The sequence below is a fragment of the Mytilus edulis genome, chromosome 9 (assembly GCF_963676685.1).
Source record: "Mytilus edulis chromosome 9, xbMytEdul2.2, whole genome shotgun sequence".
NCBI classification, from domain to species: domain Eukaryota; kingdom Metazoa; phylum Mollusca; class Bivalvia; order Mytilida; family Mytilidae; genus Mytilus; species Mytilus edulis.
The window spans coordinates 14,578,170-14,650,258 of NC_092352.1; the positions used below are offsets into that span (position 1 = coordinate 14,578,170).

General features: G+C 31.8%; 3 protein-coding genes across 7 annotated transcripts; 2 read left to right on the top strand and 1 right to left on the bottom strand.

The window, feature by feature from the left end:
- Window positions 1-3,449: 3,449 nt before the first annotated feature.
- On the bottom strand, window positions 3,450-41,366 carry LOC139489545 (transmembrane channel-like protein 7). 5 transcript variants are annotated; one of them, XM_071276069.1, is made up of 20 exons: window positions 41,250-41,366; window positions 23,939-24,042; window positions 22,907-23,095; window positions 22,014-22,245; window positions 21,513-21,612; window positions 20,585-20,872; window positions 19,979-20,133; window positions 19,413-19,563; window positions 18,670-18,828; window positions 18,014-18,156; window positions 17,660-17,735; window positions 16,924-17,021; window positions 16,254-16,352; window positions 15,469-15,544; window positions 14,825-14,955; window positions 14,260-14,424; window positions 13,633-13,711; window positions 12,901-13,039; window positions 8,245-8,274; window positions 3,450-6,723 (listed from the first exon to the last, which is right to left on the bottom strand). In XM_071276069.1, exons 2-19 carry the CDS (start codon window positions 24,003-24,005, stop codon window positions 8,246-8,248), a joined length of 2,376 nt encoding a protein of 791 aa, XP_071132170.1. In that variant the 5' UTR covers window positions 24,006-24,042; window positions 41,250-41,366; the 3' UTR covers window positions 3,450-6,723; window position 8,245. The 5 variants fall into 5 exon arrangements, with proteins under 5 accessions (XP_071132170.1, XP_071132171.1, XP_071132167.1 ...); XM_071276070.1 differs by lacking the exon at window positions 8,245-8,274 and adding an exon at window positions 11,167-11,212; XM_071276066.1 differs by lacking the exon at window positions 8,245-8,274.
- Window positions 41,340-47,060, top strand: LOC139489548 (protein chibby homolog 1-like). Its single transcript, XM_071276073.1, has 4 exons — window positions 41,340-41,462; window positions 44,054-44,243; window positions 44,867-44,985; window positions 45,965-47,060. The coding sequence occupies exons 2-4, from the start codon at window positions 44,057-44,059 to the stop codon at window positions 46,043-46,045; spliced, it is 387 nt and encodes a 128-aa protein (XP_071132174.1). The 5' UTR covers window positions 41,340-41,462; window positions 44,054-44,056; the 3' UTR covers window positions 46,046-47,060.
- Window positions 47,061-60,276: 13,216 nt separating this feature from the next.
- On the top strand, window positions 60,277-69,352 carry LOC139489547 (uncharacterized). Its single transcript, XM_071276072.1, has 5 exons — window positions 60,277-60,464; window positions 62,661-62,781; window positions 65,310-65,406; window positions 66,931-67,043; window positions 67,943-69,352. The coding sequence occupies exons 2-5, from the start codon at window positions 62,677-62,679 to the stop codon at window positions 68,018-68,020; spliced, it is 393 nt and encodes a 130-aa protein (XP_071132173.1). The 5' UTR covers window positions 60,277-60,464; window positions 62,661-62,676; the 3' UTR covers window positions 68,021-69,352.
- The last annotated feature ends 2,737 nt before the right edge of the window (window positions 69,353-72,089 follow it).

Consider the following 72,089-nt stretch of genomic DNA (forward strand, 5'->3'; position numbering starts at 1 on the left):
AGCTTTATACGACCGCAGATGTTGAAACCTGAACGGTTGAGGCAAGTATGGACACAACATTCAAGCTGGATACAGCTCTAAATTTGGATTGTGATTAAATAGTTGACACAGCATAGGTTTCTGACACAGAATGAATGTGGTCTAATGGACTTAAAATATTTTTTTTGCCTTTGAGCAATTCACTATGCTGTTGAATATTAATCCTCTCAAAAAAATGTTTGAAGAACTTTTTATTTATGAAATCTGAAATGAGAAAAATTTAACCCCCCCCTTTTTTTTTCACATCCCCCTTTCCCTTTTTCCAAAACTGATCTCAATTCAAATATCTAATGGAGTTTGCAACAATAACTACTCATTTAAATACATCATAAAATATTAAAATGTAACAAAAGGTGCTTGTTATCACTGAATGGTAAAGATTGTTTTAATTTATCAGTTGGTAGTAAAAGTGAATATACATTGTATATTGTATAAAACAATGATTTAAGTTGACTCAACTACTATTCTGGACAAAGAAAGATAACTCCAATCAATTGAAAATTTCTTGCCATTGCACAATATTGTGCAATTAAATATTTCTGGCTATTTCGCAATACTGTGCAATTGAAAATATTTGCTATTGAACAATACTGTGCAATTGGAGATTTCTTGCTATTGCACAATACTGGGCAATTGAAAATTTCTTGCTATTGCACAATACTGTGCAATTGAAGATTTCTTGCTATTGCTGAATACTGTTCAATTGAAAATTTCTTGCTATTGCACAATACTTAATATAATAATTTTGGATCCTGATTTGAACCAACTTGAAAACTGGGCCCATAAACAAGTACATGTTTAGATTCAGCATATCAAAAAAGCCCAAGAATTCAATTTTTGTTAAAATCAAATTTTGGACCCTTTGGACTTTAATGTAGACCAATTTGAAAACGGGACCAAAAATTAAGAATCTACATACACAGTTAGATTTGGCATATCAAAGAACCCCAATTATTCAATTTTTGGACCCCATTTGGACCAACTTGAAAACTGGGCCAATAATCAAAAATCTAAGTACATTTTTAAATTCAACATTTTTGTTAAATCAAACTAAGTTTAATTTTGGACCCTTTGGACCTTAATATAGACCAATTTGAAAACGGGACCAAAAATTAAGAATCTACATACACAGTTAGATTCAGCATATCAAAGAACCCCAATTATTCAATTTTTGATGAAATCAAACAAAGTTCAATTTTGGACCCTTTGGGCCCCTTATTCCTAAACAGTTGGGACCAAAACTCCCAAAATCAAACCCAACCTTCTTTTTATGGTCATAAACCTTGTGTTTAAATTTCATAGATTTCTATTTACTTATACTTAAGTTATGGTGCGAAAACCAAGAATAATGCTTATTTGGGCCCCTTTTTGGCCCCTAATTCCTAAACTGTTGGAACCTCAACTCCCAAAATCAATCCCAACCTTCCTTTTGTGGTCATGAACCTTGTGTTTAAATTTCACTGATTTCTATTCACTTATACTAAAGTTATTGTGCGAAAACCAAGAATAATGCTTATTTGGGCCCCTAATTCCTAAACTGTTGGAACCAAAACTCCCAAAATCAATCCCAACTTTTCTTTTGTGGTCATAAACCTTGTGTCAAAATTTCAAAGTTATAGTGCGAAAACCAAGAAAATGCTTATTTGGGCCGTTTTTGGCCCCTAATTCCTAAAATGTTGGGACCAAAACTCCCAAAATCAATCCCAACCTTCCTTTTGTGGTCATAAACCTTGTGTCAAAATTTCATCGATTTCTATTCACTTTTACTAAAGTTAGAGTGCGAAAACTAAAAGTATTCGGACGACGACGACGCAAGACGACGACAACGCCAACGTGATAGCAATATACGACGAAAAAATTAAAATTTTTGCGGTCGTATAAAAACACTACATGGAAAACAAGAAAGACCCTGCCAAAATCCAGATCATGCTTTACTATTAGCATCTCAATTTTTTAGGATAAATCGAGTTCATCTTGGAATCAAGCACGGTGACATATATTTTTTATTTAAGATTTGGAGAAAGCATGACAAAATGCAGTTAATGCAGAAAAATTATGAAAATGACATTTTCAGAAACACTATTTCCACATTTTTAGGTTTAGATAAATACCACTTTGAGCATCTGGTCCATAATGCCAAGTAAGGCTTGAATAATTGTATAGTCATTCATGTAGGGATTTTTTTTTATGCCCCACCTACGATATTAGAGGGGCATAATGTTTTCTGGTTTGTGGGTCTGTTCGTTTGTTTGTCCATCCATTCATTCGTCTGTTCATCCTGCTTCAGGTTTTAAGTTTTTGGTCAAGGTAGTTTTTGATGAAGTTGAAGTCCAATCCACTTGAAACTTAGTACATGTGTTCCCTATGATATGATCTAACCCCAAATTCACGGTCCACTGAACATAGAAAATGATAGTGCGAGTTGGGCATCCATGTACTTGGGACACATTCTTGTTTTCCTTATTGTCACTTATCACAGCTTCAAGTTAATAATTTACGGTGAAGAATATCTGCTCCAATAATTTTATAACATTTGCTAACTTTTTTATAAAATTGCACAAATCCCCAATTTTCAGCCTCATTTTTCCTGATAACAAGCACGGTAACCTATGTTTTATTTTGTGTTTTATTTTATTACTTGCCAAGGCCTATATAATATTTCAAAATTGTAAAAATGTTATTATATCGAGAAACTGTATAGGATCCCCTTAGTTATATTTTAATTGTTCATTTAGTTTTTATGATAGTCACTGAACCATGAAAATGAGGTCAAGGACATTGGACATGTGCCTGACGGAAACTTCGTAACATGAGGCATCCATATACAAAGTATGAAGCATCCAGGTCTTCCACCTTCTAAAATATAAAGCTTTTAAAAAGTTAGCTAACAACGCTGCTGCCGTAGCTGCCACAGGCTCGACAAAAATTTAAAAATTGGGGTCTTTCGCCTCATTTTCTTGCAAAATTAACTTTCAAATGTTTGGTTAAATTAACACCTTACCAAAATAGTCAACAAATGCTGATATAATTTCAGAGTCAATGCTGGAACGGACACTAATTTGAACCCGAAATTTACATTTCTACTGAACAAAACATGGCTCAATCTCTTCACTGGAGTCATATCTTTCCATTAAAACCACTTACGTAGCAATATTATTTGTTTTTACTAATTTTCAACTACTTTTACCATGTTAATTTGTTTTAGAAAAAAAATCCACAGGGGCCATAATGCGAAACTAACAATCCTAACTGTGGAGTGCTAACTTAGGAGTTGATTACACAAAATTGGTACATGTATCACTATCACTGCTTTTTCAAGGGGGCTTAAAAACTGTTCAAAGATAGTATCTAACAAAATCCTATGCTACACTGCATGATCTGAAATCCAATTGGCCTTCAATTCAATTAACTTTTGTTTCCAATTTTATTAAACAAATATTTGTCAACAAGGTTAAAATGTTAAATTACAATTATGCATATGGGACATCTTTATAAAATATATATGTAGATATAAGAAATATAATTATGATTGTAATAACTTCTATATACACTGCTACCTTTATAGGTGTTTCTATACTACTACAGTATTACCTGGGTCAAATAGAATAAAGCTATAAATAAAATATCTGCATAGTGTTTTGCATTCAGTTCTAACTATAATGCAGCTCGGAAGCATTTGTCCTCGACATATTATAATACTGGTAAAATTTTCACAAATATTTTTATACATCAGCAGTGAGATACATATTATTTGACATCAATAATATTTTTTACATTCTTGAACAATTCTAGATAAATATGTGTACATTTAGCGTTTAATTAAAATCATGAAGAAGAAAAAATCTTCTTTTTAGCAATTCATTCTTAAAACTAATAAAAACAACTGCATATCATTAAATTTCAAATTGACATGTCTGTTTATTGTCTAATTTGGAAATAATTATTTTTAAACATGAAATGAGAAATCATAAATTTAATCTGTATTCTTCCTAAATGTTGAAAATGGAGTAAAATAAAAATACAATTCACAAAACCACTAAATTCCGTTTCATTTAATGTTTATACATTATTTCCCTACATTACAATGTATTCCCATAAAGTGAACACTAAAACATTACATACATAATAAAGAGTGCATTAGATAAATATTAGATCTATTTTATTGAATCACATTTTTCAGACACATAACATCCTGCTATATTGCACATGTATTGAATTATCCTTATTCATTTAAATTACATCATTTTTAGTAAATGATTGTTTAAAACTTCCCTAATGTCCTATTATAGAACAGCATGTTTCTTAGTTTTTGGGAACATTGCACAAATTTGTCAACATAAATGCCCTTATTATCATTCAACAGAAGTTCAGTACAGAATGTGGTTAATATTTCTGAAAAAAAATATCTTAATAAAATTGAGAATGGAAATGTATTTCCAAACAATGCCCAACCAATATCTGTGTTCTTACATTCAGCAGTGGATTAAGACTTCCATAAAGCCTAGTAACTTTTAAAAAGATTTGCTAAATGTATTTTCTCCTACTGTCCTGCCCTAAACTCTTTGGTAGTAGTGATGTACAGCAGGTACATAACATTTTACCATAAAAGTACTTACCTTTACATACAAACTATGATACTTGTTGATATTCATGGATCAGTTATAAAAATTTTATCGAAACATTTGGCCAAAGTTTCTACTCATAAAGTTCAAGAGAATTCCGGTTGAGCAGGAGAAATTTGCCGTTCTATGCATTGTGTAGCTGCAGATAAATCTTATCATGGCAACAAGTTTTTTAAACAGCAAAACAAGCAGGGCAAACAATGTCGGAAAGTTTATTTTATTGATATACTTAAAGGACTATTGCAAAGTCATATTATAAAAAGCAATGAAATAATCTCAAATGTTGACATTATTCTTCTCAAAGCAATAAATTAAGTTATAAGAGTTTTGATTTGCTAATATTTACAAATTAAATTGTTTGATATACATGAGTTTTAACTTATAGGGACTCTGCAAGATTTTCACCTAGCATTGTTTCATGCAAGGTAAAATTAAAATTCTAAATTTCAAGAGACAGGATATGAAAAATAAGACTTTTTCATTGTTGGAAATCTATCTGCATTAGACAACTCATCCCAGGTTTTTAGATTAATTGCTAAAATTTTGATTGAACAATTATGAAATGACAATGAAAGGTGATTATATTAAGACTATGTATAGTCTTTTGTATATGACTTTTATCATTTCACTTTATTTTTTTACTTCATGACTAAACAAGTATTCAATTGTGAAATTCCAAACCTTATACATTGTACTGCTACAAAGAATTATACAATACTTTTGTACTTTTATAATTTGTAGATAGATGGATTTCTATATTTCTCTTATTTACTGCTATTCTATTAGTATTTCTATTGATAGCTTGACACTATATGTATTAAAACATATGTATTTGGATGCCTGAGAAATAAACGGGAAAAAAAATCAGACAAATAGTACTAATGCCTCAAAAGAATTGCATAGATAATTAATTTGGCAAACCTAACAATGCCCAGATATATCTCACTACAAATTTATATACATGTACAATAAATACATAGTCTTTATAGATTTAACAATTTTAAAAGAAAATAGTAACATTAAACCAAGTGATTTTTGCTTTTGTAACATAAATAATGCTCTTTAAAATTCATAACATGCAAAAAAGAGAGCTTAACCATTGATTATAAAGCTGAACTTCCTTGAAATAAACTTAAAATGTGAAGTTACTGTTTTTTGATTTTTTTTTTAGAATAATGTTAAGCCACTTTTGTACATTGAAGTAATAATGCATGCCATATTCCCTGATACTATAATAAATAACAAATTTGAGCAAACAGCACTTTGAATTAAGCATCTGTACAGAAATACAAAATATTCATAACAAATAGTTAATTTTGGAATGGTTTTATGTAGTCATGGAATGTTAAAAGTTTGAGGTCAGAGTCTGCACTGATTCATAAATTAATAAAACTTCTATATGGCAAATACTTCAACAACAAAACATATCAATAAACTATTCACTTATTTATCAAGAATCTTCTTAATTTAACCAATTCTGGTGTGATTTGCCAACTTTATTACTCACCATCCCCCTCAATCCAAAGAAGTAAAAAAAAAAGAGCAAAGTTTATGGACCGTGCTAGACCCTCAAGGGTATTTAAGGTCGTTACACAAACCTAGTGTATTTTATGATGTGTTTTGTTTCAGGCTGCAATCTAGCTTTCTAGTGTAAAGAACAATGGTAACCAAGTAAAAATGATCGCACTTATAGTGTATAACATGATACAATTGTCTCTACCACATTTACTGTAATTTAAAAAGACAACTGTAGTACTTACAAATTTTTCAACATGTTATAATCAATTTCAATTAAAATAGTACACGTATTACAATTAAATAAAATCTAATTATTGAACTATATCATTAAATCAATTTAGAAGTTAATACACTATTATAAATATTGCTTATGGGACTCGATAAAGTTCTAATAACCCTGCATATCTTTCAGTGTAGGGTTGATAAAGGGACTATTTTTTCTGATGTCGTCTACTTCTAGGTGTACCATTTCCATTTGCTGCTAAATTTTCCATGGAGGCAGATGCAGTTTCAGCTAACTTTCTTGTGAAAATTCTTTTACCTCCTGAAAAAAGACATAAATCAGAATTAATTTTTACTGCTAACATTTAATTAGATAAAACAGTCCGACTTAATCTGAAATTTCATTAGAGAGTTTCAAGTAAAAATCAAAAAGATTGTTTTCTAGTAAAAAACATTGTTATTTGGATCTTGATTTACATTTGTTCATAATAACTCTGGAACAAAAAATGATAAAATCAAAAATATTGTAAGGCCAAACTTATTAAAATATTCAGATTTCAAAACAAATATCTCAATTTTCAGAGCTTATTACAGTCTATAAAGTTTAATTTATCTAATCAATTATACCTCTTGAAGGTTAAAATGAATACTATCCATTTATTTAAATGCCAACTCCAGTTGGTCAAATACTTTGTACAAGAATGACAGATTGAGCGGGACTTTTTCTTAACATGCTAATTCACAAGGTAACAGTCTGCAGGAAGAAGCGCCACCCTACCAGTCACATTATCCTGACTCTGGATCAACCAATCTTTAATATGGCTCTTTTAAAATGTTTTTTGCAAAAGCAGCAAATGCCAATTTTAAAGACTTTGGCTCAATTGCCCAGTCAAGGGCTTGAATCCACGATCTCCAGCACTCAAGGCAATATGGTACCTCAAGAATTTTTTTTATATTTACATTTAAGAGAATATCGAACAATTTATTTTCGAGTTGTCCTGTATAAGTTGATTGTGATAAATTTTGTTGTCAATTATTTCAACTGCTTTACAGAAGAGTTTTGCAGAATTTAATTGATATACAGTAAGACACTGGATACCATTGAAGTCAATAGATTCAAAGGCAAACAAGATAAAAATTACCATTATGGAAACAAGTGATATGTTAAGGTAGTACCTAACACTACAGGGAGATAACTCTGTAAAATCAGCTTAACGTTTTGATTATGTTGTGTTGTTAAGGGAATATCAAACTTCTCAATGATCAAAATAAGAGTTCATCAAACTGCTATATAACCAGTGTAATTTTTCTGATAAAACGGTTGGTTCAAATATTTTGAAACTTTTATATCTTTGTCAAAGGGTCAAAGTAAATACTTTGTCAAAATTTTAAGAAAATTAAACGAGCCAAATTAATTTTAGTCAACGTGTTGGGTACCACCTTAAGGTACTCAAAAATGAAAAAAATATTTCATAATTTAAAAAGTCTTTAAGGAATGTCTTGCACTCTAAATGCATATTTTGAAACAAGTGAACCAGAGTTTTCTTTATTTTGTCATGCTTTATAAATAGAATACAATAGTATTTATGTAAAGCATTGTAAAGATCATACATAAAGAAGTTTGTCAGAAATATTCACAACAGAGAGTTAGGTTATGGAATTTTCTGAAGATGTTCAAAGTTAGAAACTGGTCAACGAAAATAGACTTGAGGATATTAAAGAATATATACAAGGTAATGCATATTTTCTTTAAACTGTAACAATAACAAATTAGCTTCATAAGAACCATGCGGTATAACATCAAATAAATGGTAAACAAACAATATGTTTACTATTATGTTACCCTAACAACCAACTTCTTCTTCCTCCATTACTGAAATAAAATCATATCGATCAAATATTGGTCCACCTGAAAGCTCTTATTGTAATAGGAGACGGGGGATTAAAGTCCAGATTAGTCCCAAGAAAATCAAGTTTTTGAGAATTATTTCAAAGTTCAATGTCATGTATGAAAATGCATAAAATGCATAAAATAAATTAATATAATTACTTCAGATTGTTGATGTTATGACGTCACAATAACATCATAGTATGCATCAATTTCACCATAACAAAGAGAATTGCCAGGAATCAAATAATTTAAGAATACCGTTAGTTTTATTATAACTATTGACATAATCTCACCAAATATAAAGTTGTTGCTAGAGTGCATACATTATTTTCCAATCTAATTTATACTTATAAGTTGGTGTAAAACAAGGAAAATCAAGATCTTTTACTAATTATATCCAATTTCATTATATATAGTATTGCAATACTATCTTTCTAATTGTGAAAATTGTTCTTGGGTTTTTAGCACCTTGAATCAGAGAGTAGTTAGGACAAAGGAGTAGGTGGTAAGACCCCTTTTTGGCCCAAAAATATAGCATTTTTACAAATTCATTGAAATTGAAAACTTTTAGATATTTATTGGAAAGTAGAATCTTTTGTTACTTAAATATGGGCTAGTTTTGACAAAATAATGTACATGCATCAGGTATTAGCATCAACAACTCATGCAAAATTACTGAAATCTTCACAATTTTAGCAATCACAGTAAACTATATCCTATATCTATGGCAATTAAATACATCCACACTTTACAAAAAGCTTAAAAAATCTTTTATAAATTTCATGCAACATGCAAATTATATGTAATTAGTAGATCTCTACTTTTTGGTACTCAGTGATTTATATAATTTCAAATTCTAACTGAAACAAAACTTATAGCTTCCCTTTCATCAAAGGGAAAAGGTTCATTTTTTAAAGAGTAAAAAAAAATCCAGCTTAAATTCAAACATTAAAACATTACAGTTTTTTGCTAAAATAAAATAACATAAGATAGACAGGCACTGTAAAACTGTTATTTTGAAACAATATTTATTATACAATTCTGGCAATATCAACAAATTAGTTTCTACCTGATAAAAGCAACCACAAACAGCCAGCATCTATCTATAACCTGTCAACCTACTCATAACCACATACTTTAATGTCTATAAATTAAGTTTATTACTTCGAACTTATACACATTTTCTTTCCATTCAATTTCAGGAGCTATTTGAATAAAGAAGACATCATTGGATTTCAGAAAAATCAGCAAAATAGATATGTGTAGCAAATTCAGAATTTTAATCTCTTATTGTTGCAAATTATACTCACACTGTCACATAATACACATCAATAAAACACTCCCAATAATTTCTGAATTTATAGCATTCTAAATTCAAAGTTTGTAGGTGTATTATTGCGAAAAATAGTTACGGAATAAGTGTTGCAAAAATAAAAACTATCTTAATTTTGCTAGATTTATTTGTATGCAACATTTTGTGAAGTTGTAATATATGATCCCCCATTTTGTGAAGTTGTAATATATGATCCCCCATTTTGTAAAGTTGTAATATATGATCCCCCATTTTGTGAAGTTGTAATATATAATCCCCCATTTTGTGAAGTTGTAATATATAATCCCCCATTTTGTGAAGTTGTAATATATGATCCCTCATTTTGTGAAGTTATAATATATGATTCCCATTTTGTGAAGTTGTAATATATGATCCCCCATTTTCTGAAGTTGTAATATATGATCCCCCATTTTGTGAAGTTGTAATATATGATCCCCATTTTGTGAAGTTGTAATATATGATCCCCCATTTTGTGAAGTTGTAATATATGATCCCCCATTTTCTGAAGTTGTAATATGTGATCCCCATTTTGTGAAGTTGTAATATATGATCCCCCATTTTCTGAAGTTGTAATATGTGATCCCCAATTTTGTGAAGTTGTAATATATGATCCCCCATTTTGTGAAGTTGTAATATATGATCCCCCATATTTTGTGAAGTTGTAATATATGATCCCCCATTTTCTGAAGTTGTAATATATGATCCCCCATTTTGTGAAGTTGTAATATGTGATCCCCATTTTGTGAAGTTGTAATATATGATCCCCATTTTGTGAAGTTGTAATATATGATCTCCCATTTTCTGAAGTTGTAATATATGATCCCCCATTTTCTGAAGTTGTAATATGTGATCCCCATTTTGTGAAGTTGTAATATATGATCCCCCATTTTCTGAAGTTGTAATATATGATCCCCCATTTTGTGAAGTTGTAATATATGATTCCCCATTTTCTGAAGTTGTAATATATGATCCCAATTTTGTGAAGTTGTAATATGTGATCCCCCATTTTCTGAAGTTGTAATATATAATCCCCCATTTTCTGAAGTTGTAATATATGATCCCCCATTTTGTGAAGTTGTAATGTGTGATCCCCCATTTTGTGAAGTTGTAATGTATGATCCCCCATTTTGTGAAGTTGTAATATATGATCCCCCATTTTGTGAAGTTGTAATACTTGATCCCCAATTTTGTGCAGTTGTAATATATGATCCCCCATTTTGTGCAGTTGTAATATATGATCCCCCATTTTGTGAAGTTGTAATATATGATCCCCTATTTTGTGAAGTTGTAATATATGATCCCCTATTTTCTGAAGTTGTAATATATGATACCCCATTTTCGTACTTGTCAAGAAATAGCACCAGCAACAATTTGGGAAATTACAGTTTATCTAATGATGTCTTTTTTATTGAAAGCAGCTAGAAACCAGATTCCCCCCCTGGTTATACATCTATGAAACATAGAACATGTGGTGGAAAAGGTTTGACAGGTGGCCTATTAAGAACATACACATATATACTTTATAAGGTGTGTATACTAACAAATCTGTTATTCTAACTTATTTCTGGAATTTAGACTTGGATAAAACTAGAGAGAAGAAAGGAAAAAAGTAAAGATTTATATAAGAAAGGTATATACATATTGAAATAGTAATCACAGTGTTACTACACATATAATATATAGTATTAAGTATTGATAAAAGAATATTGTAAACGTTGAGTATCCAATGCACAAAAATCTATAAAATTTCCTGTTGTTTTTTTTAACTCAAAGCATATATTTTGGGTAATGTATCATCAAACACATTATGAGATCATATCGTATTAGGTACTTTCTCTTACAATAATATTAAAAGGAAAATAATCTATGGAATCCCTTAATGATGTGGTGAAGTCACTTATGATTGTGCTAGCATTATCCTAACTTGTGCAAAGTTCATTCATTAAAATGTGAGCTAATGCTTTTCATTTCCATAAAAACAACAAAATTCATGCACAAACTGCATTAAAATCTTGTTGGAAAATTAAAGAATCATTTTTATACAGTTGAAGAATTGATTGTTGATAGTGTTCAATTTTTCATTTATACAAGAAATATATTTTTCTAGTATTAATCAGTATTTATAAAGGTGAAAGTTTCTAAAAATGCATTTGAAAAAGTGAATTCCTAAACTTATAAATGTGTGAATACAGAGCACAATACCAACTAGGAAGAACTTAAGTATATTTAATATTGATACATGTATATTGAAAACTAGATGTGTCAAAGCGACACAAATGGCCCTGTCTCAAAATGTTGAAAAATGTGCAATTTCAATAACACATGTGGACACAAACATGATGGTAGTCTCACTTATAAAAAATCAGCTCAAAATCTGGAGGCGTATAGAAAAAAAGTCTGTATAACTGATTTTCGACAATTTTCAAAATTGTAAACCCTTAATTTTGGAAAAAATAAGTGGAGCGGAATGAAAATGAAACTTGATCTGTAACTCATCATGGTTAGCTCACATTCCCAAATTCAGCCTAATATCTGAAAGCATTTAGAAAAGAACCTCTGTATAACTGTGATTTTCAAAAATTTATCAAAGTCAATAGCCCTAAATTACAGCAAAAATTATCCAAGCAGAACGAAACTTAAACTTGATCTGTAACTCATCATGAGTAACTCACATATAAAAAAACAGCCCAATATCTGAAAGCGTTTAGAAAAAAAGTCCTTATAACAGTGATTTTCAACAATTTATCAAAGTCCATAGCCCGTAATTTTCGGCAAAAATTAGACAAGCGGAACAAAACTTAAACTTGATCTGTAACTCATCATGGTTAACTCACATACCAAAAATCATCCCAATATCTAAAAGCAATTAGAAAAAATGTCAGTATAACTTTGATTTTCAACAATTTATCAAAGTCCAAAGCCCGTAATTTCAACAAAAATTAGCGGAGCGGAACAAAACTTAAACTTGATCTGTAACTCATCATGGTTAACACACATACCAAAAATCAGCCCAATATCTGAAGGGGTTTAGAAAAAAACTCTGTATAATGGTTTGTTGCGGAATGACGGAATGACAGAATTTTGGAATGACGGACAAGGGTAAAACTATATGGCACCGACAACTTTGTTGCGGGGCCATAAAAAAGTTAAAATTATACAGCATACTGGTACATTGTAATACCAATATGAAATTTTTATACAACATCATTTTAAGACAGTCAATATGCATGTGTTGTTAAAATCTTGAATTTAATATAGTAGATGAACAAAAATACCTTGTTCTGGAGGTTCTCTTAGGCCAGCAGTCCCAGACAGTATGCGACCTGGTCCTTGTCCCAACTGGACCAATTTCTCTTTTTTCTTTGATCTTACTTTTTGTAGTTTCCTTAGTAAATATGCTTTATCTTTCCCTTCCTGAAATTTCATAACCCTCAAAATAAACAATTGCAATTGTACATGAATTTTAGAAACAAAAATGAGAATGCTTCACTGATAAATGAAGAATGATGATGCCCCCACTTGCATATAATGTTATAAAGGGGCACAACTCAAGAATGATGATGCTTCGACTTGCATATAATGTTATAAAGGGGCATAACTCAATAAAAGAAAAGTGATGCCACCCAAATTGAACTTCATCTGTGTTTTATGGCATCAAATCATTATGTGTATCAGTTTCATAACATTTGGCTGAGGCAAAAAAAATTTTTGGATGTACAGAAGTATGGATGAACAAAGGTAACACTTAAGGACCCCATCCAGTGACCATGGTGGTATAAAAAATCTACTAATGTTAATACCCATCGATCAAATAATTAAATCCATTAGATTTTTGTGGGTTACATATGTTTAAAACCAAAACTGGATGATAGCTATTATTGTGGTACATTGTAGTATTAGAACTTCAACATGACTAAGAAAATTTGATTAACATATACGATATACCACTGGAACTAATGTAAAACACACTATTGATTGTAAGGGATAGGTTTAGTCTAAGTACTCACCATAGTTAGTTGATGTCTAAGTAATGTAACCATTTCTTTATGTCCCACCATAACAATTCTCATGTAGTATGTACCAACACTGAAATACATAAATATAATACATATTTTTATCATGAAAATATGACTGCACATTATTTCAGCATATTTCATAAAATAAGATATATCTAACAGTTCATTTTAACATCTTCATTAACAATTTTTGTATCTTTTTTATATATTGTTGTTAACTGTTTACATCTTTATAAAAAAACCAAAAAAAAATTGTTTCTTAATCTGTTTCCTTTATCTAGATCTATTCTATCTGCATGCTTAACACATTCTTTAGTTAGTAGTGGCTTCAAACATCTGTGTACTGTAAATTTTGAAGTTATTGCATGCATTTATAATTGGGATTTTTGAAGAATGAACAAAAATGCAAGTATAATTATTGCCATTTCAGGAATAAGTATAAGATATCAGAATGTGAGATTATATTATTACAATAATCACCAAGTTGCATTATTCACATCAATAAAAACCTTGCAATAATTTCTGAATTTGTAGTATATATCATAGTCATGTCCTCAATCATTATGATCTTATTTATCATAAAAAAAAGAATTTTGTTAAACATAAATTATATTATACCATAGTATGACTAAAACTCCTGCTATAACTCCAGGTGATGATATAACTTTAACAATCTCATGTAACACTTTGTAATCACCACTCCAACTATCTACCAAGTTTGTTACTACATCATATGCTTTATCCTCGCCTCGAAATGGTCCACACTCTTCACTTGGTCTAATTCTGTAAAAAGAATATCTTAAAACATTATCAAATTAACAGATTTATAGTGACATTTTCAGTGGGGATCTCTTGAAAAAATGGCATTACTTAAAAAATTTATCTTTTCAAGTAACATACTGAGATCAAAGAATCTCTGCACAGCCTAATAAAGGTGTATTATTTAGTACAAAATCATTTCCATTGTAACAATGAGAAGGATATTGTGAAAGAAAATATTTATGCTTCAAATGCATAAATGTATACTTAAACTTTCTTGATTAAATCTTCTCTTCAGAATCTCCAATCTAACATGTACATACTAAAGCCTGTATTTCATCTTGTGTTTTTTCAGTACATATATATCAATGACTTTTTCAGTTTAGATAAAAGTATTTATTGAGATAAACTTTTGTATACTTACGTAATTATGCTCACTGCAACAGCAACAGTTGTTAATAAAAAGAAGAAAAACAAAAATCCCAGAAATATTGTATGTGTTCTGGAAGCCCTCCATGCCTTAGATGATGGTCTACAGTTTTGTAGGCAACTAACCTAAACAAACAATATATATATCCATTACATTGTACTATCTTTAAGTAAATGTTCCTGTTCAAGCTTTTGTAAATACTTTAACAATAGATATCTTTTTAATTTTCAATGACAAGAACCTTTCAGCTTTGGAACATAAAATGTCAATAGTTTTAGATAAGTCAGATTAACAATCAGTTTAAAATAGCAATCTGTCAACTTTTCATACTAAACAACTACCGGTAATTGGTACAGACACATGACTATCGTTGAACACCAAATGTTGACCTCTTGATGACTGGATAATTTTTTTGTTTTTTTTTTAGATTGCTTTCTCAAGACATATACCCGAAAAATGGCCTTTTACCCACAATAGATAGGTTTCAATGACGTCATGTGAGTTTGAGTTATTTCTCTTGGCTGCCACATATGATATGAAGGAATTTATTGAATGATTAAAATTCCATGCAGTCTTCAAGATTATAATTGTCCATATCACAGACTTTTACAACAAATTGAATGTTTAAAAGTACTTACAACTTTGACATAAAACAATATGAACAATTTGACAATCATCATAACAGACAATAGCGGTGAATAAAATGTACCAAACCTGAAACAAAAAAAAAACTATATCAAAGAACAAAATATGCATTTTTAATTCTTTAGTTGTAGAGATTTTAATTAGATTTTGTGTTTCTTGAGACAGCAAATTTATAAAATTAAATTTGAAACATTAAATATGTAATTAACTTTACGTATACATGTAAGTCAACACTTATCATGAATTTTATGCTAAATTTTAATGTTAAGATAAGAAATTTAAAAGTACAGTAAATTGATAATTAGATAGTCATTACAAATCGTTGACTGACTGATATGTTATGGACTTCATAGATTTCATAGGAAAAGGGTTGAGATTTCACATAACATTTTTAACCCCGCCACATTTTTGTTCCACTATCAAGACAGGAGTCTCTGGCCTTTGTTAATCTTGTATGTTTTTTTTTAATTTTGGTTCTTTTATATGTTTCAGAGTTTAGTAAGATGTCTGTTTTCTCTGAACTAGTACTCATTTTTGTTTAGGGGCCAACTGAAGCTCACCTACGAGTGCAGGATTTTCTCGTTGTGTTGAAGACCCATTGGTAGCCTTAGACTGTTTTCTGCTCTCTTGTCCAATTGTTGTCTCTTTGACACATTACCTAGTTCCATTCTCAATTGTATTGGTATTTCATAACAAGTATATTTGCAAAAGTACTTAATTTTATGGTTAAGAATTTTTTCTACTTAAATCTTTTTTTTTTCTATTTTCTAAGACTTACCAACATAATGCTTGTGAATATATCAGATCTAGTGTATTCCTACCAATATCAAACTCAGGTTCTTTTAATTTCTCTGTACAACAATAGTTTGCCATAACTCTGAAATATAAATAAAGTCAGTTTAGTGCAAGAAGACACTTCAAAACATATTCATATATTAAGTATTAAATGTTGTGTACATATCAAACAGTGCAGTTTCACTTCTAGTAACATTCAGGAACACAGTCACAACATCTTTTTATTCATATGTTACATAGTTCATTTAAAGTTTTCAAGATATGTAATGTTGTTTTTCATTCAAAATGTCTAAATGTATGTACTAAATCATCACATAAGCATATTTTCCCCAACAATTACACAATATAAATTAAGTTCTACAAACAGTTTGGATGGAAGAGTATGCTTCAACTTTCTTCCAAATCTTTCCTTTCCATTTTTTCACCCATCTGCTTTTCTTTTTTGTGAATACCCCTCTTCTTATCTACCTATCTCTTTCTTCTTTCGACTGACCCTTTCACACCATTTTTGTCTTTTTTCCTATCTCTTTAACTCTTCATAACCCTGTTTCCCCCATCTTGAATACTTCAATAATTTTGAATTTTGATTATATCTCTGAATATTCAGCCTCAAAATTCTATCTTTAATTTGCTAAATCCATTTATGAACTTACTTATGGATAAATTCCAGGAAGAAGGTAGCACCAAGTATAAATATAAAATCTATCAATACAAGTCTATACAACTCATTGCCAACTTTAGTTTCCCAGCACTGAAAATAAATAAAAGTATTATAGGTAAACAATTGTGTATACATAGATTTCTTGTGGCTCTTTATTCTATGTAACTGCATTTTGGGCATGTTAACCTCTTGTCTAGATACCAGGGACTCTTCAGGGAGCCATTTTGTCAACATATACTCAAAATCTCCTTTTTACATATCCCATTTTGTAAAATATTCTTTAAAGTATTTTTGAACTGATTGTTTATCTTGAAATATTGATATTAATTGTAGAATATTTGTTCAATAGTATATATTTTTAAAATGGATATTCTTTGAGTACTATTTTACATATTTTGCTGTCTTAATGATTGTCAAGTTTGAGTCTTTATTTCATTGGTTGCAGTGGTATTGAACATGCATGAAATATTTGCAACTGGAAGTTTTTAAAGCAGTTGGCAATCAATTATTGGTCATAAAAAGACAAAATTAGAAAATAGAAATAGGCCAATGAATTGTTTCAAATTCTATCAAACATGTTTTATTCTGAATATCTATTTTTTCATTATGTCCATAAATATATATACATGCATATACATGTGTAATAAAATAATGGGAATCATTACATTACAAATAAATTAATGCTACCATGAATGAAAACATATGATAACTTTAAGAAGTGTACTCACGTTAACTTCACCAGGAAGTTCTCTGAACCAGTATGATACCAATATACCAAGTAATGCCCCTTTCAACAACATGGTTCTGAAAATACAAATATCTTTTATTTTTGAAACTTGTGTATTAGAATTGTAAATGAAATTAAAGCTCTGTTAAAATATTAAATATGCATTAAATAAAGGTTTACTGGATTTACAAATCTTTACACACATGATTAAAGATAAACAGACATTAAGCAATTATCAATCAATCTATGATTAAGTTCTTATCATCTGAAACTATTCTAATAATATTTCTATAAGAAACTTATGTGACAACTTTTGTTATAAGCTCTTAATCTTAATTAATATTGTTATAGTTACCTAAACATTCCAACATATAATTCATGCTTTGGCTTTTCATAATTCTCCAGTGAACCAATTCTGGCAAAGATAAATGGGAAGACCAAATGTATGGAGGAAATTACCAATGGCATGGTCAGTTCACCAATAATATGTACATCACTCTAGAAACATAAAAACACAAACATTGATGATCATTTTATATAAGATAAATCAATGTAACATACAATGCAATTCAAAGAAAAATGCAGAAATTAGTCTTGTCACAATCTTTATGATAAATTCAATTCCATAAAACATTCTAAATTAAGAATATGATAATATGTTTTTCCATATCAGAATTTCTTTTAAAAATTTGTTTAGTTTTAAAAAAAAATCACAATCTTTACACCTTATAATTACTTTTATACAATAGAAATTCTCTTGTAAAAATTATACAAGGGAAGTAACTTAGAGTAGAATACCAAAGCATATGGAAAAAAGTCGCAAAATCCTTAGCCTGCTATCTATGACGAGATTAATCTTTCTATCTGTCAAATAAACGTGCCTTTTATAATTTCTTTATTCTGGATTTAAATTTTGAAATTGAAGAACTTATTTTATTGTTAGTGTTAGTTTCTATTCTGGTTTTGGTTTGTAAAAACTTTGTTACTTTTGTAACACAAAGGATTACCTACCTCTGACAATTTTTTGTCCAGGATGTAATATATTAGATATCCAGCACCACCTATCATACCAAGCACTATTAAATTAGTCAAAACTCGAATAAAGAACCATTTACAACTGTCGGATAATTCTTTTTCCTTTGTCTTTTTCCTTTTTCCAGCTAAATATTCCTAAAAAAATTAAACAGTTCATTAATTTTTTTTTTATCAATAATTATAGTTTATTGTTGGTCATTTCAACGAGATTGATTTTCTTGCTTGAGTGGTATGAATAAAGTTAGACTAGGCAATCGAGTTGAGATGACCAATGATAATTTGTTTATCGATATTTAGAACGACTCTGGCCGACTACATTGATTTATTTAAAGGCTTATATATTTGGTTGAAACTGAATGTTTTTGTAGTCGAATTGACAATACAAGACAGATTTATCCTGATTTAGTGGATAGAAAATAGTTGTACATGTATATAAAAAGACAAAAAAAAAATAAATTTCATCATGTTCATTAATTGAAATTCTCCCATGAAAGCAAATATCACTAGAGTTTCAATAAATTATCTATCTTATAGATTTACAATGTATTTAATTATTCCTCTATTCTAGAAAGCATGTTTCCTTATACAATTACAAAGTCTGATTGAGGTATTTATTTTGACCGGTGATATAAGAAGATATATATATTTGTGTCACACACAAGTATCCTTCTTATTATCTTATATAGGTTTTACTTGCGACAGTTTTCATTTAGGCATACCTTCATTTCATTATAAAAACTCTTATGTTTAAGATCACTGGCTTGTTTTGAGGTGATGTTATAATCCCAGCCACATAGTACCCGTGTGACATTGTAAAAGCTTGTTGTACTGCTGCCTTCCACATAATTCTTCTTGTACGATTTAGATATACTAAAAGAAGGCATATCAAATCAATATAATTATGGTATAGTCATACAGAAATTATACAATTAATACGGCAATGAAAATACAATGGTAAAGTGCTCATTTACTGCACAAAGATGTGTTTTTCTGTGAGAAGATGTGTTTTTCTGCACAGAGATGTTTTTTTCTGTGCTTAGGTCATGTGTGTAAGAATATGTGCACTATAACTATTATTTGCCTTTCTTGAAGTCATAATTATCTATATTTGAAGCATTAAACTGTCAATCATATCCAAACACTTTTATACTTTCCAAATGATGAAGATCCTCCTTATGCAGCAACAAACTACATGAATACAAAAAATAGAAGAGTTACCATACAGATAAAATTGGGCGATCAAAGATGAAAGAGTGTGCAAGATAAGAAAATAAGTTACACTTACCTAAAAGCTAATATAAATAGACAAAGTATATAATAGCCTCCACAGGTAAACAGGTATGCATACTTCATGTCATATTTAATACTGTTACTTAAAGGCACTGCTACTTGTAGATCGGTGTAGTATCCATAGTATAATTCTGTGTCATTAAACCAACCCTGAAATAAAATGTATATTACTTATTACTTAAAAGAATAAAAATAAATGGAGAATTTCATGGGCACAAATGATGCCCTCGCTTGCAGATTCCAACTTGATTTGTGCTTTATGACAACATTTGGTTGAGGCAAAATTAAGTTAGAGAACTAAACAAATTTAAGAATGTACATACTGATAATGGTAAAACTTATTGCCCCCTTCACCTAGCAGAGGGGACATACAATCTCATTGCATATCTGGTTTTTTTACCTAAAATTTGCACTTAGATCAAAAACCTTGAGTATTTAATGATCTAGAATTTATACAAGATTTTTATTCCATTAAAATCTGCCTCAATTACTGTACAATTCCTTCAGTGAATTCAATACAGCTAGTAAAGTATATTTCATATTTTTTTAAATACCTTGTCATAAAATATGAAAATAAAAAGAGAAGTAATTATACACTTACACCTCCAGTTAGAAGTTCTTCCCCAGAGAATGACACATGATATGATGTGACATTGGTATTAGTACTATTAGTTACTGGTTGGTTGTAGCGGAATAAAATCTGTGGTAACACTACAAATCCAAAGGTCAATATGAACACAGGTATATTCAGGAGAAAGATCCACTTTAGAAACAGGAAGTAAGATGTTACACCTGTGCCGAAATGTCCTTCTACCTTCTTCAATAAACTTTTCCATAATTCTAATGAATATCCAAATTCTTTCAGGTTGTTCTTGAAATGTATACAAGTCTACAAAAAATAAAAAGGCAAAATTTGACATAACATACATATCCAACATTGAGCATATGATCTGATATGACATCCGACAGAATATTTTCATGACTTAGCAATTCCTTCAAAAGGAGTAAGATATGATCGATTCATTATAAAAATATTTTGTTGTTGTCTAGATTTTAAATTTTCTTAATTTGTAGAAGTAGATGAAGCCTAGACAAAAAGAAAAATAGCAGATCTGTTTTTTTTGTTAACACATAGTTGTCAATATCATGGAATTTCATGCGACTGTCATACAAGTGTGAGGTTAAGCTAGCTTTAAAACCAGGTTAAATCCACCATTTTCTACATAAGAAAACGCCTGTACCAAGTCAGGAATATGACAGTTGTTATCCATACGTTTTATGTGTTTGAGATTTTGATTTTGCCATTTGATTAAGGACTTTCTGTTTTTATTTTTCCTCGGAGGTCAGTATTTTTGTGATTTTACTTTTGTTTTCCAATCACCATGGCCAAGGGTGACAAGCCCCTGGACATGCCTTCAAAACTCCTTAGAGAGATCCCTGAATCTTGTTAACAGACATGTACAATTACTTAATTGCATACTTCTTTAGGACAAACACATAAAAGTAAAAACTAATTAGTAATAACCTACCATGCCAACTCTGTATTTCATATGTTTCCATGTGCCTAATTTTTCTTGGTGTTTTTTCCTGCTTAATGTTCTTTCTTTTCTCTTTTCTGATACATCATGTCTAGAGAAGGAAATTGAAGAAACAAATCTTTTTACTAAACCATAATCAAGTAAAAGCAAAAACATTTTTTCAAATAATCTGCATTCATTCATTTTATTTTCCCCATATAATGTGCTGTTTCATTTCTTTGTTCAAGTTAATCCAGGTATTTATTGTTTGCTGTGTATTTGACTTTCATGACATATCTTCTAAATAGGCAATGGAGTAGGTTGTGTACACACAAAAATAAGTTTAACCTTACCAGCATTAGGTGGTTGGTGTGGTTTGTTAGACTATATTTTTGGTAAATTTTGTTGTACTTTTAACGTATCATGAATCGTGAAACTTTTTCTCAAAACCGGCCAACCGTCAGACAACAGTGGTGGCCAGTTTGTAGTACTAATAAAGAAATGTAGATTTACTTAATCTGTCTTTTGTCTGTGAGATGGTGTGATGACATTCCCCTGAGGACCTCGTTTGTTCTGATATCTCCATCCAATTCATCCATCAGTTCTTCATTCCTTGCCATGGAATTGGTCAGATCATTTGTTGGTCTATGGGTATGGGGGAATCCACGTAGAGATCCATGTAATGCTGTCTTTTGACTCTTCCTCCTTGCCCTGATAGATTTACCTGTGTCACTAACCAGTCGATCTTTAAAAAGAACAATATTTAAATTAAATACAATTATATGTATTGCAGTCATTCAAAAGGTCCTTTGTCATGATTGTAAACATACATTTGTAGTTTGGTCTGGTAATGTAGTCACTGTTAATCAGTCGCAAAAAGAGTTGTCCCATTGGCAATCATATCACATCTTCTTTTTTTCATAATATACAAATAACTTGGGCATGTTAAAGAAAGAATATACAACATAAACTCTTTTTCTTATTAATCAAATAGTCAGTAAAAGTCTAAAGAACTTAAGAACAACTGTAATATTGAATCTAATTTGGCAGTTAACAACACAATATCTTCTTCAGCCTTTTATAAAGAAATTTTCATAATACAGAACTTAAATTTCTTTAAATCAAATCAATAATCATATACTGACTAAGAGCCTGAGGCTGATAATCTTAATTTGAATATTCAAATAATGTAAAAGATATTTTCCTTTAAATAGCTTTTTATGAAAATGAAATACACAAAATAAACAAATAAGAGAGGGGTAAATACCGAAATGAATGAAGAAGACTTCACACAAGTATGATTTACATATATCTTATCTATTTTGCTCTAATTCAGCAAATAAAATATGTTCAAACTAAACTGAAATGAATGATTTTATAGTCATAATCATTCAAATAATTCCTACCAAGTTGCCTGCTAGGTAATTCACTAATCAGCTCAGCAGCATCTCTTGCTGATCCATATCTTGCCCAGCTATGCCCACTCCCAGTACCCTCATCAGAGTATCGCCTATCTAACGGAATTCTCCCATCCATATTTATTACTTGATGATTAGGATCTCTTCCTATGCTGTCATCTAAGTATCCTGGGTTAACTGAGGAAGACATAATATTGTTTGTATTAAGTTACAATTATTCTCATCAGAATACCATTATTCACAATATATTCTTACAACATACTCTTAACATTACATCTGAATGTTTATATCAAATGTTGAAACCTTACAACCTGTTAAACGAGTTTCTTTTATCTAAAGTAAAATTAAAAAGAAATAAAGTTACCAAGGAACAACTACAAAATTTACATTACCTTTAATATTATTTCTAATAATAACCTTCTTGAGCTCTATAGATATACTTTGATTGACATTTTCAAAATAAATAAAAGATTAAAGTTTATATCAATTTTCACCTGACCACAATAAGTACCCTTTGTCATTATCTTCAACTTGGATTCATTCAGGATATGTATAGAACATCTGCTCTTTGGTCAGGTTGTTGTCTCTTTGACAAATTCCTCATTTTCATTCTCAATTTAACATCTGCTATCAAAGGGAAAATATGTTCTCTTTCTTTGACTGGCGGGATCATCAGTACACATGCAATAACTATAGGACATCATCATAATATCATTCAAGAAAAAAGCAAGAGATTTCTTTACACTTATGGGTGGCATGCAATAGTTGAATGGGAAGTGAACAGTGGACATGATCTGGTACATGTCTCTAGATCTAAAAAGATTATGTCTGACTGGTATCAATGTTATTTGGGGTATAGAGAAGTGTTACAATGTGTTGTAGTGGTAACATGACAGTTTCATTTAAATGTACGTTGTACCTATATCAAGAGGTACCCACAATGCAACAACTTCATATGTTGTGACATTGGATCCAGTATGAAATATCAAGGTTAGAGGTTTATACAAATATTCTACTTACTTTGAGACATTTCCACGGCTTCATCTCGCCTTCTCCAGGATGGATCACCACGTGGGTCTCGTGACATTTTGTCTTTTACTCAGAACTTAATCACATGGCCTTATCTGTGGAAGAATATGCTTTATTATTTACACATTATACATTCTGTAAACTTGATAAAGGGTTATATTTTCAAGCAAAGTGTCTCCAAGACAAGAGAAGATTTACATACCTTAAAATTACCCTTTAAATATTTGAACGGAATCATATATCATCGTGATAACACACTGTTAATCAATACATATATCAATTACAATGCACTAAGGAAATAAAAAAGAGGAGATCAAGATCTCAAATCATTTACAATTTATTTGATCATGTTCAGCCTTTAAATTAATGAGTACATGTGTTCTTACAATAAGCTGTACAAATATGCATGACAAGAGTGCACACACTGAAATGTCTCGCCTTCTATACTAATCATTGATATTATGTTGATAGTCCTAAGTATAAAGCTAAGCTTTATTACAACTGTCACATAAACTTAACATTAACCAAGATAACTAAACAAAGACCAATGAACCTTGAAAATGAGGTCAAGGTCAGATGAACCAAGCCAGGCAGACATGTACAGCTAACAATGCTTCTATACAACATATATAGTTGACCCATTACTTATAGTTTAAGAAAAATATACCAAAACACAAAAACTTAACACTGTGCAATGAACCGTAAAAATGAGGTCACGGTCAAATAAAACCTGCGCAACTGACATAAAGATCATAAAATATTTCCATACACCAAATATAGTTGACCTATGGCATACAGTATTAGATAAAAAGACCGAAACTCAAAAACTTAACTTTGACCACTGAACCATGAAAATGAGGTCAACGTCACATGACATCTGCCCGCTAGATATGTACACCTTACAATCATTCCATACAACAAATATAGTAGACCTATTGCATATAGTATGAGAAAAATAGACCAAAACACAAAAATTGAACTATAACCACTGAACCATGAAAATGAGGTCAAGGTCAGATGACACCTGCCAGTTGGACATGTACACCTTACAGTCCTTCCATACACCCAATATACTAGCCCTATTGCTTATAGTATCTGAGATATGGACTTGACCACGAAAACTTAACCTTGTTCACTGATCCATGAAATGAGGTCGAGGTCAAGTGAAAACTGTCTGACAGACATGAGGACCTTGCAAGGTACGCACATATTAAATATAATTATCCTATTACTTATAATAAGAGAGAATTCAACATTACAAAAAATTTGAACTTTTTTTTCAAGTGGTCACTGAACCATGAAAATGAGGTCAAGGACATTGGACATGTGACTGACGGAAACTTCGTAACATGAAGCATCTATATACAAAGTATGAAGCATCCAGGTCTTCCACCTTCTAAAATATAAAGCTTTTAAGAAGTGAGCTAACACCGCTGCCGCCGCCGCCGGATCACTATCCCTATGTCGAGCTTTCTGCAACAAAAGTTGCAGGCTCGACAAAAATGGTGAATGTAATTTGATAACATGGTTAGAATGAGAGAGGGGCATAGTTCAATTTCCTGCAAACAATGTTTTCCATGTGTTAAGGTACACGTCGGAGAGGGTTCCAGATAAAACTTTCAAGTACAAATGTAATAAAGTGGGATCAACAACAAAAAATCAAAACTGATTTATGAATCATAATAAACCATACAAAAACCTCCTTAAAATTGTAACAAACTTTATATTTGTATTATATGTTTTTATTGTGATCTACATAATCTTACCCACTTTAGTAAAGACTATAAAACTATCCACAATCATATTACACTAAGGATATATTCCATAAATTCCCAAATATGTTAATTTTGTAAACATCCATAACAATAATAATAATGGACACTTCTTTCTTCTTATCGTTCGCCTTTACACTTGAATACCAGTCTCCTCAACAAATCTGGTGGTCTTCTGTAGGGAATCCACTGGTCCGTATAGCTTCTCTTCGAGTGATGTTACTGAGTGCCATATCTTATCTCTCAATGCCTGATGGAGATTGCATGACTGTAGGAGGTGTGCTGTATCCTGCTCTGCTTCTCCACAAGGACACATAGGAGATGGAACAACTTTCATGACTTTGTGTAGATGTAGGTTGAGTCTGTTGTGTCCTGTCCTCAGTCTAAAGATGGTGGTTTGTTCAGATCTTGTTAGCTGGTGGTAACTATCTTGTTGCTGTGGAGTGTTGAACAGAGATTTTATGATAGTCTTCATCTCTGAAAAGCAGACTGGATTTTCTTCCTGTTGTTGTTCAGCACCATACTTTGCCAATCTGTCGGCTTGTTCATTACCCCAAACTCCGCAGTGTGAAGGGATCCACTGAATAACTGTTGTCAGACTTTTGATGTTGTATAAAGCTTGTTGGAGTTGAGGCAGCTTGTAGTTCTTCAAAGCTTGTAGAACAGAGAGGGCATCAGTCAGGAATACTACTTGAGATGTATCATCGATTTTGTTTAAGATGGAATGTGCAGCATGAGTAATGGCTTCTTCTTCAGCTTTGTAGTTTGAACAATGTAGGCCTGTTGGTATTGCCTCTGATTGTTGATCTCCATTGGGGTACTTAATGTATATACCAGCCCCTCCATTTGTTGTGGCATTTGTGGCTGACCCATCTGTATATACTCTTACCCAAGTTTCTGAAGGATACTGTTCTTCAAGCATACTCATTGTAAGTATTTTCTTTACATTACTAGTCTGTTCATCTCTGGTGGTAATGAGCGGAACTGAGGTCTGGATGGTGACATTTCCAAGTTTTTCTTCACAAGGGGTATTATTCATTGTGAAAACTATGGGTTCTATATATTTTGGTAGGGCTTCCTGGTGTTTTCTTTGCAATGCTCTTGTCTCTAATGTAAAGCTGGATCTTTTCAGTCTGCCTGATGAGAGTTGTTTTAGTCTGGTATTCATTGGGTGGTCTTGTGAACACTGATATTTGGTGGCCTGTATCATGGCTTTGCACTCCCTTCTCTTTCCTAATGGGGGTATGTTTGTTATATCCTCCATACTTTTTATTGGTGTTGATTTCATAGCACCTGTGATGATACGTAGTGCCTGATTCTGAACTTTGTCTAAAGTCTGATGGTGAGACTTGGCTGCAGTCATCCAAGCGCTAGATCCGTATTCAAGGTGTGGTCGTACATTTCCTTGGTAGACAGATTTCAAGATTTTTTCATTTGCACCCCATTTTGTTCCTGCAAGTTTCCTCATGATGTTCAATTTTCTCCTAGCTTTAGCTTCAGCTGATGTTATATGTTGCTTCCAGGTCATTCTTTTGTCAAAAGTTACCCCAAGGTATGTTTGTTGGTCTTCCATTTTAAGTGGGGTATCATCCAAAGTCAGTTTGACAGATTGTGTTTTTGGAGAGAGTGTGAAGAGTGTTCCTGTTGTTTTTTCTCTGTTGATGGTAACACACCACTGCTTTGCCCATGTGACTATAATATCTAAAGCTGTTTGTATTCTATATTTAGCTGTAGATGCATACTCTTCTGAGCACCAGAGAACAAGATCGTCTGCATAAAGTGCTGATTGTACCCCTTTTGGTAGCTCTGGTACTAGGTCGTTCATAAAGAGTATGAATAGAGTTGGTGGTAATACTCCTCCTTGTGGGACCCCTTGTTTTAAGAGTACTTTCTGTCCACATTGCCCATCTACCAGCACTCTTGCTCTTCTATTATACAAGTAAGATTTGGTCCATTTGTACATTCTTCCACTGATGCCATATCTAAGCATTTTTGCAAGGAGTCCATCTTTCCATACCTTATCAAATGCTCTTTGAAGATCTACAAAGACAGCCAACGTTACTTTTTTGGATTGGAAGGCATCTTCTACCACCTGGGATAGATGTGTAGTCTGGTCTTCTGTGCTTTTGTATTGTCTAAAACCAGCTTGTTCATTTCCAATGATGTTCTCTGATTCTAAGTACATGTGCATGCGCTTGTTTATTATGCGCTCCAACAATTTACAACAGCTGCTTGTTAGGCTTATAGGACGGTAACTTGAGGCTTTTGACTTGTTCTTTCCTTTCTTTAGTATTGGCATCATTATTGCGTCCTTCCAGCGTTGTGGGACTTGCCCTTGTCTCCAGCTAAGATTGAATATGTCCAGCAAAGTATTTAGTGATGAGTTCCCTAGGTGTTGTAGCATCTCATTTGTGATGTTATCTGGACCTGGAGACTTTTTCTTCTTAAGCTTTCTTATAGATTGTTTCATCTCAGACATTGTGATGTCAGTCTGCATGATATCATGTGCTGGTGTTTCCTTTCTTTCTCTAATTTCGGTTCTTATCTCTTTTTTATGTGAGGTTGGGATGTTAGTATTGCTTACTTCTTCATAACCTTTTGCAAATGTATTTGCAGCATCTTTTCCTGTGATTGTTTTTCCTTCATCTTCTAGTGTTATCTTTTGGCCTTTACTTCCCTCATCATTTAGAGCTTTTGTCAAGTTCCACAGTTTTGTTGTATCCTTCTCCATGTTCAGAGATGATGTTTTTTCTCTCCATCCTCTTCTCTGGCATTCAAGTTTTGTTTTGAGGTGTTTTGCCTTGCTTTGTTGAAGTTTGATGTTATTCTCCTGGCTGGGGTTTGATTCAGCCTCTTCTCTTGCTCTTGTGAGTGCATCATGTGTTTCTTGAATTTGATTGGACCAGTATGGCTTGTAGTCCTTTCTCACACCCCTTGGTATACTTTCTTTTGCCGCTCTTACTATGCTTGTATTGAAAATCTTGACAACATTGTTGATGTTCTTTCCTTCAATAACTATGTCCTTTGTAAGTTCATTTGCTCTTGTTTCAAATTTTCCCCAGTTTGCCTTCTTGTAATTCCATCTTGGTAATTGAGCATCAATAGTAGTTTTTGTTCCTCTGATGGATAGTATGACTGGGCGATGGTCACTGCCCCCTAGCTGGTCACATACCTTTCTACTGATATTCTGGTGTATATCGTCAGTACAGAAAGCTAGGTCTGGTGTAGTTGTTGTGTGCCAGCGGCGAGAATAGAAGGTTGGTGTATCAGTTGGATCATTGACAAGGATAAGATGGTGTTCATCTTGCCAATCTTCTATGGTTTCTCCTCTTTTGTCTATTGTGGTGTATCCCCAGCTATGAGATTGGCTGTTAAAATCTCCTACCATGAGAAAGTTACTGTCTGATGTCTGTATGGTATCTAGGGAGAGTTTTTTATCATTTGGACAATAGAAGTTGACAATGTTGTAAGAGCTTTGCCCGATGGTGACTTTGCTTTCAAGATATTCTGCTTCCTCCATATATGTTTTAATCTCCATGGCATTTATGTTGTTTCTTACTAGTGTCATAACACCTCCTTTCTTTCTTTCTTTTCTGTCACTCCTGAAAACTTGGTATCCTCTGACTTTAAAAGGTTTTCCTTCTTGCAAGTGTGTTTCCTGAATACAGCAGATGTTAATGTTATTTTCATGTAGAAAATGCTGCAGTTCATCTCTTTTGTTGGATGCCCCTTCTGCATTCCAGTGCATGATGTTAATGACTGGTTGTTCTTTCAACTTTGGCTTGGTGTTTTTCCGGCCAGTAGCTCTTCTTGTTCGTCCCCTGACTCCACAGGACGAAACAAAGGTACCTCCAGTAGCATTTGATGGGTTCCTTCGAGACAGGGAACCCGGCACTGCACCTGCCTGGTGGGTCCTCACAGGGCGAGCACCATATCGATTGGTTGTGATTTCAAGTGTCATTATGGCTGTTTGTGCGTGGTATTGTGGTCTCTTAAGAGTGCGCTATATAGCCCAACACCGCCGTCTTCAGCACTCTAGGTTTTCTGTAGGGGTTACCTCACCCTTAACTTCTGAACAAGTGATCTGATCCTGGAAGTACAGGAAGGATGTTGCAGATTCCTAAATCTGGATTTTCCTCGAGGTTGTCTCCTGAAGCCTTTCCCTGGCGTACGGGTATGGCCGCAAGGCAGCGGAGGTTTTGAGTCAGAGTTTTCCTTCTCCTAGATGGGCTACCCTCCAAGGTTGACGAACCCCATCTGCCCGAGGCTATCTGGTTTTGAGGCGCCAGTGGCTCGCCTTCGCCCCTTCTCCAGTCAGTTGAAACAGTTCCACCAGGTTTACAGATAATAAACCACTCGTGAAGGTTGGAGTTGGACTTTGGTTGTCAGAGGCTGTATTAGACGCATGCCGAAAGGAGCATTTTCATGGAATTGAGAGCCTATTTCTCAACTCCACCCCTTGGCTTAACAACTTTTTGGAACCATAATGGACACTATAACAATCTATTATGCCTCTAGGTCGGGTGTTATAAAAATTTATAAATCTTTAGTTACACAATACATTTGTACACATATACTGAACCTGTGACATTTTTTACAATACATCATCAACTTATATTACATGAGGACATTACATTGAATTGTGTCCAGTCACTTTTAATAATCGGTAGTTTATTAAATTGTCACGATTTAACTCCACATTTAAACCTGGGTTGTGTCAATACACAAAATCACTTCCTTGATGTTTTTTAAATACCTGTGATTTCTTTCAAATCTTCAGATAGCACAATTTTTATTTGGATAAAATTGTATCAAGGAGTTGATTTTATTAGTATGAATTTTTTAGAATTGTCTCTTTTTTTTTCATTTGTTGTTTGATTATACATGTAAACTTGTATGTATGGTTAAAACTGAAATGTCAAAAAAGTTTAACCATGCAAACATGTACTCTACATGATAAAAAAAATCTTATATTTCAATCTTTCATTTTAATTTAAACAATTTTGTTTAAAAAAAAACACATTTAATTATAATGAAAATGATAAATCTACATTAATTTCATTACCTTTCAAACAAATTAGACTAATTAATTTGTCATAATTAATCAGTCCATTAAAAATTCATGTCATTTTCCTGATTTCCAATCAAAAATGAAATGGAACAGTAATCAAAACTATTGAGTGTATGTACATTGTAAATACTAAGTAACCAACTAGTTTCTTTCATGTCACTGTAGACTTTATCAGAGTGTAGATTAGACAACTTCATGTTAGTACATCTGTTGGTTTTGGTGAAAAATCAATTGAAAGAATGAATTTTTTTGTAAGTAGTTTTTCATTTGAATCATTATATGTTCTATTTTTAGTTGATGATTTGCACATTTTACAATTATGAATTCTTGAAGAACAAGCTGAAATGTATGATAAAAGCTAACCCAATTACAGAGGGTAAGCCATGCATTCTTGGCTAAGGGACTTAGTTAGTTCATAAACTTTATACTGAAATATCATTTCTTTAATATCAATTTTCCAAAATTCAAAATTATTCCTGATTGAAATTGTAAATTTTTGTTTAGTTTAATATTATTAATTTTATTTTGGTTTTTTTTCGTGGATGATTGTCAATCATACCAACTCTTCTTATTTTCATATTAAAAAGACAAATTTACATTTACAAAATGAAAATTTCCACAGTCACTGAATCATGAGTAAAATAGCATGGCCTCACTTCTCCCTAAAACTGACCAGCTACATGGACATTGTGACATGATGGATGCTAAATATCAGCATTGCTGAAAAGTGATCAGCAAAAATGAAATTATTTTATTACAAATGATTTGAAACAGAATAGTTTCGACAAGGACCCTTGCCCCAATATTATATACTTACATTGTATTTTGTTCAAGGGCAATAACTCCAATATTTTTTTAGTTCTGTTAAACATTTTATAAAAAATTGAGAAGAATTGAAGTGCCAGGAAGCACATGCACTTAAACATTTTTTTATTTCCTTGGCATAACTAGTGTGAAAATAGGTCAAAGTCTTAAATAGCTATAGCTAGGCTGCACTACGGTATTTGTATCATGAATGAAGAATGTTTACATTATGTAGTTTCAATTACATGAAGGGGAAGAATGATTTTTCTTATAAAATATGTCTAACAAGATAACAAGTTGCTTTCTTTAAAAAAAGAAATGCAATCGTAAACCCAAATGCTTGTTTGGCATTATATATATATTAGATAATTGTTTAATAAAGATGTATTGTCTTATATTACTTTTGTTGTGCATAAGAATTAGAAACTGACATTGCCTGTTTAGTGGTTTAAATAATGTAATACCGGCTTCACACATCAACGTATAGATCCGACGTACGTCGGCCGAGGTACAAAAAATCATGCACGCTACCAAAACGCTAGTAATTTTGATGCATTCAACCTGTCAATCATATCTGTATCGTGTGCACAACGAGCTTAAAGCGTGTATTGGGTGTGCGTAAAGCGTACCTTAGCGTTTCTCCTGGTCTTCCTACATTCCCAACTGCAGGTCTGTCTATATGTGAATGTTTGTCAATAAGTCTGTCACATTCGCCCGTCTGTTTACATGTTTACCAGTCTGTCTATGTCCACTGGTTCGTCTACATGTTCACTAGCTTTGAAATAGCTTTCGGTAAGTGCGATTATTTCAGTGATTTGTGTCTATTGTTTTTATGTAAGTGATTATTGTGCACCGTACCCATAATTTTAGGGACGCGAATTGCAACTGATATTTTACAGTTTTTTCTTGCGATGTGTTGTCCTTAAGGTTTGGTTCATTTAGGAGGGTTGGGTTTATGGCCACCACATTGTTTATGTGCCAATGTCCATTCTAAAGCCAGAAACATGTAGTACAGTGGTTGTTGTTCATAATTCATGTCGGTGAAGTTGTTTTCGTAAATTATTTTGTTATCAATAAGGCTGTTTAGTTTTGCTTGATTTTTGTTTTTAAATCTTAATGGTCGGGGCATTTAATAGCCGACTAAATAGTAGTTTTTTTTCATTTTTGGAGGCCGCTCGGTGGCCTTTAAAGACTTACTACCACGTCATTGTAACTCTGGTTGGTATTTGTATCATTAGTGCTGGACCATGGTCGATCCTATATGCACCTTTGAGGCAGGCGGGATATTTTTGTAGATCTTGTACAGCTCAAACTAATGTGAGTAGTTCCTGTACTTCTATGTCTAGTCCCATGTTGCATGGTTAGAGAGGGTGTAATATCTTCTGTAGGTTTGATGAAGTTTCACCCGCCGTATCGGACTTCTTTTCCTAAATGAAAGCTTTAAGGCGACGAGTATTTTTGTATGCAATGTGCCCTTAACGTGTCTAAAACTTATCTGTAGCGTTTTCAAAGCTCGTGTAGCGTGTACGTATATTATGTGCGTGCAGTTTACAGGTACATGTATATACGTTTGACAAACGCTTGAGCTGAATGATTTTTTTTATGTTCCATTAAAATTTTCCTGAAGTAAAAGCGTTCACCAAGCGTATACCTTTGCATTTCGACGTACTTCAAACTTATGGAACGCGTGTGTAAAGTTCCTCTGGTGAGCAACTAAGTTACGCATACGATGATACGGACTTTGTTAATTTTCTTTTTTGACTGATTGTTTTACATTGTCATTTCGGGGCCTTTTATAGCCGACTATGCGGTACGTGCTTTGCCTGTTGTTGAAGGCCGTACGGTGACCCATAGTTTGTATTTCTGTGTTATTTTGGTTTCTTGCAGACAGTTGTCTCATTGACACCAAACCCGATATCTTCTTTTTTTATATTCGATATCTTATCGCCGACCAGGTTAAGTCTGCTAAAAATGCATGCATGATTCATTTTTAGGTTATCAGTCGTAATTAAAGTGGCACATTTAATTCGTTGTTTCATTGCTTGAAGTATCATTTCTTACATCTGCATGGTCAAATGTGTATTTTTTTAAAATAAATTTTAGATTTAGATTTCAGTCACGGTTATTTTTTCCCCCTCCATATTGAATATCTATACTTATCAGTCGCATTTTAATGACGAAAAGGATTCCGAGGTTATTAAAAAAAGTAAATAATGTTGCAATATTTAAACAAAGAAAATAACTTTAAATTTGCAATATTAATGAAAATAAATACGGACATAACTTTCATAATTAATTTTAACGTTATTTTCAATAAACGATTATTTTTTTTAATCCTCGTTTTCACACCTATTTGAGGCACGTATTTATGATTATATTTCCATGTCCTTGGTCTATCCTAGACGTAAAATTTCAAAAAGTGCTAATACTTTTTTTAAAGAAATTTTTTTTTAATTGTTCTCGTTCAAAATATTTTATTTTTTCATATTCAATATCTATTTAATTTTATTTTTAATAACCATTTTTTTTTTATTAAAGTTGCAATATTTAACCAAAAAAAAATAACTGTAATTTAATCATATGCAAGAAAGACTTCCCTTTAATTTCAGTATAAAAAAATAAATAGCTTGCTTTTTACCACATGTACATCTTCACTAAACGTAAAATCTAAAATAAAATGCTACTAAAACTCTTTCTAAAGATTTTATTTTTAATTATTCTCGTTCAGAATATAAAGCGCATTGTTTACATGAAATCTTATCTCATATCTAAACACAGCTGGTTACATCGTTTGACTAATTAAAATACTACGCATGTAGGTTAATATTAGCAGCTTGTAATCGTGTGCAAGAAAATATTATATCATAATAAATTTAAGATCATACGTAAAATATCTCTATAGCAACTTAAGATGCTAATGCATATTCAACAGATTTGTAAGCTATTGCGCATGCATTTCAAAAGTGGTCATAGCTATTGCGAATGTATTTGAAAGGTGGTCATAGAAAGACCAGAAATGTTCCGACTAACATCCGGTGTTCCGAAAGACTACATCACTCGTCCAATATATACTGCGTAAACCCTCAGGGGTTTACGCAAAAAAGAAAAAAAGCAGGAAGAATGCTTTAAATTTGATTATATAGGGAATCACTGAAGCATGTCTGGATCCACCACTGTTAATAGTAGAGATACACAACTCCAAGATATGTTCAATCTGTGAAAATGCCAATGGGATAGCAAGTTTTGCAACCCAACAACACAAAAGTTAAATGTCATCATGAAACAGTAAACACCATATTGTCATGATTGACATGTACATGTATCATGATGATCTACATGTATATCATGATTTATACTCCAAAATTTAGAATAAATCTTGGGATTTACAATTTACGATGCATGTTCTTTATAATATATATCAGCATTTAATGTGTATTTCAGACTTGACAGGACCTTATGAACCGTTGAGGTGACCTCCGAAAACCGTCTCGTTTATATAACCTGACACAAACAAATATAGATATAAATAAATAGATAGCAAAAACATGCAATTGGATTTTTCTAGGTCTGTTTAATTTCATATTATGTCATAATAATAGGTTGAAAAATATGTTAATCATCATTTTTACTTCTTATAGACAAATGAGTTTTTATGGATTGAATCTCAATCAGTTAACCAAATGGTTTACCCTTGATCTGGGAATAGTCTATCTCTATGGAACTGTATCTTATAGACTTTTCAGTATAAAATTGATAAGACGCTGAACTTCACAAGACTTTTGCGAGATTTATTGATTTTGGAATAAATAAATAAAACTTAATAGGGCTCTTCTCGGTTAGTTCGGCCATATTGGATAGGGGCAGATTTTCATAATGGAGGTAAAAATAGTGTGAAAAATACGGGAAAACATCATTAAAACAAAGCAGTTGCTTGGAAACACACATCTTTTATACTATTTCCACCTCTTTAGAAAAAATCTGCCCCTATCCAATATGGTCGAACTAACCGTTAAGAGCCCTATTTTTTATAGTGACTTTACCTGGACTTATGTAGTGGTTGCATTGACGTTCTTACTATTATATTGTACTTCCAGTCGGGACACTTCCTTTGGTCCCAAGCCCGGTCGGGTCTTTTAGTGGGTACACTAACAGCTGTGTATGGACATCAATAGTTTAATAAATCATCAGAACTTATATAAGGAATTAATTATTATCTGACTAATAATATCTCAGAACCAGGGAAATAGGAAACAAGACGGGAAACTATATAGACAATAATAGTGCATTGACTTGACATATCAACGATATAAGGATGAGGCTTAGAAACTGGGAAATGCGAGGCTGTGCCGAGCTATTTCCCTGTTTCGAGCCGAATCCTTATATCGTTGATATGTCAAGTCAATGCACTATTATTGTCTTTATACTGCAATCTAAAAAACATTTTCAATTGTTGTTTAATGCGTTAAGGTTATTTATTTGATTTAAATATTTGGGGAAACCCCCTTTAAAAAGGCCTCATATCATGCTCAGGGAGAAATTTGAAATGTACATTTACCTGTTGAAACCATCACTCAATGATGAACGAAATCATTTGAGTATGGACTAAAATATCAACCATAAGCATAACAAATTAATGATTTATAGGTTGCAAACAAAAAATGTTAATAAATGAAATATGTTTTTCCAATAATTGCAAAAGAAACATGATTGAGTCGTTCCACGCATCGTTGTATGCATTGGAAACAAGAACAGGCTGAAAAGGTCGTATGAATAATTAAATGTTATTTCGGCAACTTCTATTTAAATATTCATAAGGAAAAGTGATATCAGGTCAGTGAATGAATATGACATAGAAATATACAGTCAACGCATTTTGACTGCTTAAATAGAACGAGTGCAGTATAAATAGTTTTATATATATAGCTACGAACTAAACATCGCAACTTTCACTCCCGTTACATTTGGGGCTCGTCCGAGGGATATTTGAGGACAATAACTAAAACAAACGTTTGTTTGTACCTTATTTCCGCAATATGGCTGGAATAAAAGGGATTTTTGTATCCCTAGGACTGCTAGGAGTTAAAATTGAACAGTTTATTGTTCGTCTTCTCATCATTTCCGTTGTTTGTGCCGGTCCGACGATGACCAGTACTGCATTCAATATCGTTTTATACAATATAAATATAGTTAAAGGTGACTTACCTTCAAAAATTGAAATTAGAAATCAAGGAGAAAAAATCCAAATTGGAGCTTAAGGTGGACATTTTGTTAACGTTCCAGAGGAAATATGTTGTTCTTGCATAAAAGGAAAACAAACACAACATTTTTGTGTACACCACCACATCTAAATAAAATATTTAGCTGCATTTTATCGTGGTAGAAAGCTTATTATGGCTTTTCAATTTTCAGGAAGTTGGCGATTTATCACGCCATGTTTACAAAATGACGTCATATTTTCGACGTCAAAGCACCTGATATCTAAGGAATGTTTGTATGGAGGTACCAATGGGGAGTACTCATTGTCGTTCTAACCATGGAAAGGTGGTTTAATTTGTTGGTTCTGTTTAATTTATACGTTTTTATATTTGTTGTCATAATTGGATTTGGAAAGTCAAATTATTTGTTTGATTATACATTTTTGTACTTGAAATGGTTTTGGATTAAAAAGTACATTAAGTCATTTAATTTGTACTTGCATTTCTGTCAGTGTTGATGTAATAGCAATTATTTAGCTTTCTTGCATGGAAAGGAGGGAATTAACAATACACATAACTTCAAAGTTGTACCGAAAGTCATAGGCTATATTGTGCCATCATGGATTATATACTGGAAATTGTCCGGTTCATTTTAATATTGTTAAAAGGATTAAAAGTACAGTTTATGTACTCGGTTATATTTATAACATCATCATGATGTTTATTTTTACGTTGGTCTTTTGGAAATTAACTGAGTTAATTTCATTTTGGTGTAATGATTACGTGGAGGAAATTAATACTGAATCTTTTCAGTTGCTAAGCAATGTGGCTTTAGTAAATGTAAAATTGTGGATATAGCCAGGATTTGGATTAAAATGACATTTTTGTCATACAGCTGGAATAGGGTTGTCTTGTATGAGCTGTGACTAAAATAGGAATAATAGAAGAACGTACACTCATTATCTTAGCTATTGTTAGAAGCTGCTTTCGGTGGTGTATACAGAGGCAATTTTGGAAATACCTTAGGTGCTAGAATGGCGCGAGAATAGGTATATATTTTGGGTATACATTTTTATTGTACACCATGGGTATGTTGTCCACATGGCTAAGGATATTGTTTGGGGATTACTGGAATGCAAGGAATGATTTATTATTACAGTCCAATTGTTTTATATGACTTTCTAATTTTTGATTAGATTTGATAAAACAAACAATCAGTTTGTATGAATTCCAGTATAGAAATGTCACTTTTTTTGTGTGTTTTATGGTTAAAGTAATTCCATGGGCTATATATGCTTTTGGTGACTTATAAAATTACATATTGGGGCACCCAATCAAGTGGTGCAGTGCTCGTGTATATAGACTTTTATAGACTCTTGGTGAGTCAGGATTTTATAAGAAGAATGTGCTTCTTAATTTATTCCAGTGTCTGACAGAATATGGGAGATTATACTGAAATTGTTTTAGTGTGTGGATAGCTGGCCACAATGATGAAACATATTGGATTTTATATTGGCCTTTATGCCGATAAGTTTAACGTAACTAAACCACTTGGAATTATAAATCTTGGGGAACACTTAGTTGGACTACTTTACAGATTTTGAAACTCTACTAGATGAATTTTACCATATTTATCATTTACCTACCTGGAACCTTGGACACGATGTATGCCTGGATGCTCCACTCAAACTTTATAATTGGATTCCTTACTCCGTGATGATGTCTCGTGATGTATTTGTGACTTTTGGACATTAAGTGAATTACAATTGAATATCTTGAACTATTTTTTAAATTATTTATTGACATTAACAGTAAATTAATTGTTATTGAGTATTATATGTGTCTGTATTCAACATTTTGGTAAGTATACCTCAGGCCACACCAAATTAATAGTTCTTTGAGATTTTACCCAAAAAAAATTGGGCGAGCGAGCGAAATTTGAATTTATATTTTTAAATTCTTCGCCTCAAATTTTGAAGAAATATGGAGCGAGCGATATTTTTTTTCTCTCAATTTTTATATCTTTTACCTAAAAGAAGCAACTGAATTTTCAACTCACTTAATTGAAAGGGGACATAATTTGATATAATTAAATTATCTCCCTTTTTATATGTATTTCAACTTTCTGCATTCTTTTTCATTTTGTTTTGTTGTTTGTATAATTAACACTGCACAAATATACACTTTTGAACATATTTTTTTATGCATGAACTTTATATGGCTATCTGCTTTTAATATGCACTGCTTTCATCTGTAGTATATGCACCTTCTGGTCCTTAGACACCCTCTGTAGTATGCTAGCTAGCTTCTTGTAACATAACTGCATGGTGTGTGTTTTGTGTTTATGCATATGGATCACTAACCAGTCAATCCAAGCACAGTTGAAACTGGGGGTTCTAGCTAGTGCTACTTTACAATTAAATATTAGAAAATAAATTACACCAAAACATACCAACATGGAAATACCTACATAACCTACATTTATAAGCCTATGTTATAACTAAGATTTCAACTCGACTTACTTATTTGTATGGTTTTAATATTAAAAATCTCACTTTGTGCATCGCTACATCTGACATTCAATGGCTTCTTGATATAGTTCCCTGAATGTCCGACATTTTGTTTGTGTTGCCGTATTTTTTAATATGTATGCCTTGTTGTTATTTTTGTCTGAATGTTTCACCACAGAAACAATCAGCACTTTTTCCATCTTAGCAACTTTTTTTATCAGAATCAAAAATATGCTTGACAAATGACAAACACTGCATATTTTCAAACGCTTAATTGATAAAGATTTTTTTTTAATACCGGAATCGAGTTCGTCGAATATGCGGATTTATTTTCGACGTGCAGGAATTTTATTTTTATTTTTATTTTTTGGTTTTGGCAGGTGAGGTGCGGGAAATTTATTTTTATTTTTTTATTTTAATTTCGGCAATTTAGGTGCGGGTTTTCCAAAGAACTACTAATTAATTTGGTGTGGCCTCACCGATCTTTGGACTAATGTGTGAGCACATTATGTCTTAAGAGAGGGGGAGTGTAATGGTGGTCACTTTGTTTACTTGTCTATTTTATCTATTTGGGGAAATTGGTTAACTTTAGTATTACTTATAGTTTCGTAACTCTTTCTTCCGAGACCGGCCATGAAATTTTGTTTATTGGGACTTCCTGCTTCTTTCACATGCCCGACATCCGGCCTGGCCAGGCTTGTTGTCCCTAGGAACTATAAGTATGACGTCACTCAATAGGTACGGGGCAGTCTACACTAAGGATTTGAAATGAGCAGATGCTCATATCGTTTGGCTTGGAAAGATGGACCTTTATAAGGACAAGTAGACTAGCCACCACCGTATTGTAGTATATTTATTCATGTAATCGTATGTTCAACCATATATATTTCTTTAAAATAAACATCTTGTTTATATTTAAGTAGTTTTACGTACTTTGTCCAATATCCCAGAACTTGGGTAGACAACAGGAAAACGAAGCCAATTGCAAACTACTTAACGTAAACAAAAGTTCATGTTGGATAAAAATTACCGCAACAGCTGACATTGTGCGCTTTTTCACAGTTTCTGTGAAATTTATGTACGAAGTTTTTTACCACCAGTTTTGTGGGGTTTTTCGACCCCAGAAAAACGTGTTTATCCCATAAACTTGGGATCACCCCATGTTTCATGACTTGAGCCCAACCTGTTAAAAAAAACGTAAACTTATACGGGTTTATATGGGGACGAAGTCCCCTATTACAGTAGAAAATTCAATAATAAAAAATAAAAAAATCGGGAAAATTTCCCGAATTTTTCATTGTACTAATGAACTCAAAATCGTTCAATTTTTTTTTGTCGCGTTTTTTAATTTCCGGATCTGCGCAGAACAAATAACTCTACTTCCTTCTTCCGGTCTTGTTGTCGTGAGACTTTGATTAGTCTAGTAAAATATAGGAACTCAAGGAACACAATATATTTCATTTTTAATCATTCTTTGTCTTTGGTATGAATAAACGTTACCTGATGCATCGCGTTTCTTTGATTACATTAAACATGATGTCATAACTTAAATAACGTCACAAGTAAAATCACTAACAACAGAACCAAAATCGGAAACGTTACGGTATCCGTTTCTATTTTTTAACAAATATTTAAGTTTCAAAAAAAAATAATTTAATTAAACAAACTTCGTCCCCATTCACAGGTAATGCCTGCCTCATATGCTCATATTAGGATTTCAAAGACTTTGACAGTCTTCACGACGAACTTTAAAATCTACAGGCCCGGAGCTCAATTTTTGAAATTTTTTAGTTAGTTTCTGTTGGCCTGTAGATATGATTTTTACAGGCCCGAGACCAATTTTACTAGCCTGGGCTGCCTGGGCTGCCACTCAGCGTGAAGACTGCAGTTTGTTGTCACTTTTAAAACTTTAAAATAACTTTTATTTATTTATAACTTAAAAATAGTTACCTGTAATCAACAGAAATATAGTTCTCAGTTTGCGACACTTTTGGCAAAAAAATGTCAACAATGAACAAATCCACTTCCGGATAATATAACAAGGGAGACAATCCATTATAAAATTCCAAACATGTCCTAACCAGTGTCAGAGCTTTTGTTTACATTTGTACATATATATAAACTGGTATTTGTATCTACAACGAACGAAGATAGTTAAATTTGGTAATGTTAGTACTTTCTTTAAAATAATGGTTCAAAGAGAATGTAAATGATCGATACAAATCAGCACAAATTCAATATACTTCTGTAAAAAAGGGGGATCAAACAGTTTGAGATAATATGAGGCAGGCATTACCTGTAAATGGGGACGAAGTCTGTATGAATTATTTTTTTGTAACTTAATTATTTGTCAAAAAAAAAAGAAACGGAAATACCGTAACGTTTCCGATTTTGGTTCTGTTGTTAGGGATTTTAGTTGTGACGTTATTTAAATTATGACGTCATATGCAATGTAAACAAAGAAACGCTATCATTAGGTAACGTTTTTTCATATCAAGGAATTATTAAAAATGAAATTGGTATTGCACGTTCCTTCCTATTTTATACTAGACTGATAAATATATATTTTACTCAAAGTTCCATACAAACGAGAACGGAAAAAGGAAGTATATTGTACATTTCTGCGCAGGTCCGGGATTTCAAAACATGACATAAAAAAAATTGAACGATTTTGAGTTCATTAGTACAATGAAAAATTCGGGAAATTTTCCCGAATTTTTTTTTTTATTGAATTTTCTACTGTTATTGGGGACTTCGTCCCCATATTATATGCAAAATGGGATCTTAAATCATATACTTAATCATTTTTATGATATTTAGCAGTTTAGTCTTAAAATAGCATTTTAATTCTTTTTAAAAAAGTGCGTGATGGGTCTTAGACCCTTTGCATTTCAACGATATAGATGTAGATGTTTACATTAATGCATGGTGTTGTAAGTGTTCAATATAAATAGAATAACCATGCATTGTCTTGAAATATCAATGTTATTTGTACAAGGCTTTGAAACAGGTAGAAAGCGAGGCTGTGCCGAGCATTTCTACCTGTTTCGAGCCCAGTACAAATAACATTGATATTTCAAGACAATGTGTGGTTATTCTTTATATACTGCAACTCTTATATTAACTGTTCTAAATGAAGCATTTAGGGTAAAAAACATCATTTCTTAATTTTCAACGGAAGACGTAAAATTTCCACGAACCTGTATGTTTTATTGACGTCATAAATAAAACTCTACGGAAACATATTGTCAACGTCATAAACAAGGTGATATACGGTCAGTGACTGTATATCACATATGAATATGCGGTCAATGCAATTTGACTGCTCAAATAGCACAGCTGCAGTATATAAATGATTAATCATCAGTGTCTGCTCCAGGTCCACATTATCTGTATTTATGCTTCAAGACTATGCTCTACAGATGTAATATACTACTAGTCTCTTTGATAAATTCCCCATTTCAATTCTCAATTTTATTATCTCAGATATACATGTATACAGAACAGAACAGAACAGAATATATTTTATTTCCAATTAAGGGCCCACAAGGGGCATACAGAGTATACATGAATAAGGCAAAAGAATATTGATTTGCATAGATACATAGATACAAACAAATTTTTTTTTTTTTACATACAGTTACAATACAATTACTAACTCATATTCACTTTAATAAATTTACCAACAGCATTAAGGACCTGATTGTCTTCACAGTTTAATAAATAAATAAATTTATGCTGATTATCAAGTATAGAAAAATTTGGAATTCTTTGACAAACAAAGTCAAAGAGAGCATCTCTATCTGATTTAAAATTTTCACAGTTAGTTAAAAAATGGATTTCATCTTCAACACAGCCAGAGGAGCATTTTTTGTAAATTCTTTCATTTCGTGGAATATTTGAAAAACGACCAACTTCAATTTGAAGCTTATTGCAGAAATACGTAATTTGCATATAGATCTTCTAAAATCAAAGTTCTTAATTAAAGAAAGATAATTTTCATAACCAAAATTCTGCTTAAATTTCACATAATTAAACAGTTTTCCATCAGAAGCTTTATTTTGGCTAGCATACCAATTGCTAATATATTTAGTGTGAATTAATTTACTAGATATGTTCAAAAATTTATATTGGCCGAAATTTTTTACTTCTTGTTTAATTTCAAAAACTTCTAATACTTTTTTAACAAATGAGAACCAAGAAGTTATGTTAGATTTGTGAAGCTCTTGGCTGCATTTATATGATTCAATTCATAGATTTTTTTGTTCAAATCAATTATATTTTAACAAACAATATATGATACAATGTACTTTAATCACTGACAAATGTAAGATTTGGGTACATCTAGTTTTTATTTTAAGATGAAATGAAATGCACCATGTTTTAAATTTAAAAAAAAACTCTCTTGAAGACATTCGATTCCTACCATCTCCAAGTAATACATACACTAATTTATATGATAGGGGGTGGGGTTATAACTAACCTGTGTTATTTTTGCCAAGCAACCAGGCCAGCAATGAAATCTTGTTGGAAAGTTAAATTTCTTTGAGTAAATTCACTATTGCTTATTGGTATTTGAGATAATAAATAAGACTTAACACAATACATGTGTATGTAACTTTTAGTACATGTATAATTGAAAGGATTAGAAATTGATTACTGGTTCTCATGTTTAAAAGACCTCCGTTTGTAGCTAGTTACAGCTATAATACATGTAGAAGTATTAGAGTAAAGTTTTTATTATACTGTTATAGAAAATGCCTCTAAACTTGTTTGGAAACAAGTTTTCTCCAAAGAAGACTCCACCAAGGAGAGCACAGTCTTTATCTAACATCAACTTAGATGCAGATCAGGCCAGAGAAGAGTTTGGACCAAATATTGGACCTGTGAAATTAAGGCTAGGGGGCAATGAGGTTAATTTTGAGAATGGAATGTGGATTCAAGGTAAATTGTTATAAAGTCTGTAGTGAAAAATGTACGGTATACAAGTAAGGAGATATGGTATGATTATAAATGGTCATTAGAAAAGGATAAGGATATAAAGTTGATGTAAACAACAACAATTAAAAAACCATACTACAATGTATATAATAAGCTATTCCTTAAAGGTCCTAGCATAACAAACTGTGAAACAGTTTAAAAGATAAAAGATACTACCATGACTATCCAATTTATGCTTAAAAGATAAAAGATACTACCATGACTATCCAATTTATGCTTAAAAGATAAAAGATACTACCATGACTATCCAATTTATGCTTAAAAGATAAAAAGATACTACCATGACTATCCAATTTATGCTTAAAAGAAAATAAGGGAAAAATCGTAAACAGCAACCAACAAAAACTACTAGATTACAGGCTTAGTACAGGCACATGTTTTATTGTCTTAACTGTGATCTTAAATTACTTCCTGTTTAATTTAGAACTTTCAAATTTTCTCTTGATTTTTAAAAACATATGAACATATTTATTTATAAATTTGATAAAAAATCATTTACTTTTGTATAATGCTTTCATTTGATTTGATTTGCATATGTATATATTAGAAAAGTTTATTTACTTTAGAAACTGGAGGTGGTGGTGGAGCAAGTCATAAAGAAGTCATGAAACTTAGAAAAGAAAATCAACAAGTATCAGAAGAAAACAACCTACTCAAACTGAAAATTGATATATTGTTGGATATGGTAAGTCCGGATAATTTCAACAGTTTGCACATTATTTTGACTCTGGTAGATATTTGTCTCATTGGTTATTATACAACATCATATTTTTAATAAGAAATGAAGAATGAGTCTTTTCATATGATACAGTAATTGTGGATCATTAGGAAAAAAGGGTGGTCCAGCGTTGGAACCCCTGCTTTATTGGACAAACAATGCATTTCAATGAGTAAAAAAAAAATTTAAAACCCACCTCCTTTTAAAAATGGCTGGATCAGTCTCTGTACAGTTCACAGAAAAATAATTTATAAACCAAATGGAGATTGATCAATCAATCTTTAAACTTGATCCATCCAAAAAATTTCAACAAAACTTTTTTGTATTATTGTTAGAATAATTTGAAGAGGCAATCATATGTGTAGAAATAAGGTCACTCACGTAAAAAAACTTTGGGCAGCATTTGACAGATGGGTTTGACCATGGTTTAATCTTATGCAAATGATAAAAAGGCAGCAATGTAATGGATGTTTAACCTGATAGTCCTCTCTGTAAATGACAATACACTGTATAATGGTATTTTGCAAAGAGAAGGCCAGCATTCTACCTTTATTAATGAAAATATACATAATTTAATTTTTATGCCCCACAAAGGAACATTATTTCTTACGGTCTGTGCATTCGTTGGTTCTTCTGTTCATCCATTATGATTGTCTGTCTGTCAGTTTGTTTATCTGTACTGCTTCAGGTTAAAGTTTTTGGTCAAGATAGTTTTTTGATGAAGTTGAAGTCCAATCAACTTAAAAGTTAGTGCACATGTTTCCTATGATATGATCTTTCAAATTAGAGTTTTGACCACAATTTCAGGGTCCACTGAACATAAAAAATGATAGTGCGAGTGTGGCATCCATGTAGATCCATGTACTGTGAACACATTCTTGTTGTTTTAATATCCAAACAATCATTTAATGGTAAGGTTCTTACGTTTACTTTATTTTGTTTTCAGCTTGCAGAAGCTTCAGCAGTGTCACATTATCATGAAACTGAACTTAAACAAATGAGAGCACAGGTTGGAAAGAAGCGGTGATGAAAATATGTTATTTAGAGAAAACATTTTTGGCAGAGAAATGCACATTTATAGCATTGTAGGACCTTTAATTGAACAGTTTGCCTAAGAAACATTATGTTATTACATAGAGAATCATAATTAGGCAATTATAACGTATACCACTTCTTCAACTTCAATTTTTAGATTCTTCAAATGTTATTACATCTGTTTAGAGAGTATTTAATAATCTGAATCTGCTATTCTAGGCTGTTAAATTATTTTTTGTTTGTTTAAGTTACTATATCATTCATAGTGGAAGTTGAAACTGAAGTAGTGCTTGAATTTTGGATCTCAGTCACTGAAAATTTTGATACGCCTTTTGAAGTTACTAAAAAGTTACAATGTTTTCTTGTTGTAAAGAACAAACATACATTTTATTTCCAACTTAATTTTTGTACATTATTTTGAACATTTGAAGTACATTTGTATATAATGAAATAACAAGTCCGTCCATCATCATATGGTTATCTCAGTTGCAATTTTTTTGGTTCAAGAGGATGTACATATTGTTTTATTTTACAACTGTGATATTTTATTATGTTTTGTAAACTCTGTTAAAATCATATGGAAAACTTTAATTTTAAAATTAGTGTTCTCATTTAAACACCTCATTTAAGAAACCATTGCTGTACATGTGAAGTATCTGATTTTAAAGATCGGCTTAAGTAGATTGTTTTCTCGGCGGTTCAGTCACATGGTTAGGGGAACAAGTTCTAGTATGTCTGATTATTTAGCTTGACACAACAGATGTAGCGAGAAAATTCATTTCAATAAATTGTACCAATTCCTTCTTTTAAAAGGTGTTACTATTACATGAACATTGTATTTGTTGCTAGACAGACACTATTTTGTATTTTTGGGAAAGGTTTTATTAAACACTACATCAAATGTTAGATGATTTAAACAAGAGTTACTGCATGTATATATTTATTTATGTATTTATGTATTGTTAACATTGTAGTGCTTTGATGATGAATTATAGTATGTAAAAATACCTGTTGTTATTTTTTAATTGAAATATTGGATAAAGAAAGAGAATAGATGTGTTATTGGATTTACATAGCAGTTTTTATATGACCCCAACATTTCCAGACAATTACTGTTAGTATAAGTAAATAGAAATCTATGAAATTTAAATACAAGGTTTATGACCACAAAAGGAAAATTGGGATTGATTTTGAGGGCTATTGTCCCCACAGTATAGGAATTGGGGGCCAAATAAGGGGCCCAAATAACGATTTTCTAGTTTCCAGACAAGAACTTGTGGAATGGTGTATGCATCTCTTTGAAATTATACCACAAGTGTCCATACCACAAAGGAATGGTAAGAATAGGGGGGGGGGGGGGGGGGTTATGGCTTAAACCATTAAGGAATAAGGGGCAAAACAAGGGGAAAACAAGGCTGTCCTTGTTAATTGACAATTACTTAAGGATGCTCGCGGGTATAAAATTTTCAGAAAAATAATTAAACATTAATTTTTCATAACAAATTTTATTTATTACCTTTGGTAGTTGTTACTTTACAATATGGTACAAAAACCATTCCAAAAAATCAATTCGTGTTGACCCCAGGTGACTTTTAAAATGTAGATATCATTGAAAAAGCTCCAAATTATCTCCCTTTGGTGCAAAAATGCCATTTTTTGCATTAAAATTGATATATCTTTTTTAAATAATCGATGACCTATATTTTTTATTGTTATTTTTGAATAAGCTGTACATAAACTAAAAAATTGTTAAAGTTTAGCAATTTCTGTAATTAAGTTCTTTTTTTATTTCGATATTACCGCTATTTCTCCTATTAGTGCAACAGAAAAAAAGGACATTAACAAAAATGTATGTTTTTTTGAAGGCAGATTGTGAGCGTAAATGAACGGTGACCCCATTATTTTATTTCATTTTTCTATTAAGTATGAGATAAAGTTCATTTATAGAAAAATATAGAGAAATCCTATATTAAATAAAAAATTTGATTAAGACCCGTGAGCCCCCTTAAGTATGATTTAAAAGCAGTGTAAGGGAGGTAATTCAAACACAACATGGTCATATTGTCATGTCTGATATAAGGTCAACTTTTCATAATCCCCTTGTCACAAAGTTTGGGGAAGCAATATAGGAACATCTAATTACCTGGTCCATATTGTAGTTGCTTCGTATAGTGATGATTCACTTGCTTCTAATCTTCATCAAATGTTGTGCAAGGAGTCATGATGTAAGGATGAACTATGTTTAAAATCAATGCAAAGATTACCTGATAGTGTGATATAATTTGCTTCGTATTTGTTAACATAGGTACATAGTTTCCTGAGAGAAGTAGGCAAAGCCAAGATTAGGGTTGTCTGATATAGCATTTTGAGGTACACTAGTTGTCACAGCATAGCTTGCTCCTTGTTTTCTTTATCAACCAAACTCACTACACTGGTTTCTAAAGATATTTAAATGGAGCCCTTCATAAAATAAAGCTTGAATCTCTATCTATTAAATGCCAGTTGATGTCAAAAGCTTTACTAAAAGTGAAGGTTATGAAAGATATTATATTGCTTTATTTATAAATGATGGCTATACACCAATGAGACAGCTACACAAACACTATAAAACTAAACCATACCTAGAGGCTAACATAAATGATCATAGGCTATACAATATATGAAAAACTAAATCATATAGGAAGTTGTGATTTGTTTTAACAACAACAAAAATAAATATCCCTAAATGACAAAAAAACAAAACAAGATAAAACACTTGGCAACCATTGATGAGAATCTTGACTTGTGCATATGTGGATGAGTTTTTTTCTTCAGATTTTGACTTCCTCTCTCAACCATGACCAATGGAATAATGAAAGGTTCAATAAAATCATTAATGAAAACATACATTGCTCTATAATACCAAGATAATAAAAGCATATGTGTCCAGGTCAGTTGCAGATTCAGAATTTGAAAAAGAGGGAGCATGGGGCCCCAATATGAATACATGTCAACTCGTACTTTCGGCAACTCGTACTCAGCCAACTCGTACTTTCGGCAACTCGTACTTCTACCAACTCGTACTTCTACTAAGTCGTACCCAATATTTTTTTAGCATTATAATATAAGTTTTCTACGTTTATATCAGTAGATACATGGATATTTTAACTCCCTGAAGTATCCCAGTGCACCCTGGGGTAGATCCATAGAATATGAAAAGGATATTTTTTACTGAACATTGCATTGAACATGTCTTAGTTTTTTCGTGTTAGTAGAAAATATTTTTAACATTATAATGCTTCATATTTTATTATTTACTTAGTACTGATGTCTTATTTCGTATATTTTATGTATATAATGAATGCATTTCTAATAGTTTTGAAACCATAAAGCACATGCATGTATAAAGCAAATTGCAAAAGATTTATATATTTTTTATTAGATACTATAATCAATAACAGATAAAAATAACAATTCATTAAATAATTTGATTTATCTGAATCAAATTCATTTCATATAACTGTTCATCTCAAAAAGTTTACATTTCAATAAATGTTCAATACTGTTCAATCACATAATTAACCACTGAGCGGTTTTCATTCAGAAAACGAAATGTCTTTTAATCCGCAGACGAAGGTCTTTCAGGCGCCTGAAAGCTGGTCTGATGTGATCTGCTGGCAGGAAAGGCAACGCTGAGGGATGCTGGATTCTTCTGCTGGCAAACCACATTCTTTGCAATAGAAGTCTATCTCTTCTTCCTGTTGTACTAGCTGATTATACAACTCTTTAGAAATGCCTGTAAGAAATAAAATGTATTGGTTTAATTTTTTATAATTTTATTTCATAATTTTATTTCATAATTTTATTTCATAATTTTATTTCATAATTCAATTTTACTAACAATTCTATGCTTACTTACTGTGCCATTGAATTGAATAGAAAAAAAAGGACTTTGTGGCAAATAAATCAAGATTTTTATAGAAAATCCACAGCCTTAAAACATAAACCTTAATACACAAATTATTTATTGCAGTTCGTGTGCCGGTGATTAATTGATCATTGATCATTGTTTCACACCTGAAGCATGTCGATTACCAGTTAATCGGCCCTTATTCACACACGAAGCGTGCCATTAATTAACCGTTATCAAAACAACTTCACACCTGATCTAATCTTTCTGCATGTACGTTTGCACTGACGTTACGCACGGTATTGGTGCCACTCAGCGTTACATTTTATTGTTATATTTTAAAATGTATAAGCTTGGTTTTTACAACGTTTAAGCCATGCATTTTCTTTTCGGTGAGGATGGTGATTGTTTAAGTATCACTCAACGGCCTTTGATGTTCATAGTGCCGCACTTATACCGATTTTTTGTTTTCATTTACTTCTCTCTGTTTATTCTACTTTTAACAAATCCATTCTATTTTTGTAGGTATGTTATCCACTAATGACCACTGATTAGCATATTGTGTACTTATAATTATTTTAATGTGCATATCAAATAAATTGCCGTGCAAACAATTTCAAACAATCAATTCTAAGGAATACTAATGATTATAACGATTAGCATTTTATAAGCTTATTTAAAACAATTATGATTGAATTTTATTAACAATGAAAGTTGTTTTTTTATTTGAATTTTGCTATATAATGATATATGAAAGAAAGTTGCAATAACTATGCATATAAACTTGATAAATAATATCAAATAAAACATGGTTACGAGTTGGTAAAAATAGGGTACGAGTTGGTTGAGTACGACTTGCCGAAAGTACGAGTTGTCGTGTACCCCCCCAATATAGGCACAGTTTGTGGAGTATGACATGGGAAAAGTCTATGGTAAACCATATATGTAGTTCCATGAGGAGGTGCAGGCACCCTGTTCCCTCTCCAAATTCCCCTCTGCCAGTACATCAATATTTAACAATGCCATATATCAAAGAATATTTACAGTACAGAAAGTAGGCTCAAAATACATTTTAAAAAGTTGATATATCATATTTTTGTTTTACACTGTCAGGCTAAAATTAGAGCACAGATTTTAAACAGCTGAAAATTATCCAAATTTAAAATTATCCAAATTTTCATATGATCCCATCCTTAAAGAATATCCTAATAAAAAATGATAGAGAATATATCAGGAGTGTATTAATTTTTGCAAGCTGAAATGTTGAAAGTATTTAATAATGAAGTTATATTACAAGCATCACCGGATAGTCATGTACACCTTACACTTCATACACTAAATATAATGGTCCTCATGCTGATAGTATCTGATAACCTGACAAAACCACACAAACAACAAATGTCATACCTGTCAACTGACCCGTATTCTGCGGGTGTAACCCGAGATTTTCACTCTGAGGGATCACCCGGAACACCCGCCGGGTCATTGAAATAACCCGGGAATTCCGAATATGACCCGAATTTACCCGTATTTCTTAGCCTTGAGATTGATTTCATAAGTAATACTAGAACACACCCGTGATATCACGGATCCGTGACTGAATTAATTAAAGTATATAACTATGCGCAAGCCTTATTTTAGTATTAATATTGTCATCTGATAAAGTCATGTCGATTATAAGATACACAGTTTTTCTCTGCTTTCAAGTCTTTCTGTCAAGTTGAACCCGTTGAACTGGAACTTATCAGTTATTGGTAATATTAATTATTTGGAAAACAAAAGGTCCCGGAATGGAGTATTTTTTAATCAACAGCATTGTCCTATATAAGTTATAAATAAAGTTGAATTCTTTGCTTTGCTGTTTTACGTCATCACGGCCCACTAACAAATTGAAAACTGTACCTATACGCCTTATTTTTAGTCCAGATTTTTAGTATTCGTATTGTTATCTTAGAAAGTATTACTGATTAAAATGCTATAATAGGTAACAATTTGACAATTTAGTAGTGTCAATCCTGTGGTTATGACCCGTGTATATAGCATATTAGTCCTGGATACAACGTTTGGTGGTGCGCCTATCAGATGCGGAACGTACAGATAAGGTAATAGGTAACAGGTGAATATACTATTGGTATCGGTAGCAGACTCGACCCGGAACTTCTTAATTATTGGCAATATTAATTACGTGGAAAACAAAAGGGCCTGGAGTGGTGTAATTTTTAATCTACACCTTTGTACTATACGCCTTATTTTTAGTCCAGATTTTTAGTATTCGTATTGTTATCTTAGAAAGTCTTACTGATTAAAATACTACAATAGGTAACAATTTTACAATTTAGTAGTGTCAAATTAACCCTGTGGTTATGACCCGTGTATGTAGAATATTAGTCCTGAATACAACGTTTGGTGGTGCGCCTGTCAGATGCGGAACGTACAGATAAGGTAATAGGTAACAGGTGAATATACTATTGGTATCGGTAGCGGACTCGACCCGGAACTTCTTAATTATTGGCAATATTAATTACGTGGAAAACAAAAGGGCCTGGAGTGGTGTAATTTTTAATCTACACCTTAGTACTATATTAGTTATATATAAAGTTGAATTCTGTGATTCGTCGTTTTTACGTGATGACGGCTGACAAATTGGACCTCGTAATTTTAGTATTATAGATTCCTTTGAAATACCGGCAAATTCGTAATTCTTCCATGAACAGGAAGTTCATCTAGCTATGTAAACTGTCAAATTAAGTGACCCATTAAGTGCATGGCTTCTATTGACAGCTTTGGTGTCAAACACACTGTTAATTAACACCAATTACCTTAGCTTTAGGTCGTAAATAAATTGCACCATAATTTGGTTTACAAACTGAACTAGAGTTACTTCCCCTTATTTGTCACCATTCAAAATGGTTCCTTATATTTACCTTTTATGGGTGAAAAAGATTAAATCATATAAATATAAAATTCAAATACATATTGAAAAATAACTTTTCATTATTTTTATACCTTTACACAATTTTTTAAAAAAAGTTGAAAATTATTTTTTACATTTATACTTCCTTTAACTGTATTACTATATTTTATCATAGTCTAATTTCCTTATAAATGAAAAATATAGTGGTTAAAGGCTACATAGTCAATAGTCTTAAACAATAAACATTAAATTCTACTGTTTGATGATTTTAGTATTTTTTTCTCAAAAGTAAAGCACATAAGACAGAGATACACAATTTATAAAAATCATTAAAAGTTAATGAAATAATATTTTATTAGATTTAAAATGACTTAACAAAGTGAACATGCATTGATGTTTTGGTATCTTTGATATTCATTATAAGACAATGTACCATAAATACTGAAATTCAGCTCGAAAAAGTTCGTACGCGTTATGACCTGAGATTTGATTCTTCAATGCAGGTCATGACCTGCATTTTCATCGTCACAGGTTGACAGGTATGCAACATTAACCAATAAAACCATGAAAATGAGGTCATGGTCATATGAACCTTGCCATATGACAGACAGACAAGCATACTTTATATCCTATATACTTATATAAGTATCTGGTATCTGTGATGTGTTTACTGACTTTACTGATAGTCATTCCATACACCAAATATGATTGACACTAAATAGATCAAAATTGAGAGGTCCTATTGCCTATAGTATCTGAAAAAAAGACGAAACCACAAACACTAAACATTGTCCACTGAACTGTGAAAATAAGGTCAAGGTCATTAAATACGGTGGTTCCATTGCTTAATTAAAACATCTGATACAACAAACATTAAATTGAGAATGGAAATGGGGAATGTGTCAAAGAGACAACAACCCGACCATAGAAGATCATAGAACAGACAACAGCAGAAGGTCACCAGAAGGTATACTAGTTAAGTGATAATGGACGTCATACAAAACTCCGAATTCTACACAAGAAACTAAAATTAAAAATGATAACAAGACTAACAAAGGCCAGAGGCTCCTGACTTGGGACAGGCGCAAAAATGCGGCGGGGTTAAACATGTTTTTGAAATCTCTACCCTCCCCCTAAAGCTCTAGCCAATGTAGAAAAGTAAACGCTTAACAATAAGCACAGTAAAATTCAGTTCAAGAATAGTCCGAGTCCGATGTCAGAAGAGGTTACAATACAATACAATATTTTTATTTTCCAAATTAAAGGGCCCATAGCATAACGTTAATTACAACATGACATAAACATTACAGAGTGATTAAAGAAACATAAAATAATAATTCAAATGCATGAGGAAAGAATCAGTGGTCAAGGGGAGATAATTTTGATATCTTTTAGAGCATTTAAGCCTAATTTTCTGATTTTCTAAGTTGCAGGCCTTTATCGAGGTATGCACATAAAATAGATCAAAATCTGCTATCTTCATTAATCATGATCCATGAAAAAAGATCTTTTCTGTTTGAATTATCTAAACTGGGGTATTTTTTGATATAATCAGTCGCATCTCTTCTGAGGTTATTGTAAAGAGGGCATTCCAGAAGAAAGTGCATTTCATTAACAAAAGAAAATAAACAAAATGACAATAATACATAAAATAACAACAGACTACTAGCAGTTACTGACATGCCAGCTGTAGACCTCAATTGTCCTCAATTAAACTGATTGAAGGATTATGTCTTCATCATATGAATATCAGGCACACTCCCTCCCGTTAGGGGTTTAGTATTATACCATCATAAAATATATGAGAACATAACTACTAAAGCTAAACACTCGTCAAATTAACCATGAACACGATGTCAAGGTCGAATGAAATCTGTCAGTCGGACATGTACACCATACAATCAATCCATACACCAAATAGAGATGTCATAGTGTCATAGCAGCTGAAAAAGACGACACCACACAAATCAACATTGTCCAATGAACCATAAAAATGAGGCGAAGGTCATCTGACAACTGCCTGTCGGATTTTTTCAACGTACAATCATTCAATAATTGACCAATTGCTTGTTGTATCTCAGATACAGACATGACCACATAAATTTAACATTGATCACTGATCTGACAGACATGTGGACCTTACAAAGAAGCCCTATACCAAATATTCTAAATCCTATAGCTATGGTGACCGTCGGCCATGTTGACTTACTTGCAGATCTTGTTTTGATGGTCATTGTTACTGACTTTTTATAGTTTATCTATAACTCCTACAGTTTGACAAAAGTGCAAACAAAAAAGGAATACACATAAAAGTTGGTTGACATTTTTTTACCATAAAGAATGACTCGTTTTTGTATCTCAAGCTGCTCTTTTCCGGTTCCTATCTATCATAGTGGGGTTTTTTTTAAAAGCGGCAAAAATGTTTAAACATATGTATTGTCGAGGGCATTATATCTGTACATTTTCTTATTAGAAAACTGATAAAGTTTATTCTTGTCGAAATCTATGTTCCTATTTAATTTTGTAAAAGTCAACATCTTGCCCAATCTAATTAAAATATTGATATCTAATTTCGTTATAGCTCATAGGTAGTACAACGAAATCAGAGATCTCGCCCATTCGAGATAACTTAAAAATGTCGGGAAATTCTAAGAACCTCAGTGTTTTAGACCATATATTTTCATGATGCAAATTTTGTTTTAAATTATTTCTTACTTAATTAACTCTTATAGTGTTTTTTTTTAGATACAATAGCCCTACCCCTAAAAAAACTATTAAAAAATGGGACCGTTGAAACGTCTTTTAATAATTCAATTCGTTTAAAGTTAATCTGCATCTACCATATACGTTTTGCCAAAAACTCTAAATTGGATTGGTAAAAACCTTCATTCATATGCAAATACTCCTATGAAAAGGAGACTTAAAATTTCGGCTTTTTTTACCTATTGTTTATTCTTGTTTTGCTGAATATCTGTATTGATGAACCCGTGTCTCTTTATTAATCTATAGGCTTTGCCCAAAGAAAAAAAAACCGGATAAAATGTTAATTAAGCTCCCCCATTGGGTCTATTCCTGAACATTCATGAAATATTTGCCACTTGACAATAGGGAAATAACTCTTATAAGGAAACATCACTGGTTAGCATAGTTAACCTAATAATGATTTCATTATGCAGCTAACAAGCAAACTAGTTAAAGATATTACCTTTACCTACACACTCATGACATTTTGCTGTAACCGTAAGACTTATACATATACAGTATATAATATGCAAGATAACATGTTAAAACTGCAAATTTTACGGGACGATCACGCAAACGGGTTGTTGGATTTATTATCGAACCAGGAAATATAGGTATTGTTGTGTTTATCATGTTTCAATTAGTTCTGTGATAGCTCCTACAATTTTCAACAAACAGCAAAATCCTAGGAAAATAAAGTTTACACAAATCTGGGACATAATAGGCCCTATATTCACACTGAGACTACTATAACCTCGGACTATAACAGTGTTTTAGTAGTCTGAAATTGACATACCCAAATATTAGTCTTACTTTTTCAGGGTAAATACTCCAAACATTTTCCAAATAATGTTAACGTTGGGAAATTAGACTTGCCAATTATATATATATTAAGTTGATTATTTTTGAATTTTCCACAATTACCTGGCTAGTTTCCCGTAAACAATGTATTAATTCAAGCCTGCAAAATAGCCTTCTTTTTTTTTTTTTTTTTTTAAGAAATGGCTTTTTTTATCGGCACTAGCAATAGAGTGAAACTGTTGTCAGCTTTGGAAAAATTGAAAATATGTTATTTCGCTGGCATGAGGTAAGCATGGTTAGCGGAAGCCAAGTTAAAAACTATTTTGTTTACACATATGCATTTCAAATAACAGACTATCAATTTAAAAGCAAGTTTAATTTAAACTTTTTTTTTGAAGCTATGTGATTGACTTTGTTATAGTGTATGTTTTATCAAAAAGATACAATGAGAGTCATGAGATCATTTTAACCAGGTTTTTGTTGTTGTTTTTTTATATGACATACACAGTTAAAAAGGTCACTCTGAGATGCTATTCTTATGCACACACATTGTAGCATTAGACTGACCGTCTGATTTCAGAAATTATTTCAACTACATGTTTAGACTGATATGTTTTCATTGCAAACAAAAGAATGCTCAATGTCATGTTATATTTTTTTTCTAGTTATAAATTCATAATAAACGAGTGACTGGTGAAAAATAATGTTTTTCCAATTCTTGAACCAATGCATACAAACATCATAAACTTAGTCTTCTGTGCACAATTTTTTATCGCATAAATTTCGTATAATCGTCAATTTTTTTTTCAATCGGTCAGTGTTGTTGTGAAATATGGCAGGTAAAGTTCGTGTTTTGAAACCGAAGTTTAACGATTGTCACCTGTTTGTCAACAAACAACAAAAAGCATGGATATTGAGCACGTGTTTAATATTTGCAATCAGATAATAGTTTATGTTAAGGACATCCATGCGTATTGCGATTACCGGATTTTTACGAGATGGGTCACACCAAGGGTCACACTGAGGTCACTTTGCACTGATACGGAAAATATGTCGGGAAATTGTTACCTGGAAGGAAGCCGGCAATTTAAATAAAGTAAACTTTTTCTAAATATGAACAAATTAAAGAATTTTCTTCAGAAAAAAGTATATGTACATAAGTGAGGGAGGATAGGACCCAATATCGGGACTCCGGGATCGGGTGTTTTTAAGCTCGGGATTTCGGGATTGACCCTTTCGGGATCCGGGAATTCTTTTTTCGGATTTCGGGATTTCGGGTTATACTTTATTTAAATTCGAGACCTCGGGATTTCGTGTTTTTAAGCCCGGGATTTCGGGATCAGGACCCCTCCTATCCCCCCACCCCCTCATAAGTTTTATAATGAAAACTATCCATTAAGTTATACAAAAACATTTTTTTTTCAATTTGAGGTTTCTTATGACTTTAAAATTACACTTTGACTGATAAAGTAAAGTAAAGTAAAGTAATCTTTATTTAAAGTCGGGTTGCATATATATACATGATAACAATGAACATGAGCTCTTAAGAGCTCTTTAACCGACTGATATTAATAAACAAAACATACATGTAATAACATCAGATACACATACAACACAAACATACAGACATCACATATATATATATTAATACATAGATAGCACATGCAGAATAAAAGCTAAGCAAGATAGATTAAAACAAATGTCTAATATCAGCACATATACAGTAGCACATAGTATTTATATAACAGTAGCACATGCAAACTTAAACACTTTAAGCACAAACAAAAGACTGCATGCAGCTATAGCAAAGGTAATGCATAAGCAAAAGAAATAAATGGCTGAATAAAAAATAAAAATAACTGCAAAAAAATAAAACATAAAAAAAACCAAACAAACAGCAGGCTTCGAGATCAAGTTATGGGGCAGCAAGTAAGTACATTATTTACAAGAACTGCATGTACATTTTTCTGAAAAACACCAGGTGGAGATAAAATTTTTGAACTGGCCAAAAGTTGATAAGCTCCTTGCCTCATTTGGCAAGGAGTTCCAGAGTTTTGCTGCCTCATAACTAAAGCTTTTCTTACCATACCTTGTTGTTTTTGGCCGTGGTATATCTGCTATGCCTTTGTACCTGAAGTTATATGAATTTTCTTTAATATTTACTAAATTATGTAGAAATTCTGGACTTGATTTATTTATTATTTTATATGTCTCTAATGCCATGGTTCTCAATCTTCTGATTTTTAGTGCTGGTAGCTTAGATTGTTCAAGAAGTGTATTGTAAGAATTTGTGTAGTCGTCATAAATAAATCTGAGTGCTCTTTCTTGTATTTTTTCTATTTTCTTTGTGTTTTGTTCACTGCAGAAGTGCCATGTAAGAGGACAGTAGCTGAGGTTTGACATGATAAATGAGTGGTATATTGTAAGTTTTGAAAGTCTGGTGAGATGAGTGCCAATTCTTTTTAGAACGTTTAGTTGTCGTGCAGCTTTTTTGCAAATATTTGAGATGTGAGTGTTAAAATCCAGTTTAAAGTCTATTGTTACACCGAGAAGTTTCACTTCGTCGTCACATTTTATGTTGAATCCATTTAGGTTGAAAGTAATATTTTGAGTGTGTGTTTTTTTACCTATGGAAATTGCCTGGAATTTTTCTGGGTTTGCCTGCATTTTGTTGAAAGAGAACCATGAGATTAGGGAATTACTGTCTTCCTCTAAGGGTTTAATAACTGATTCCAAAGTAGTACCTGTTTTTGAGAGGGTGTTATCATCAGCATAGTTGTATAAATCACAGTGTTTGACAAAAAGAAAAATATCATTTATAAAAACATTAAATAATACAGGGCCTAGTATAGATCCCTGAGGAACACCTTTATATATATCTTGCATTTGACTGATACTCTGGCCTATTTTTACACACTGTTTTCTTGCAGTCAGATAGCTTTTGAGTAATTCCAGAGCAGATGGACTAAGGCCATATTTTTCCAATTTCAAAAGAAGTAAATCATGTGGAAGACAGTCAAAGGCTTTACTTAGGTCCATTAATATAGCCGCTAAATATTTATTGTTATCCAGTGCCTTTTTCCAATCTTCCAAAATTTTGAGTAATGTTGACTGGCAGCCATAACCAGCTCGAAATGCCGCAAGAAAATGGTCGAAAATATCATCAAAGTATTTAGTGAGTTGATTTTCTATGGCTGTTTCAAAATTTTTAGATATAGCAGGTAAAACACTAACTGGTCTATAATTACCCTTTTCAAGAACACTGTTTTTTTTTGTGAACAGGTGCCACTTGGGCAATTTTTAATGAGTCTGGAAAAATGGAAGTGGATAATGATAAATTTACAAGCTGTGTGATAGGTTTAATCACTACAGGTTTAGCAGCGTGTAAAATTTTTGGTGATATACCATCTATACCAGTAGCCTTTTTAACATTTATTTTACCAATTCTTTTAGAAACAAATTCCTCATTTATAGGCTGAAAAATAAGTTTATACTGATGAATGTGTTAAACGATTATATGTGTCTCAAATATTGTTAGCTGTTTTCTAATTTAACTACTGATATATCAGTAACTATTTGATTCTTTTATGTTGGCAGTGCCTGGGACTAGTATAATAATCACAGGCAGTGCACATTTTCATTATGTACTTTTGAAAGTGAATTTTAATTTATCTCTTTACAAAGAACTGGCAACCGTGACTGAATTTCACTACATTTCTAGCCATAGAAATATGCCATTTTGCCGGTAAGAATGCAGATGTCTTTAATCAGAGCCGGCAAAATAGCCACTGCCTAAAAAAACCATTTGACCAGGTGAGCCAATAAAACGATTATCCCGGATAACCCGTTCGATTTCGGAATCGATTTTTGGTATTCTAATGTATCGACTGGTATCTTCTTTGTGCAAGGAACCAGCTTGCAACAGAATCAGCTGGCCAGGGTATCCAGCCAAACCCGGCGAATAATCTGAAATCTGGGTCAGTCTGTTGAAAGAAAATGTGCTAGATGAAAGGAATAGTGTTGAGGAAGATAACATTTAGTCAAACAGGAAAGTGAGGGGAAGAGGTAATTCAGACTATTTGTCGCAAAATGATACGCAGTTTGTTTTTGTGACCCTGAACTCAACCGGCAGCAAATTGGGCTTGCATGTATACCGTCTGCATTTATTTAAAACAAAATGAGAACATAAACTGCATATATTAAAATGATCCTTGTAAAGACATTTAATTGAAATAACACACCCTTTGCATCTTCAGTAAGTTTGGAAAATATTGATTTCTTTGAAATACATAGGCGGATCCAAAAGGGGGGCTGGGGGGCCTTGAACCCAGTGTGGGGAAAATTTGGTTGATTACATAGGGAATTACTGAAGCATGACAGGAGTTGAAGCCTCTTTAGGTTAGTCAGTAGGTTCCCGTTATGAAAAGTTCTGGATCCACCACTGAAATATATGAATTTTACTGAAAATATGATGTAGAAGTCAATACACCTTATATTTTTTTATCGCTATTTGGAAATCTGTCTCAGTTGATTAGAGAATCTGCCCGGCTTGAACAATTGACATCATACAACAATCACTTTTCCTTTGTGGCGTCAGATATTATATATCATGACTTCAAAATTTTACGGGAACCTTTGTGATGTCCAGTAATGGCGGATGAATAGCGATAAGGTGTATATTATTGTAACCGGAGAGCACGTATCTACTCTACAAGTTCATATCGTCACCACCGGGATTTGAACCCCGGTCGTCTGCATGACAGTCAGTGTGTTCACCCACTGAGCCAAAGAATCGATTCCCTAGCTCAGTTGATTAAGACTGGCTTTATATGTTCTACCTGTACTGAGGGGAACCGCTACACTATAGAGGATCTAAAACCCATCACCAAAGTACTAAGTTACTTATTCAATATGGTGCCCATTAAAGATGTGAGGATGTTTTTGAATACCACTGCATCTAGTCCAAGATTGCTCTGACATCCAACATCTATTTTGCCAGACAAGCTTGGGACATCAGAGCTTGTCCCACAAAAAAGTGGATATTTGCCCACCATGAAGTGTTGTGCTGCTTCTTTGCTGCTGGATCTGACTAACTGACAGCCTTAATTTGATCATAAATCTGGCCCCAAAATTTGTTCATTTTTAATTGACATCTCTTCATTTATGTATGTTTCATCTACATTGTTGTACCTGGCACCCTTTATTTTCTCAAATTTGGAAGGTTTGCACAGTGACCCATTGATACTGGCATATGAAATTAATTTCATTTTCAAATGGATGTCAAGTAACAAGAGACTTTGCGGCCTTGAGCCTTCCTAGCCAAACATGATAACAATCAGAACACACTCAGCAATTCAGCTTATTTGTGATGTAAATGAATGATTTGTTAGATTATGTATTCATAATGACTCAGGGTCATTTGATTAATTCGCTCCCATGATTTATTGCACCTTACTTTTTCTTATTGGTCACATGACAAACTTTCAAAGTGACAGTTCAAATGCTGGAATCAATGGGCAACAATGCCAAAGTAAGATCTGCAAATTAGTTCATATGACCATAATTGTCAATGCCTTAAGGAGTTATTGCCTTTTAAGAAAAAAAGGAGTAATTTGTTCATCTAGTTAGCTTACATTAAAAAAAACTTCTCTTTTGAAATTGCTGATTTAATTTCATGCATTGTTTGCAATAATGATTATTAAAGAATGATTAAAAAAATATGATGAAATTGACCACATCATCAGTTTATCCTTATGGGAGAATTTTTAAAGATGTATTTTTGAGCAACAAATTTGTAAAAGGAAGCCAATGAATTATAAACCATGGCCAATGCATTTAGATCAGCTGTTTGTCATGTAAAGATTGAGGGCAAGGATGGTTACAAGAACAGGTCATTGTATTACCTTCAACAGTGAGAAAAACCCATACTCTAATATGTTTGTTATGAGAGTGGTACACAGATTTGGTTGATTCTTTATCGACAATAGTTCTACAATGGTACTCATCTAAAATCAATTTGTACTGGAAATTTCAGAAGCGATAAGCTGAAGTAGCCACCCTTGAATGTATTCCAGTGAGAACCCTGTTCCACCTTTGTATTTGAATTGTCATGTGGGATTTCTCTAATACATGTATGTTTGTTATTTAATTTAAAATGGAAAAAGTAGACTTACTTTCTTTGCTAGCTTTTGAGCAGCTCTGGATGTATATTTCTTCAAAGAAATTCTTTCTTTTTCATCCTTTGCATTATGTATATTTCAGGTGAGACAGCAGAAATATGCCCAGAACAAGAAATGGGAAAAAGGGTGTTGTTAAAAGGAAAGAAATTGAGGAGGACCATCTTAAAATCTTCAAAAAGACAGTGCCATGTGGGAGATACAAGGTAAAATACAATATTAATAATGTAGTACATGTATCTCTTTGTATTGGATATCCATGTGTTCATTTTCATTGTTTTTTAGATTAGAGTTAGACAATCGTTTTATCCGTTTGAATGGTTTTAAATTACTAATTTTTGGGCCCTTTTTAGCTTGCTGTTCGGTGTGAGCCAAGGCTCCGTGTTGAAGGCCGTACCTTGACCTATAATGGTTTACTTTTATAAATTGTTATTTGGATGGAGAGTGAATGTCTCATTGGCACTCATACCACATCTTCCTATATCTATAAACCCATATCTCAAGAACATTAAAAGAAAACTTATCTTGTTTAACCTGTATATGTATCTTGTCAAATGCTTGTGATGGAATTGCATACAATTTTAAATTATCAACATGACATGTGTTTCATGCTTGAAGGACTTGAAGATAATCTTTTGAAATCAGATTCACATCTATAAAACACTGTACTATATTAAAGTTAAAGACTTATCTAATGTTCATGCATTCAGACAAAGATACAAAATATGCATGTTTTTTACCTGCTATTTATCATTAATAAAATTGTAAATGTTCAATGAATGTTTTGGATTATCATGTAACTTCAAATATTACATGCATTTTAGTGAAATGAACAAGGTTAGTATCTTAAAAGTATATTTGTAGGACATGTATAGTTGACTGACTTTAACTATATATTGAATATTATATTTGTGTAACATATTTTATTGATATGTGATATATATTAATACACAGATATAAAATTCAAAACAAACTTTTTGATATATTCTTGTTATTTTTGTATATTTGTATACACAGTTTTTGAGTGTTTGGTTATTTTATTGACGGTTCCTGAGACACAAGGGGCCAGATGGGATGAATCCCTGAGATATATCTAATATTTATATTTTTGTTCAAATTAATACATTCTTTAATAAGAATTCTTCAAGAAAAATCATGCCTGCATTTTTCAAGCAAATTTGTGGTTTGTTTGAATAAGATTTTTTCATTGATTTCTTTTCCTAAAGAACTTTATTATATATCTTTAACACATTCAACCATGGTTTCTAAGTTATAGAGAGTCCAATAAGGTTCATCCCTAATATAGAATGTCAAAAATAGAGAGTATTCATCAAATTATGGTTCATTATGTTTCTTTGACATTACTGTGTACATGTTTCAGTAATATATTATATTGTTATGATAAGATAAGATAAGATAAATTTTATTTTCCAAATTAGGTCCCCAGGGGGGCATATACACATAACATATATGATTGATACAACATACAGTATTTTACATATAACATTGTAAAATAAACTATTGAAATAGTCATACAGGTATTATTTGTTAAATAAAAAAGTATTTGAGAGTTGCTACTCCAGAGATGTGACAAACCCCATTTATTTATTTACTTTTTTTTTCTCACTTGATTTTATAATATTTTGCTGAAAATGTATAAATATAAAATATAAAAAAAAAATGATTGTTTAGCTGCAACAGACACCAAGGGACGATGCTCTAGGATTGTGATCTTAAAAGCTCTAACAATCCTCCTCGTATCTGATGCAGAAAAACAAACACAAATGAAAAAAGTTTATGTTTATTCACAGCAAATAACATATACTGCAGTAGAGAGGTATTGAGAATAGTGTAGGTTTCCCTACTGCAACAGACACCAAGGGGCGGTACTCAAGGAGCTGTGGTATTTACACAGTCCTCCTCGTGTCTGAAGCAGACAAGAAAGCCACATAATTAACAATTTTTCGAAATAAATTTACATGCAGCAGTGAGAATAGACTTTTCTTCTGTGTTCATAAGCCATATCAGTTTATCTCTTGCGTTAAGAGTTAAAAAGTTGGGGCAACTTTTAGTTATCTCTTGAAATAGATGATTGCGGTCATCATTAAATTTAACACATTGGAATAAAAAATGATATTCATCCTCCACATCTCCGGAGTTACAACGAGTACAAGTTCTGTCATTTAGGAGAGTACCCCGATACCTTCCAGACTCAATTCTTAAGTGGGTTGATGAAATTCTGAGCTTTGTTAAGCTTCGTCTCTGTTCAAAATTCCCAATAATGGAAAGATATTTTTCTCTTCCAAAAACTGATTTAAATGTAACATAAGTTCTAAGTTTACCATCTGAATGCTTTACCAATGTTATGAATTCATAGCTGCGTATTATCACACCATAATTTCATCAATGTGTTGACCAGCTGAAACTTGTAGCCCTCTTCATACAGAGTTCTCTAAAACATGTGGTCTGAAGGTTTTGACTACCAAAATTTCGAAAATTGTTGCACCCACAATTTTGGTATTTTGCAATAGAATTAACAGTGAGTGCCAGCAGAATTTCAACAAAGGACCACCTGGAAGAACTCTACATTGACCTATAGATGTCTTGATTTTTTGTTGTTGGGTTTCTGTCTTATTTGGGTATTATAATACTTATTTTCGAACAGTTTGAGATTTATAATGTTCATTTTCTATTTGCACACAAAATGCATTTAAAAATGTTCAATATTTTGTAGACTACAAACTTAGGAATTTTTGAAGACTTAGAGAAGACTGAAAAACGTCTACAGTACATACATGCTAGAAATGAGAGACGACTCTGCTCAGATGAAGGTATCAAAGTATAATAAAAACTAATGATATCTGATAAAATTATTTTAAGTCTGTTAACATAACTAACTTAGTTGATATTTAGGACTTTTTAAGGAGTTAGAACCTGTATTTTCACTAGTAAGATCTTGTTATTCTTTTCACAGCTCTTAAACATGTTAAATGCTAGCTATTACAGTGACTTGACTGTTAGTGTTGCTATCTGACTATTGCAACTCATTCAAAATTCTGACCAAATTGCAATTTGTTTTATAAAATCAAACTGTTCAACTGGTCAGAATTTTGAACAAACTGTTCAGTCAAATTGTGAAAGTGCATGGTGATAAAATAAAATATACTTACAATCCTATAAGACTTTAACTCCACTTTGATGTTGATGTGACAAAATCAGTCTAACAGTTTGTATAGATATATTATAGTCATTACCATGCAAGAGGTGAAATGTAATTTTGAATTGCTATAAAAATGTCCAAACTGAGCTTTCATATAATTTTTCTTTTGAAAAGTCTTCTATGTTCATAAGAATAAGACATTATTTGAATTAAAACATCATATATTTGGTAAAATATGTGTGAAATAACAATACTTTATTGATAAGTTTCCATGGGGAGATAACCTTAAATATTATTCTTTTGAATACAGATTTTTTTAAAGAAAAAATGATTATCTCCCCTTGGAAACTTCCTACAAACATATTGTAATTTCACACATATTTTACTGAATATGAAATGTTTTAATTCACATAATGTCTAATTCTTGTGAATATAAAAGAAATTTTGAAAGAAAAACTATACGAAAGCTTAGTTTGGACATTTTTATAGCAATTCAAAATTACATTTCACCTTTAGCATGAAAATGACTATAAAATATCTATACAAACTGATAGACTAAATTTTCACATCAACACTAATGTGGAGTTAAAGTCTTAAAGGATTGTAAGTATGTTTTATTTTACCACCTTGCACTTTCACGACTTGACTCTGATTTTTTACAGCAGTATGTTCAAATTTCTGACCAGTTGAACAGTTTGGTTTTATAAAACAAATTGCAATTTGGTCAAATTTTTGAATGAATTGCAATAGTCGGATAGCAACACTAACAATCAAGTCACTGTTATATTGTCTCATTTCATGAAATGCTAATTTTATTTTCTCTTTTTGGAAATTTTATTGGTAGTGAGGTATTTACACTTGGAAACTCATATTTGGTGTTCTAGACTACATGGGAAAGCATATTTCTATCCTGTGTCTTATTGTCTGTGAATTGCTTGTTTCCAATGTATAAACTTTCTTTGTTTTCTCTAGTCTAAGTACATGTACTATAAGTTTTTTTTGTTTGTTTGTTTCCTTGGTTTTTAATTATAGGAGTCATGTTTACTAAAAGAAACATACACCCTTAACAAACAAATATTGATTAAAAAGTAGCTTGAACAAGCAGATTTAGTTGACATTACACAATAGATATTATTCAATGTTACCATTTTCAATAATTAATGAAACCGAGTTGACATGGTTTTTTCTCTCTTAGATAATCAACAAGAGAACTCAACAAACAAGATAGCAGAATTGAAACAAGAGAAACAACAAATGAAAGAAGAAATAGCATTGTTGAAATTAAAGATTGATGTTCTGTTAAATACGGTTTGTATTCTAGAAAGTTTAAATTGATTTTTGACATGTTTGAAGGAGTGTTTCAATGTGCAAAGAGGGCTGTTCAATAACAAGCTGAATTAAGTCAGAAAATTGATTACCACACTGAATGAGTGAAAAGTAAAAACACAAAAATACTGAACTCTGAGGAAAATTCAAAAAGGAAAGTCCCAAATCAAATGGCAAAATCAAAAGTTCAAACTCATCAAACGAATGGATAACAACTGTCATATTCCTGATTTGGTACAGGCATTTTCTTATGTAGAAAATGGTGGATTGAACCATGTTTTATAGCTAGCTAAACCTCTCACTTGTATGACAGTCGCATCAAATTCCATTATATTGTCAACGATGCGTGAACAAAACAAACAGACACAATAGGTAAAAATGTCAAAAATAGGGGTACAGCAGTCAACATTGTGTTATCATCTTAATCACTATAAAAACAACAAATGTAACGAAGAAGCACAAAAAGGCATACATCAAATTTAACATCCTCATTTTGTGAAGTTCAAAGGAATTTATGTATTTGTTGTGAATGAAATAACAACCAAAAAAAAACCTTCAAAATTGTATTTAATCAAAAACCTCAACTTCAAAACAATGAAGCAAAATGAAAATGGATGCCGCTATGTTGAACCCAGCCACTTTTTTGTGTCTGTCCCAAGCCTGAGGTCTTTGTTAGTATGATTTTTTATTTAAGTCATTTAGTACAATACCAGTACTCAAATTGTGAATATTTGTTACCAATAATAAATAACATATAACCGATGTCAGTTGATGGTTACTGGCTGCTCTAATTCTCAAATGTAAAGAATATATCACATATTTTTAAAATTGCCTGATTCTTGTGAGAATTATTGCTTAAACCAGTGTTTTTGTACTTTTAGTTGGCACAGGCTACCGCTGTCACCAATTACCAAAATGATGAGCTGAAAAGACTCAGAGCTCAAATTGGAAACACATAGGAAGACCACAGAATAAAGACCTATAGATCTGATTGTTCAGTTATAGTTCATGGATGAACTGTTTTGATGATTCTGTTCAATTGCAATTGTATTTTATCTGAATTTTTTTAGAAGTTTAAATTTTTTTATGAGATTTTGATTTTTCTTCTTCTTTTTATCAACTTTAAATCAAATGGAACTTGAAATTTGAACCATTGTATTTTTTTTATATTAGAATTTTGTTAGATAAGATATTAAGATAAAAACTTTAAATTTTAACATATTAGTGAATTAAACTTTTGATAACATTGCAAATTTTCATATTGACTTGGTTATTTGTTTAGATTAGGCAGAAGCCATACACAACTCAATGAAACTAAAAACCAAGACAATATAGAAATACAAAATATATATCGTTTAGCACAAATGTATTTATGTATACATTGTAATTGAAGATATATGTACAGATTAGCCAAGTTTGTGTGAATTTTACCATTGGCACTAAATACTGTGTAAAATTCATATCATAGTGGTTTCAATATACAGTATAAAAAGTTTTGTTTAAAATATTTGCAAGTTTACGACCTCAAATGACAAGGTTTTTTTTATTTTGTGAATTTGAGCTATGATTTATGGCACTGAAAATTTAAAAGAAGTTAGCAGAGCCATTTATATATTTGTCATGGGGATTTTGTACTATTTTTCTCTAAACCCATCACTTTTTTTTAAGGATATATTTGCTATATTGATAGCTTTAAATAACATATGAAATAGGCTTTAAAATTGTTAATTTTTGTTAAAACTGTCAAAAGTTTGAAGTACTTATATTGGTTAAAGGTTTATACTGTTCTGTGATATTTTAAGAATATTGTTAATTGACAGCAATTATTGTTACACAGTCAATATTTTTTTATAAGAACTTAAATTTTTTTAAATGAATCTGTTTATCATCCTTTTATTGTTGTTCTACTTGACATAATTGACCTAATAAAATTAGCACATAAAACTTGCATATAACTTTTAAAGTAGTTATTAAATGAGATTAGAAATATAGAAAACCAAAGTTATATTATATTTATTGCGAAAACATAAATTAATCAATGATTGATAGATTTCTCTTAGAAGAAATTTAAAGGTGTGAGTGAATAAACTACACCGTTATATTTTTTCAATTGGACAAATGAACTGCCAAAAGTTTAAATGGACAGGTAACTATCAGGTGAATCTATGGAAAGGTATAATTTGGTTCGCAATAACATGTGTTTATTCTCAGAAAAAAGACACCCACACAGAACAATTTAGGAATTTAGGATATCAAAATCTTCATACTTTCATTTATAAAAAAATGAAAAATAAGGAAGATTTATTATTTGGTAGATAAACCATTTTATTTGAACATCTTTTTGGGGCAAGTTTAATGTACATGTGTTTAATATGGACAAGTTTAATGTACATGTGAAAAATAATGTGTTAAACATGGGCAAGTTTAATGTACATGTATTTAACATTGGCAAGTTTAATGTACATGTGTTTAACATGTACAAGTTTAATGTACATGTGTTTAACATGTACAAGTTTAATTTAAATGTGTTTAACATGTACAAGTTTAATGTACACATGTTCAACATGCACAAGTTTAATGTACATGTGAAAAATGATGGTGTTAAACATGGGCAAGTTTAATGTAGATCTGTTTCTATATGGACAAGTTTAATGCACATGTGTTTAACTTTGGCAAATTTAATGTACATGTGTTAAACATTGGCAAATTTAATCTAGATCTGTTAGATATGGACAAGATAAATGTACATGTGTTTGATATAAACATGTACATGTATGTGTTCAGCATATCTTTGTTGAATATACATATGTAGAGACTTTTGAGATTATAAGAAGAGCAAAGGAATCTTCAGCTAGTTAATTGTTATGTACAGTGTATAGGATTAATTAATTAAAAATTTTGATAACTTTTAGTTAAGTCATGTTTAAAAGAATGAAAAAAAAAAAAGGCAAAATATCATTTATATTTTCTTGAATGAAGGTGTTTTCCCATGTATTGCAAGGCAGCATTCTAAGCTTCAATGACAGGGATATATTGTTCAAAACAATAAAATGTGCATTTTACTCACAGCTTATTTGTTTATTAACATTTATGTTGCAAAATATAGGATCATATTTCCTTGTTTAGAAAATACTAATGTTTACAACTAAAGTTCTGTATTTTGACCTCATGAAAACTGTTGTTTAATGATATTTTATGAATAGACAAGGTATATGTTTAAGAGTTTAAGATACAAAATTTTACCAAAGCCACAAATACAATTCTGGTACAATATTTGCTGTTTCCATTACTTGGTGTGAAACTTTCAAGCAGTTAGTACCCGTAATGATATTTCCTGCTTTTCGCTTAAGTATATGGTGATGTTTTTTCCTATTCATAAATATAGCCATGACTTGATGCTCTTTATATAAAAAAAATCTTCTGCTTGTTTTTGTGTAAAATTGACAATAATAATATAATTAAAACATATAATATTATACCTTTTATACGACCGCAAATTTTGAAAAAATTTTCGTCGTATATTGCTATCACGTTGGCGTCTGCGTCGTCGTCGTCGTCGTCGTCGTCGTCGTCGTCGTCGTCGTCGTCGTCGTCGTCGTCCGCCGTCCGAATACTTTTAGTTTTCGCACTCTAACTTTAGTAAAAGTGAATAGAAATCTATGAAATTTTAACACAAGGTTTATGACCATAAAAGGAAGGTTGGTATTGATTTTGGGAGTTTTGGTCCCAACATTTTAGGAATAAGGGGCCAAAAAGGGCCCAAATAAGCATTTTCTTGGTTTTCGCACCATAACTTTAGTTTAAGTTAATAGAAATCTATGAAATTTTGACACAAGGTTTATGACCACAAAAGAAAGATTGGGATTGATTTTGGGAGTTTTGGTTTCAATAGTTTAGGAATAAGGGGCCAATAAAGGGCCCAAATAAGCATTTTTCTTGGTTTTTGCACAATAACCTTAGGTTAAGTAAATGGAAATCTATGAAATTTAAACACAATGTTTATGACCACAAAAGGAAGGTTGGTATTTATTTTGGGAGTTTAGGACCCAACAGATTAGGAATTAGGGGCCAAAAAGGGACCCAAATAAGCATTTTTCTTGGTTTTCGCACTATAATGTTAGTATAAGTAAATACAAATCTATGAAATTTAAACACAAGGCTTATGACCATAAAAGGAAGGTTGGTATTGATTTTGGGAGTTTTGGTCCCAACAGTTTAGGAAAAAGGGGCCCAAAGGGTCCAAAATTAAACTTTGTTTGATTTCATCAAAATTGAATAATTGGGGTTCTTTGATATGCCGAATCTAACTGTATATGTAGATTCTCAACTTTTGGTCCCGTTTTCAAATTGGTCTACATTAAGGTCCAAAGGGTCCAAAATTAAACTTAGTTTGATTTTGACAAAAAATGAATCGGTTGGGTTTTTTGATATGTTGAATCTAAAAATGTACTTAGATTCTTGATTATTGAAGTTTTTTTGGTCCAGTTTTCAAATTGGTCTACATTAAGGTCCAAAGGGTCCAAAATTAAACTTTGTTTGATTTCATCAAAAATTGAATCCTTGGGGTTCTTTGATATGCCAAATCTAACTGTGTATGTAGATTCTTCATTTTTGGTCCTGTTTTCAAATTTCAAATTCTACATTAAAGTCCAAAGGGTCCAAAATTAAACTAAGTTTGATTTTAACAAAAATTGAATTCTTGGGCCTCTTTGATATGCTGAATCTAAACATGTACTTAGATTTTTGATTATGGGCCCAGTTTTCAAGTTGGTCCAAATCAGGATCTAAAATTATTATATTAAGTATTGTGCAATAGCAAGTCTTTTCAATTGCACAGTATTGTGCAATGGCAAGAAATATCTAATTGCACAATATTGTGAAATAGAAATTTTTTTTTTAATTAGAGTTATCTTTCTTTGTCCAGAATAGTAAGCAAGAAATATCCTATTTGTGCAATAGCAAGAATTTTTTTTAATTGGAGTTATCTTTCTTTGTCCAGAATCAACTTAAATCTTTGTTATATACAAT

What these genes read in the sequence shown, in the direction of transcription:
- LOC139489545 (XM_071276066.1), bottom strand. Translation starts at nt 24,005, where the DNA reads ATGTCACGAGACCCACGTGGTGATCCATCCTGGAGAAGGCGAGATGAA. An exon ending in GGAGTTTTAGTCATACTATG is followed by an intron (nt 13,712 to 14,259) that starts GTATAATATAAT and finishes TATGTATTTCAG; the next exon opens with TGTTGGTACATACTACATGA. An exon ending in AAGAGAACCTCCAGAACAAG is followed by an intron (nt 6,724 to 12,900) that starts GTATTTTTGTTC and finishes GTCTTTTTTCAG; the next exon opens with GAGGTAAAAGAATTTTCACA.
- LOC139489547 (XM_071276072.1), top strand. Translation starts at nt 62,677, where the DNA reads ATGCCCAGAACAAGAAATGGGAAAAAGGGTGTTGTTAAAAGGAAAGAA. An exon ending in TGCCATGTGGGAGATACAAG is followed by an intron (nt 62,782 to 65,309) that starts GTAAAATACAAT and finishes AATATTTTGTAG; the next exon opens with ACTACAAACTTAGGAATTTT. An exon ending in TTGATGTTCTGTTAAATACG is followed by an intron (nt 67,044 to 67,942) that starts GTTTGTATTCTA and finishes TTGTACTTTTAG; the next exon opens with TTGGCACAGGCTACCGCTGT.
- LOC139489548 (XM_071276073.1), top strand. Translation starts at nt 44,057, where the DNA reads ATGCCTCTAAACTTGTTTGGAAACAAGTTTTCTCCAAAGAAGACTCCA. An exon ending in GAATGGAATGTGGATTCAAG is followed by an intron (nt 44,244 to 44,866) that starts GTAAATTGTTAT and finishes TATTTACTTTAG; the next exon opens with AAACTGGAGGTGGTGGTGGA. An exon ending in TTGATATATTGTTGGATATG is followed by an intron (nt 44,986 to 45,964) that starts GTAAGTCCGGAT and finishes TTTTGTTTTCAG; the next exon opens with CTTGCAGAAGCTTCAGCAGT.